This window comes from Lactuca serriola, chromosome 4 (genome assembly GCF_051521515.1).
Source record: "Lactuca serriola cultivar US96UC23 chromosome 4, Lser_US96UC23_V15, whole genome shotgun sequence".
NCBI classification, from domain to species: Eukaryota; Viridiplantae; Streptophyta; class Magnoliopsida; order Asterales; family Asteraceae; genus Lactuca; species Lactuca serriola.
This window is the reverse complement of record NC_136411.1, coordinates 278077328-278149416: the sequence shown is the minus strand read 5'-3', so window position 1 is coordinate 278149416 and position 72089 is coordinate 278077328. Positions and strand designations below refer to the sequence as shown.

Here is a 72089-nt window from a genome sequence, read left to right as displayed (position 1 = left end):
TAAATACATTTATTATTCATTTATGAATAAAACGTATGTTTAACTTTTTTACAGTTTAAGTATCATTTATATATAAATATAACACGTAATAAAACTTTTTTACCGAAAATATTTTTTTACATCATCTTTTGTCACACGTTATATTTATATATGAATAAAATGTGTATTATTATATTCATATATAAATAAAAAAATTATCATATTTTTTTTATAGTTCATTTGTTATTTGAATATGAATAAGTAGTATGTTAATAAAAGACGACGTGTTTTAAAATTTTGAACTACTTATTCATATATGAATAACAAAATGAACTGTAACAAAATTATGATAAATGTTTTTTTTTCATATATGAATATAACTTGTGAGGAAGACTAATACACGTTTTATTTATATGTGATTATAACATGTGACGATAGTTGATGTAAATTGTAAAGAGTTTATATATGTTATATTTATATATAAATGATATTTAAACTCTAAAAAAAATTAATCATACTTTTTATTCATAAGTGAATAACGAATGTACTATAGTAAAAATCCGATGCATTTTTATTCACTTATGAATAACAAGAGTTGAAACTATAAAAAAATAAAATTTTTATTTTATCTTAAAATTATATCAATATGGATGTCTATTTATAAAGAATAAAAATTTATGAATTTTGATGTATTTTAAATCATTTTTCGATAAAAATAGCTCCTTAAAAATTAAGAAAATGAAAAACAACTATGTTTTTGTATATATATAAAAATAATGATTAGCATAGTTTAAGGAAATATGTTTTGTTGGAAAACACATGTGTATTCCTTTCTCATTTCCACCGGTACCTTGGGGCTTTTGCGGCAAAAATAAATGATTGGCTAGAATGATTCCCCCCATTCTCAACCTTTTTTTTATTTTCTTAAATGAACTTACCTCTCTCTCTTTCTCTCTCTCTCTCTCTCTCTCTATATATATATATATATATATATATATATATATATATAGAGAGAGAGAGAGAGAGAGAGAGAGCTAGGTTCAAATGTTTCTAGCAATTATTGTATTCCTAAATGCATCAATGAGAATTCAAGAAATAATAAATAATTAAATAAATCATTTAAGGGTATTTTAGACCTTTTTTACTTCTAATTAAGGGGTCATTTAATTGAATTCCTGAAAATAAGGAAATAAAATAAATATATTTGACCTAGTCTCTCTCTCTCTCTCTCTCTCTCTCTCTCTCTCTTATCCTCTCTTATGTTTCCTACGCTTCTTTTTTTTTTCACCTACTGAGAGGATGAAATCAAAATGAGGAGGTTGTTACCTCCTCTTAATCCGCCAAGAGACACCCTCCTCCCCTGAGGATCGCTCCTGACGGCTACCCTTCACCTTCGTTTCCTGCCTGGAACATCACCATTAAAGAGAAGAAAATCAGCGACTTCCCACCGCCGATTGCAGCCCTTCCTTGCGATCGATTAAGAGTCACCGACCATTTTCTGACTGTTTTTTTGTTTCTTTCTTCTCCAATCAACAGAGGATCGAAGTCTTTCGCTCCCTACGTGATTGTTGTCGAATAGAAGAAGGAGCAACCTTCATTGCCACTTGATGGCAACACCGCTGCCTTCGTTCCTTTCATTTCCATGATTGGTGGCTGGCGGAGACGGAGATAGTGAACCAAGGGAAGCCTGTCGGAGATTAGTTCTCCATTCCTTGCGATTTGTTCAACCACCGGCGAACCCATTGGAGCTGTATTCTGGGGCTTTGTCATGGAAGTTGTTCTAACACTATATGTAAGTGTTTGATTTTCCCTAATTTTATTTACCCATTTGATACTATATTCTTGATTTTTTGAGATCCATAATATAAAGATGGTGAAGTCTTCAGTCAATGATTCACTTGCTCAACCTGAATTTTACCAGTACATCAAAAAATCAGATGATGAAGTCATCCGACTTCAGGCACATAGAACTATAGAATAGTTTCAGATAACATATAAAACATTTACTTTATCATGTTTGTATTCTATCTTGTAGAATTTGATATTTGAAAAAGACATTGGTGAAAATTTTATCTCTTATCTTCCTCATGAATATCAAGTACCACAGGAAAAATCTTCAATTAGTAGTAGTAGCAAAATCGCCTTAGTATCTACTATGATGAGGGTAATTCTGCCAGAATAGAATCACGAATTCCAATTCTGTTAGAATGAAATCTTGGTTTCCAATGTTTAAGTTCCAATTCAACCTAAGCATTGAATTTTGTATGAGCTATCATGTCTAAAACTTGTTATTTTTTCTGACAGAATACGTTTATACATGCTTTAGAATGTTTATGCATATAGAAGAAAAGACTATGATTTAAGTGCAGTCTGTAATGTATTCTGTTAGAATTTATTTATATAAATGCATTCTGTTAGAATGTCTTTGAGAATGTTTGTTAACAACAAGTATATTTGTTTAATTGGTAATACTAACAAGTAATGTATCTTATTCTTTTATAATTGCATGGAGAAGGAATTCAATACTGATCATACAAGAGAAATATTTGGAATCGAGTTCAACAACAAGTATATATGTGAAGATCAAGTTGATCATATGGACAATTAAAGAAGATCAAGTGTATTTGTTCAATAATTATGTATGCAAGAATGCTATTTTTTAAGAATTTTATTCATTTTCGATGATATTATGTTAGAATATGTATAACTATATTAAAATGTACAAGAATATTAGTCTGTAAGAATATGTATGAATTTGTATTTAATTTCGGATGTATATTAAGAATAAAGATATAGATCCAAGTTGGATGTATATGAATAATATCTTATTCTTAAATCAGGTCAATTCTCAAATATAACTGCATTGGAAATATATTCTGCAAGAATAAAACCGAAAATATATTTACTAGTTTATGGTTGGCATTCTGTCATTCTGACAGAATAAAATTGGATTTTTAAATTTGAATTAATTTAAAATATTCAGATTTTTAAAAATAAATGAATTAATTATCCCTTAAATTCTGTAAATTTCCTTTTTTAATATAGGTAAATTGACCAAAATACCCTTATGTTGAAAATTGTGTGATTATATGGTGCATGTTACCCTATTGTAATATCATAGACTCTCAGATCATGACCATTGATTCTATTCCATCCGATGGTCCAGATCTGTACATTCTGGCACACAATAGTTAGTAGAAACAAAATAACATGAGCCTATATATATATATATATATATATATATATACACACACACACACACACACACACACATATATATATATATATATATATATATATATATATATATATATAAACATTAAACAAAATATTACTTGTGTTTAAATGCTTATTAAAAGGTGAAAGATATTTGATCATTTTTCGATTGAGGAAAACATAGACAGTCAAATTATTATCTATATACATTCCAAACTTAAGAATAACTTTTTCTATAAAATCGATTATTCAACTGAATAAACATCATAACAAAAATTCATTTGACTACAACCAACAAACGAATTTCAAAACATATTGTAAATAACTAAAACACCCAATAAAGAAATATAAGGAAAAACTATTATTATTTAGTTTATTAGATTTATTCACTTTTATGTAGAGTTTAAACTTCACAAACCACAACCAAGAAAATCAAAACATATTGTAAATAACTAAAAGAAAAATATAAAATAATGTCTTTTGTGAATTTCAAGGTAGTATAGATGACAGACAAATTGGTTGATACAATATGAGAAATCTCTAGAAAAGTCCAAAATTTTTTGTCCAATTTATGAAAAAGTCTCAAACTAAAATTTGTTTATAGAAAAGCACAAACTACCGGCTAAAACTTCGAAAAAACTCTTTTTCGTCGGTTTCGTAGATTTAACCGGTATTCTGTTCTTTTTCGTTAGTTTGCTCAAAATATTATGACTCTTTTGAAAATTACCTAAGGGAAATCTGCGAAAAAGTCCCAAAATTTTGGCCCAGTTTATGATTTAGTCCTAAATTAAAATTCACTTATGAAAAAGGCCAGATTACTGGCTATTACACTTAGTTTAGCCCTAGCAACCGGTAATCCTTAGAATAGCTGGTTACCCTAGCTGGTTCATCCTTATCACCCTTCACTAACCTCCCCGTCATCTACTCCTCCTCTGTAAAAACCTTTCTTAACCTCCATCGAAGCAAAAGTCTACCAAAATGGCATCTTCAAGCTCAGTGGGAAGCAGTAGCAATATCCGATCACGAAGGCAAGCATTAAGGGCAACATGCTTTTGTGAAGACCCCGTTGGTAAGTGGACATCATGGAGGCCAACAAACCCTGGAAGGAGGTTCATCGGCTGCCCTAATTTTTGGGTAAGTATCCCTTAATCCTCTTTAATTACATCTCAAATCTCTTCCAATTAGGTTTTATTTCGTATATAACAAGATGAGGAAAAAGATTGCAAGTATTTTGCTTGGGTCGATCCCCCATTACCAAACAACTGGTACAGAAACATGTTGATGGATTTTCACAATAATGGAATTCAAGTAGACAATGAGTTCGTGGAAGAATTTGTGGAAGAAGCTGTGGATTTTCACAACAATGGCATGCAAGAGGTTCCTGTACAAGGTGAAGGTGAAAAATGGAAGATTGGGTTTTTTTGTGTTTGTTGGTGATTGTGTGGATTATGTTGAAGTAGTTTTAAGTTGTAAAACTTTTAAATGACAGTTGGATGTAAGTTGTATGTTGTTGAATGAAAAATTGGTTTATGGATACCTACTGTTTGAGAAATGTACAATTGTAAGTGTATGATGTGAGCAAATGAAGGATGTTTTTCAATATAACATAATGACCAAAATGGATGTAACTTATACATCAACAGAACATACCAAAATCAGCCATAGTGTTAACAATGCAGCCATATTGTATATTGTTTACAAAAGAAAGGGCATATTAACAAATTTACCAAAAAGGGATTCCTAACATATTTGCCCAAATAGCCCATATAACTGCTTAAATCCTAACCAATCTAATCCAAACTAAGAGGTTTTCTGGAGCCATTCCTATTCCTTTCTAGTCAACCACAATTTTCTTCAACATGTTTTCAGTGATCCTTTCAAAAGGTTTTCTTGTTCTAACCCGGAATTGAGTTCTAACCCTAACTTGAGTATCATCAAATCCCTTTTCATCATCCTCAGCTCCATCTTCATCATTGTCCACTTGTGATTCTTCAACTCCATCTTCATAGTCACTCTCCTCCTTGTTTTCATCATTGTCCTCCTGTGTTTATGGTACATGTTCACTCACAAAAGGCACATCTTGGCATGGGAAAAGATACAAGTTAGTTATGTTATTGAAAAATAAAATTCACTCTCAATGTTATAAAATATACCTTTGCAGCTTGTTTGGATTGGTGAAGCAAAGCATCAAATCCTTTAAGTTGTGATTGGGTGATATTAAGACACAAAAGGATCTCTGCTTCACTGCATTTTGACTCTCTAAGGTAACTCAAATCATGCAGTATTTGATCCAGATCAGCCATATCAAGACCATCACCTTCATCATCAATCTTAACATATGCTTCCTGTGTTTCTGGTACATGTTCACTGTCAACAGTAGGTGTTGTTTGGGTGAAAAATTGACTCTCAACATTAGGTGTTGTTTGGGTGATAAACTGAGTCTCAATCCTAGGTTCTTTTTTCCCAGAACTTTCACCTTCTTCATAAACACTGGTAGACCCTCTTCCACCACTTCTACCCCCTCTTCTACCACCTCTTCGACCACCTCTTCCACCTCTTCCACCACCTCTTCCACCACCCCTCCCAAGTCTAGTGCAATTGCTTAATTCTGGATTCAACCTCGGCCTTCCTATTTTCTTCTTAGGCTTTGGTGTTGGTTTGATTGAGGGATTCTTGCAATACACTTTATTGTACCCCATTTGCATACAATTCTGACATTGGACAGTTCTACCCTTAGAGGAGACTTGGGAAAACATGTCTTGATGCTCAGAGACATGCCTTTTCCTTTTCATACAAGGCCTTCCTGGCATCCTTCTTTCAATAGGTGGTAGTGGTTTGGTGTAAGGTGTTGGTTCCCACATATTACTACCATTAACAGGAAGGATGCTAGACTCATAAGTAGCTAAGAACTTGTCCTTACCAAACCATGTGCTGATGAATCTAGCTGGATCATGTTGTGTGTAAATTATGGTTGCTTGGGCATGGACACATGGGATCCCAGATAACTCCCAAAGTCTGCATGTACAGTACATCCCCTCTAAGTTCACTCCATATGAGTGGAAGCCATTTCTCACTTCAAAAGCATTCAAACCACTAGGGTGAACATACCAACTCCTGCAAACACATTAACAATTTTAATTAGTATACATATTGAATCTCAATACTAAACTCATACATTGTCTTAATTTTATAATACTTACTTGATATCAAAAGCAAACTCATCCATTTTCTTAATAGGTCCTGGACACACATTATTCACCCATTTACGTGCTTCTTGCTTCAAGTTAAATAACCTTTCCATAAGATATAGTCTAATCTCCTCAAGCATGGCCAACAAAGGCTTCTTTCTGGCATCAAGTATGATGGCATTAAAACACTCTGCAATTCCATTTTCAACAGCCTCACATGCCATTCCACCTTTAAAAAATGCCCTGCACCAAGATTTAGGCTCCCTTGCCATCAAATGATCATAAGCAGTAGGATTGACTTCTCTGATCTTCTCCATATTCAATTTGAAGTCTCCTTCAACAGTTGACTTGGCAACTGTCCAAAACATATTCTTGAACTCTATAACACTGAAGACCTTTTTGAAATTTGCATACACATGTCTTGCATATTGTCTGTGCTCCACATGTGGCAATACAACCTTTACAGCTTCCAAAAGACCCTATCAATTACATTAAAAAATTTCATTACTAATTGCTTGATCCATGTATAAATGAAATGAAAAAAAGAGGATAATTGAAAACATTACCTTGTGTTGATCAGAAATAACACACAAATCCAAGCCTCCTTGTAATTCCAGGTCATCATGTAATAGTTCCAAGAACCATTGCCAGTTGGGCTTGTTCTCAATTTCAACTACTACCCAAGCAATGGGATACACATGGTTATTTTCATCCCTCCCTATGGTAGTTAGCAACTCACCTTTACATTGTCCTTTCAAAAAACTCCCATCAAGCCCTATAAATCTTCGACAACCAACTTTCCATCTTTATTTGATAGCCTTAAAACATGTATACATTCTATGGAAAGTAGTAGTGTTATCAGGGTTTACAGCGACAGATATTTGAATTGTACTCCCTGGATTGGACCTCATTAGTTCATGTCCATAATCCCAAACTTTTGCATAGTGATCACTCAACTTTCCATCTATTAAAGAAATTTCCCTATACTTTGCTCTATAACATTTTGACCATGAAACCTTGCAATGGAACCTGCTTTGAATAATAGCTTGCATTTCCTTACATTTCAGATTTGGTTTCCTAATCATCTCCTTCAGAAACTACCTAACTATCCATGTGGGATCCATAAGATTAGCACTACGGAAATTCCTAACACAGGTATGTTGCTTAACCATTTTTTTGATTTGCAATGATCTTTTAGTGCTCATCCATAAGGCCCTTACAACAAAGGGACATTGAAATTTCTCAGGGTCACTTGCACATACAGCCACGAGCCTTACACTATCACCTTTCTTGAACCTAATTGGATAACCCCTACTTATAGAGTAATTTGTCAAACAAAGCTTTAGTTGGTGTGGTGATTCATACCTCTCTCCAAGAACTGGCTTCATATTGTTCCATTTCACCTTCGGATCATGGGTTGAGTATTGAAACTGCAATTTGTATTCATCGTCACCTTCACTATCACTCTGCTTCTCCTGCAGTGCTTCATCTTCTAACATTCCTTCAAAATCATTTAGGTTTATCTCAGGTATGGTGCATTCGTCAAGCGCTTCGTCTGTGAGAGTATTTAGGAACTCATCTTTGCATCGACTTCTTTGTTTGTGTTTGAAAAACTCATCCAACTCCACGTCAATGGTATCGAAGTCATCTACTGTCTCCGTTATCACTACAAAACAAAAATTAATCAAATATTATAAGGGAAACAAGATATTGGAGGACCACGTGGATTTTCTAACATTTGATTCTTCTCAGGTAACGTTTTGCTTCGATGGAGGGCAAGAAAGGTTTTTACAGAGGAGGAGTAGATGACGGGGAGGTTAGTGAAGGGTGATAAGGATGAGCCAGCTGGGGTAACAGGCTATTCTAAGGATTACCGGTTGCTAGGGCTAAACTGAGTGTAATAGCCGATAATTTGGCCTTTTTCATAAGTGAATTTTACTTTATGACTAAATCATAAACTGGGCCAAAATTTTGGGACTTTTTCGCAGATTTCCCTATTATTAGGCCTTTTCTGAAAATTGCGATGGAATTAATGGATATTATTATTAACAAATCATTTATAAACATAACAAATATTTTTTTATTATAAACTTAGGAATTACATTTGTTTCTAATTTCTAGGAATTAAATCCACAAGTGAAATAATAAGAATTAAATCCACAATTAATATTGCTAATAATAGAAATGTAACCAACACTTTCATAGATGTCATTGCAAGGAAATATAAAGTAAACTAACTATATAAACCAAAATTTCACTTTTATTGATAATAAATGAAAATTTGGAACTTGTCTTTACAATGCATAAAATGGAAACTATGTTTCTAGACATTTCCTAACAAATCTATTAAATTATCATAACTCCTAAGTAGTAGCTTCAAAAACCTGATCATTGAACCATGCGACCGAAATCCATATCTCATGATCAGATTCAGCCCACTCTTCTTAAGTTTCCTTCTTTCTCTTAGATCCTGTAATACCATCGAAATGTGATCATCACATCATGTATTAAGAGTCTATGAATAGGAACTTGTTAAGATAATGGATGTACCTGAAGTGGAGTCACAAGATTTGACTTTACCATCTCTAGTATCTTTCAGGTAGTATGGGCAGCTTCGCAACCAATGTCCCTTCAATTTGCAATAGAAACAAATGGAATTTTTAGGGTTAGCACATGGAACTATCTCAGAACTAGTCTTTCTCTTTACCATACGATCAAACGGTTTGACCTCGGCCGATCCCTTTCAATTGGGAAGAGAAATTTTTTCTAGACTACCATTGTCACCATTGTCAATGTCCATGGAAATTTTGGACTCGGATCCTTCAAACACTTTTGCTTCACTTATACTTTTAAGCATTTCTGCTTCAGCAACAATCAACATATGTGTCAGATCAATTAGGTTCACGTCGTGGTCGCTCATATAAAATTTCTCAATGAACTGACTATATGACTCAGGAAGCAAAAGAAGAACCAAATCAATGGCTTGCTTCCTTGCTAAAACGACACCCATTCTATCCAATTTCTCAAAGTATGATTTAATTTTTAGAACATGCGTAAAGTCCGAAGACCTATGTATCATCTAACTCACACATATCTACACCATTTAGTTCTGCGAATCATACTGGCACTACTTTGAGTAAAGTCCCCAAGACCTATGTATCAAACGAGCACTACTTTGAGTAAAGTCCCCAAGACCTATGTATCAGCTAACTCGCACATATCCACACCATTTAGTCCTAAACTGCCACTGATACTAAGTCCCAATCAATTACCAGTCTCATTCTAAAAATCATGGCCTACAGGCCTACAACGATTGACACAACTGCAAATATTGATAGTTTTATACCACCCCATATATCCCCCCCCCCCACTTCCTTAGAACCTTTTCAGCCTTTCCTGGTCCCCGTATGGATCCTATGCTTTCAGTAGTATGGGACCCTACTACCTTCCTCACCTATTCGAACGTGTCCTGAGAATTGTCTCAAAGTCCCTAAGTCACTACACCAAACCACTATTAATCTCAGATATTCGTGCCACCCCTAGCACACACTACCACTCATCCTAGACTTTATGCCTCTAGTATTATTCTCACATATGAGCATGTACTAGGATGATTTTTTAGGAACTCTACCAATGTCAGGTGTATCAGCACACCCATATGCTTAAAAAAGCCACTAGAACTGCCTAGTTTCCCAACTCCGACTTTCTCATACCTAAGTGCTCACACCAACATATTATAATACTCCTCCAAGGCCACTAAGACTCACCCCCACACCGCTGTCATCTACAAAAGAAACTTCTACCAATGCCGACTAACAATCTAACAAATATAATTACATGCAACAAGGATTAAACAATCTTTCAACTGAAAGATTCCGCACTACAACAGTTGGACTCAAACAAGAGTTGCACAATAGGCCAAATCAATCATTTTAAAACTATTTAATATTTGTGGCATGTAACTTAATGTATTCGCTTAATGGATAATTAACATCAATATAAATTTCACATAGCACAAAGCAAGCAACATTCGAGAAGAAAACAACAGTAAAAAAGGCATCATAAGGATCCATAGCCTATATATTATCCTGCATTTCTAACAGCTTGTATATTACACACAAAAGGCATCTCTCCTATGCAGGCACTCTAGCCTAACTCATGGCATGCACATCATACTATAACATATATAGCAACAATTCAATTACAACATATAAAGTAAGTATGGATATTTTGTAAGATCACTTTACGAGCTCTAGCTAACTGTACACATCGCATTTTCTCTTTTCTTCTTTTGAAATGAATCTTTTCCAAAAATGCTTAGTAAAACTCTCAGTTCCATAGTTTAAGTTTGGAATCCCACGAATGCTCATCCAAATCCCCCAAACCAAGGCTATGATACCAACTTGTAACTGTACACATCACATTTTCTCTTTTCTTCTTTTGAAATGAATCTTTTCCAAAAATGCTTAGTAAAACTTTCAGTTCCATAGTTTATGTTTGGAATCCCACGAATTCTCATCCAAATCCCTCAAACCAAGGCTATGATACCAACTTGTAACGTCCCAAAAACCCAGGTTAAAATTTTTGTTTTTAACATAATATAACATCCATTTTTAATAAAGTTATATGCAGGATAAATTATTTGTTCATAAACCATTACTTAGAAATCATAGTTATAATGAAAACAATGCGAAATACAAATCATAAAGCGGTTGAAGACAATCATGCCTTCGCAATCCGATAAGTACCTACAAAATATTTAATCCACAACTATAATCACAAAGCTTAGTGAGTTCCTCAAAATACCACATATAGCACAACATAATAATCAGCAAGACTATCAGCGGTTCCCCAATGGGCTAACAGCATGCCTTGTGGATTAACAACACACATCTCGGGTTATCAGCAACCCTGGGGACTATCAACAGTCCCATGGACTTACAGCAATCCATAAGTTATCAGCAACTCATTTTACATGTAACAAAAATCAATAAATAAGACCCAGTTGGTCAACATGCATATACTACCACACATGCAAGTATAGTGAGATGACTCGCCTCACGAATAGTAGCTAGAACTACAACAGCTCTCACACACATGGTAGATAGGAGCAACAAGACAACTAACATCAATAAATACATACCATTTTAGCCTACATCCTTAAAACCCTAGCTTGACCTAAAAGTCAACCATGGTCAACTTCAGCCAATGGTCACATCGTGACCAAATCCGGACAAAACAATCGTGATGTTCCCTTCTCACGATGTGGCAGGCTATTCCTCATGTCGTGAGATCCATTCTAGAAAACCTTCAGCATTAAGCTCTTAATCCATTAAGCCACTCCTTGAGACTTTCCAAAGGGCCTTCCCTAACCCTAAGGACCATAAAAATCGTGGCTTTTCATTCATGCATCCCCAATGCATAACTTGAATAATAACTAGGTCAATAAGAAGAAAGTGGGATCAAGAATCATGCTTGGAGTCTAAAACCAACACCGAAACTCATATTTGAAACTTATCCTAAATAAAATACCTCAATGATCCATAAAGTTGCCAACTTTATGGATCTTATGGATGCTACCCAACCCAACCTTGAAAAGGAAAGCATAAATCTTAGATCTAGCATGCAGAAGAGATAAAGGCAGGAGCTTTAGGATTTATAAAGGTCCAAAAGCACAACAAGATATTGAGGAAGGATCTTGATTGCAAAGAGGATGCACCCAACGAATCTTCTTTCTTCTTCAAAGAGTCAAAAACACCAAATAGGCTCTTCAAGGTCACCAATAGAGTCTAAAAACGATTGGGGTAGGAAGGAAGTGATGGAGGTTGAAGGTTTCCAAACCCTAGGCTCACACTTCACTTAAATCGAGCACATAACATGGAATTAGGGTTATCCTCATCTCACAACGTAAACACCTATGTGTCGCATTGTGGGCCTAAAAAATGGTCATGCGGTTCAGTCTGAATGTCACATCATGAGACATCCTTTCTCATGTTGTGACCCTCTATAAATTACGGTTTTTCATTCTTATTTAATTCCAAACATTGAGAGATTGAGTACTTGCATTAGATGTTACATACAGTTTGGTTATCTATTAAGATACTTGGTACTTATTATGTGGAAAATATATTTTATAGCCAAAAAAGACATTCTCAAAGGAAAGGAAGCAAATTAGATAAGTTGGTGACTTGGATTCTAGAAGCATTCATATTGGTGAATAAATCGTGTGAAATGTAAATGTCACATCGCGGTCGCATATAAGTCATGATGTGGTGATGTGTATAGCCTAGAAGTTTCTTGAATGATATGCATGGAAGACTTGGAGCTTACGTAGAAAAAGTTTCCACCACATCGTGGTCACATGCATGCCATGATGTGGCGACGTAATTTTGGCAACTTATAAATACATACATTTGGTTAAATTTCGAAAGATAATTGTTGTTAACTGCAACTAACTGATGCGTTTTACATAAAAGAACATTCCTATGTGCTCATACAAAACCCTAAAGCTTGGATCTAGGTTTCTTTATTGTACATGCAATTCATCCAAGACTTGAATACCCTAATCTAGCATACATTGAAATAAAAAACTATAATAAACTAGTTTAGATGAAACCTTTCAATGATTGCAAGAATCCTTTGATCTTCAAGAAGCTTAGTGTCATAAGCGTAACATGCAATTCATCCAAAACTTGAATACCCTAATCTAGCATACATTGAAATCAAAAACTATAATAAACTAGTTTAGATGAAACCTTTCAATGATTACAAGAATCCTTTGATCTTCAAGAAGCTTAGTGTCACAAGCATAACACCTCTAACGGCTCACAAACACCACAAGCAAGAGAATGATGTAGAGGAGAGACGATGAGAGGCAAAAGTTGGCTCCAAGCTTCCAAGGGATCAAGTGGCCGATTTTGCTAGCCTTAGGGGTCCTTATATACTTGAGCTTCTAGGGTTTCAGTCAAAACCCTAATTGGATCACTTAGGCCCTAAGTAACTTGAGAACCTTATGGAATAAAGCCTCGCTTGACGAATTTAAGATGGACTCCTTCTTAATTTCGTCCATGCCCTAATCCATAAGGATTCTCAGCCCAATATTCAACTATCACACAATTGACAGTTCTAGTCCCCTTTATTTAATTAATGTCTTTTAGCCACATAATTAATTCTTAATTAATTATTGTCTAATATTAATTAAACTATATGATTTCTCTTTTAATATTATTCATATAATATATTAATAAATCATAATAACCTCTCTTTCTCCATAAATCATCCTATCAAGTTGCTTTGGTGAAGGCAACCCAAAAGGACCATGCACAACCGGGTCAAGTAAATACCAAGTATAGTTACGGGATTAGACACTAATCCAACAGTCTCCCACTTGGATAAGTCTAGTAACTATAGTGCAAGTACAATCCGATTAGCAATCGTAGCTCTCAAAGACGCTGTCAAACTCTGATCTTATCAGTAACCTGTCCTTTAGATAAGGGATCGTATAGTCCTCCGTTCTAGATATTGTGTGGACAATTACATGGAAAATAGTCATACTTATTGTCCAGCAGTTTGTTTCTCGATCTCTGATTTGTATGACATAGAACTTAATTGAACACATTAATTCAATCTTGACCGGGCCCAGCACATAAGTCAAACCAAATCATCGAGGGGCCCATATATCGCTTTTACCCTCTCAGGATATAAGGAATAGATAAACTTCGACTTATATGCATTTATCATTTACTCATCAAATCATGCACAACAATGTGTTTTATAACATCAAGTTACTGATGTGTTTACGCATTATCAATGCACAACCAACTTTCAATCAATAAACCATATATCTATGTTTTAAGACCATATGATATTATCATATTGCGATCATGCGAGATAAATTCCATGAAGTGATGTCAGTAAGCACGGGTCTAATCCAATGCTCAAATCAAATTCATAAGCACTCATGAACGTTGCAGCAAACTTTTGCTATGTCTAATACACTTTAGACAATCTACAAACCAATTCATGACAATCTTCTTTCATACCTACTCCCAAAGTATGAGCGATTGTGGAATGTTCGAATAATCTTATTATTCAGGAAGTCAAAACATGCAAAGTGAAACAATAGGTAAACAATCAACATAAGAGTGTAACTTTACTTATAAATAATACTCCTTTATTTAATCATCAAATGTCAATTGCATTTATCTATTACATGTTTCAAAGCTATCTAATCTAAACTAATATTGTCCTTCAGCCCGATGATCCTAGCGTGTTGCAAGTGCTTAACCCTACTCAGTCCTTTTGTAAGGGGATCTGTTGGGTTATCCTCCGACGATACCCTCTTCACTACGAGGAGTCCCTCTTCCACCCGATGTCGAATAAAATGATATTTCCTATCGATATGTCGAGATTTACCATGATCCCTCGGCTCCTTGGTCAAGGAAACCACTCCTTCATTATCATAGAAAATTTTCATGGGCTCCTTTATGGATAGCACAACTCCAAGGTCTCCGATGAAGTTCTTCAACCATATTGCCTCCTTGTACGCTTCGCTCGCCGCTATGTACTCTGATTCCCATGTTGAATCAGCTACGGTCTCCTGCTTGGAACTTTTCCAAGTCACTGCTCCTCCATTTAGGGTTAAGACCCAGCCCGAATGAGAACCGTAGTTGTCCCGGTCGGTCTAAAAACTGGCGTCGCTATACCCTCGCACCCTCATGTCATCACTCCCACCGAGGACTAGAAACCATTCCTTGGTCCTCTGAAGGTACTTAAGTATATTCTTGACTGCGGTCCAATGTGCTTTGCTAGGGTTCCCTTGATATCTGTTGACCATGCTCAAAGCGAAGGCCACATCAGGGCGAGTACAAGTCATTGCATACATGATTGAGCCAACTGCAGAAGCGTAAGGTACTCGGCTCATATCTGTTATCTCGACTTTGGTACTCAGTGTTTGAGTCTTACTCAACTTGGCATTACTTTGGATTAGTGAATCCCCCTTCTTGGAATTATCCATACTAAAACATTTTAGTACCTTTTCCAAGTAAGTATTATGACTAAGTCCTATTAGTCTTTTACTCCTGTTTCTCACTATCCTTATTCCCAGAATATAGGCAGCCTCTCTGCGGTCCTTCATAGCGAAACACTTCCCAAGCCAAGACTTTACTACTTGCAGGGTCGGGATGTTGTTTCCTATGAGTAGTATGTCATCAACATATAATACGAGGAAGATAACTATACTCCCACTGGCTTTGACATATACACACGATTCATCCTCGCTTCGCAAAAAACCAACTCTTTGACTTTCTCATCGAAACAAAGATTCCATCGGCGAGATGATTGTTTCAATCCATAAATGGATTTCTCAAGCTTACACACTATATTGGGGTGCTTTGCATCGATAAAACCCTCTGGTTGACTCATGTAAACATCCTCAGCCAACTTCCCATTAAGGAAAGCGGTTTTGACATCCATCTGCCATATCTCATAGTCATGAAATGCAACAATGGTTAGCATCACCCTAAATGACTTTATCTTCACAACTAGTGAGAAGGACTCATCATAGTCAACTCTGGGAGTTTGAGAAAAGCCCTTCGTAACCAATCGTGCCTTATAGGTGTGTACCTTCCCATCCATGTCGATCTTCTTCTTGAAAATCCACTTGCACCCGATCGTCTTACGACCTGGCACATTGTCAACCAAATTCCAAACTTGGTTGTCATACATGGACTGAATCTCGTTGTTCGTAGCCTCTTTCCATTTTGCAGACTTTCATTTTGTAGACTCTGGGCCTACCATGGCTTCCTTGTAGCTATTAGGTTCATCCAAATTTATTAGTGTACTATCACTAATAAATGTATCACCCTCACTTGTTATATGAAAACCATACAACACAGGCGGAACATTAATTCTACTGGAGCGTTTAAGAGGTAAGGATTCGTCAATCGGTTCAACCGGATTTTCCTCCTCGGGTTGAGCGCCAGCATCAGAGGTTCCTTCATCGCTCGATTCTTGAAGCTCTTAAAGATCGATTTGCCTCCCACTGTCCCCTTGGCTTATGAGTTCTCTCTCTCGGAAAACCCCTTTCCTCGTAACGAAGACAACATTATCACTCGGTCTATAGAAGAGATATCCAAAGGACTTCTACAGATAGCCGATGAAAATACACCACTCACTACAAGGTTCGAGCTTGTCGTGAGTCTCTCGTCTTACGAAAACCTCGCAACCCCAAACCTTGATATGTGTCAATGGGGGAGCTTTCCATGTCCACATCTCGTGAGGTGTTTTGGCAACCTTCTTCGTAGAGACTAAGTTAAGGAAATGGGCGGCAATCTCTAAGGCATACCCCTAGAATGAGATAGGTAGCGAAGCATGACTCATCGTGGAACGAACCATGTCTAGAAAGGTTTGATTACGCCTCTCAGCTACACCATTCAACTGCGGTGTCCTAGGTGGTGTCAATTGCGAAACGATTCTGCATTCCTTGAGGTAGTCGTGGAATTCAAGACTTAGGTACTCTCCACCTCGATCAAGCATCTTGATTTTCCTGCCCAACTGATTCTCCACTTCTTGTTTAAACTCTTTGAATTTTTTAAAGGTCTCTGACTTGTGCTTGATTAAGTAGATATACCCATATCTGCTATAATCATCCATGAAAGTCACATAGAAGCGGTTCGCATCCCTTGTGGTGGATCTAAACGGCCTACACACATCGGTGTGTATAAGATCCAATAAACCCTCACCCCTTTCACAAGTGCCAATGAAGGGTGACTTGGTCATCTTTCCAAGTAAACAAGACCCGCACACGTCATCGTCCCTAAGGTCGAATGAACTCCATCCTTTTAGAGTTGGGCTATGCGTTTCTTGTTGACATGTCCAAGACGACAATGCCACAAGCATGCTTTATCCAGACTATTGGACGAATCGATACACAACACATCATTTCTTAAATTATCTACAACCATCACAGTTTCATATATTCTATTACAAGGCAATGCTTCAAAATAGAAAACACCATTAAGATAAACATTAATAGAATCCTTTTCATTATCAAATGAATATTTAAATCCTTGTCTATACAAACCATGAAAAGAAATGATGTTTCTTGCCATATCTGGCAAATAGAAACAATTATTTAAATCTAGTCCTAATCCATTACTGAGCACTAAAGAGTAAACTCTAGTCTTGGTGACATGCGAAGATCTTCTATTCCCCATGATCAAGTTTATCTTCCCATGCTCCAAGTACCTATTTCTTCTTAGGCCCTGCAAATCAGAACAAATGTGAAAACCACATCCAGTATCAAGAACGCAAGAAATAGCATGTGATGAATCATTAATAGTGTAAATACCTGCGAAGGACGGCTTGATCTTTCCATCCTTGATATCTTCCAGATACTTTGGGCAGCTTCGTTTCCAATGCCCTATTTCGTGGTAGTGATGGCACTCTGCATCCTTGGGGTTGGAGTTGGGTTTAGCAGAACTAGCCTTGGTTCCACTAGAAGAGGTGCCATCATGGGACTTTACCTTATGGTGGTTCTTTGAGGGAGCCTTCCTTTTCTTACCCTTTCCTTGCCCAATAGCCAAGACTGGGGAAACAGTAGGAGTAGGATTTTGTGCAATGGACTTGTCCTTGAGGTTACTCTCGGCTGTTCCCAATAGACCTTGCAGTTTGCTCAATGTGACCTCCTCTTTGTTCATGTGGTAGGTCATGCGAAACAGGTTGAAGCACGGTGGCAGCGAATGAAGAATGATGTCAATCTCCAGCTCTTCATCGAAGTTAACATTTAACTTTAAGATGTAGTCAACATACCTCTGCATCTTTTGCAGATGAGCAGTGATAGACTCTCCGTCTCTCATCTTGGTCGTGATCATCAAAGTGATGATCTCGTACCTCTCCTACCTCGCACTTTGGTGATACCTTTCAACGAATTCCTGATGCATTTCGTAGGGATAGAAGTCCTCGTATGACTTTTGCAGTTCAGCAGTCATTGTCGCCAGCATGATGCAATGGACTTTCGTGACATCACGCTCATGGGCCTCGAAGGCAACGATCTCTTCAGGAGTGGCAGTGTTCATGTCCACCTCTTTCAGCTCCTTATCGAGGACATATTCCTTGTCCTCGTAGCGGGTGACCATTCTTATGTTACGGATCCAATCATTGAAAATGTTTCCATCAAAGATCACCCTCCCACACAAGTTCATGAGTGAGAATGAGTCGGAGGCATTAGAGCTGGAAGCGTTGTTGTTCAAGTTCGACATCTGAAAAAGAAAAGAGACAAAGTTTGATTAAATAAGAATCCCCTAATTAAACACCCAAATTAAAAATTAAGTCTAGGATCCAACAACATTATTTGCAATTTAAAAAAAGGGATGTCGTAATCTAAATAGCAAATAATTTGAAGATAAGTGAATGACGATTCACTAATTTCCACCATAAAAAACAAATTAAAGTTAAGTTTTAAATGTATTGAAAACTCCTAGATCTTTTGAGATTCATTGAACTATTTAATGGCATGTTTAAATCTTGAAATGCCCCATAAGTTTGTGATTGGGATGTCGAGGATCACAAACCGGGTGTGAATAACCATGCAAATATACATGGCGCCCCCAATGTTACAGTCACTTAATCGACGTACCGGTTAACCACACACGCTCCATCGATCTATGACAAACATCGAGTCACCCTTTGCCACCTTTGCTTAGAACCCAATTAGTGTGTTGGTTAACCACACACGCTCCACTAACATCTTAGCAAGGTAAAGTGTAATTTCATGGAATTGCATCAATTCACTTTTGCCTAAAGTAACTAAGATTGGGAATTTTGTAAAAACATTTAGTTACTTTATAAATTCATTATACTTTTAATGAGGAAAGGTTTGCTCTATCCTACCCGTTCAGCTAACGACCCTCCACCAATCAAGGAAGCGGTGGGTGAGAGTGGACACCCATTAAACGGCCATTTTATAGGTCATAACCTTATACCCCCTTATAGATCGGCTTCGTGAATGAGGCCTACTATGGTAAGAATAGCATTTAAGTTATACATATATAATAATTATTCTTATAATATTATAATAGCATAGGGTGAATTTTAAACAATTAATTATGGCGATTATCAAAATTTGACCTAATCCAATTTTATGCAAGATAATGATCAAATAAATTCAAATAATTAACATTTATCATATAAGGAAATAATTATTCAACTAATTTGAAAATATCTTTTATTTTGGCAAGGATAATCATCCAATATTAATAAAATTCATATTTTATCAGTTAGAAACAATTTGGTAATTATCCCACAGCAAAATAGGCTTAAAATCCCGAAAATCCCTCTGTCTCACAACCCGACTCGCCGAGTCCCCTTATGGACTCATCGAGCCCACATTGGGACTCGCCGAGTCTGTCAGACAGAAGACCAAAAACTCGATTTTTTAAGCATGAATGAAACACAAAACATCAAATACAATAGAAGCCAATCAAGGCTCTGATACCACTGATGGGTTTTACACAAAAGATCATTCTTATGTGCTCATACAAAACCCTAAAGTTTGGATCTAGGCTTCTCTATTGTACATGCAATTCATCCAAGACTTGAATGCCCTAATCTAGCATACATTGAAATAAAAAACTATAATAAACTAGTGTAGATGATACCTTTCAATGATTGCAATAATCCTTTGATCTTCAAGAAGCTTAGTGCCACAAGCGTAACATCTCTAATTGCTCACAAACACCACAAGCAAGAGAATGATGTAGAGGAGAGACGATGAGAGGGAAAAGTTGGCTCCAAGCTTCCAAGGGATCAAGTGGCCGATTTTGCTAGCCCTAGGGGTCCTTATATACTTGAGCTTCTAGGGTTTCAGTTAAAACCCTAATTGGATCACTTAGGCCCTAAGTAACTTGAGAACCTTCTGAAATAAGGCCTCCTTGGACGAATTTAAGATGGAATCCTTCTTAATTTCGTCCATGCCCTAATCCATAAGGATTCTCAGCCCAATATTCAACTATCACACAATTGGCAGTTCTAGTCCCCTTTATTTAATTAATGTCTTTTAGCCATAGAATTAATTCTTGTCTAATATTAATTAAACTATATGATTTCTCTTTTAATATGTTATTCATATAATATCTTAATAAATCATAATAACCTCTCTTTCTCCATAAATCATCCTATCAAGTTGCTTTGGTGAAGGCAATCCAAAAGGACCATGCACAACCGGGTCAAGTAAATACCAAGTATAGTTACGGGCTTAGACACTAATCCAACACTAACGACGATCAAAACCTTCTTATAAAGCTGAAGAAGATTATAATTTGATTGGAGATATATAGATGCAAAGAACACAATGATTAATTCGGTTTGCTTTAATTCATCATGTCTAATCCAGTTTACTCTATGTTTATGTGTTTTTCAAATTTGGTTATGGGATAAATACCCTAGCTTCCATTTAGCATAGATGAACCCTAATATTATGCATTGATTTCGACTTTTATGGATTAATTTATTTTGGTTTTGCTTGTGTTTGATGGATCAATATTAGGGCTGCAAATGAGCCGAGCCGAGCTCGAGCCTGACCAAGCTCGGGCTTGGCTCGTTTAACTATTTATAGGCTCGAGCTCGAGCTTGGCTCGTTCGAGCCTTATGGTACAAAGCTCGAGATTGGCTCGTTAAGAATTATATGGGCTCGGGCTCGGTTTGGGCTCGGCTCGTACTCGGTATACTCTAATTTCCTAAAATGATATTTATTAAATTATAATTTATTTTAATGTATAAAAATAAAAATAATTTTTTTATTATATATGTAGGCTCGTTTAGGCTCGCGAGCCTAATTGAGCCAAGTAACAGAGGCTCGAGCTCGAGCTCGTTTAATAAACAAGCCTAATATTAAGCTCGAGCTCGGCTCGGGCTCGTTTAAAATCGATCTCGAGTCGAGCTTTTAACGATTCGATCTCGAGTTGCTCACGAGTAGCTTGGCTCGTTTGCACCCCTAATCAATATCCTAGCATGTTACAGTTCTAATCTTCATTTCTTATTCTACAAGTTTGCGTAGTAAAGATCACTCTTATTTCATGAACTTGATATCTAGTTATTTATGATAATTCAATTGCTAGATCTATTGATTGAAAAATACTAGAATTAAGTGGTCATACTTAGTAATTTTAACTATGTAAGAAAGCATTAATGATCTATATTATGTGTTGGTATTGTTTGTCTTCATCAAAGATAAGTAATCATTAGATCTTATCATTCATAATCTAAATAACCTTAAAATCAATATGGTTCACTTTTTGCATGACCATTGCAATAGTAGATCATAGATTGATAAAACACTAGAAAATCAGAAAAAGATAATTAGTAAGTTTATCCATATAAATAATCCATTGCATTAGAAGTTAACCATAGGGTAAAGATGATTCAGAACTAAACGAAAGTGCTTTTTAATCTTGGTTTAAAATCGTTTTTGTTTGCTTGCTTTAGTTAAAGTGCTCGTACTTAATTTGATATTTAATTTTTTTTCTGAACTTGTAAAATCAGATAAAAACCCCCAGTTTATAGTTATTTTATTTAGTTTATTTAGTAGCATTTACTTTCTTATTGAAATTTTTGTTCCTTGAATTTGACACCCTACTTACTTTACTATACTATTATGCGACTAGGTATACTGTCTATTTGTGTTTTAGATGGTTAAATTAGTTGGGATTTATAAATATTAAAACTAGTAGTGAAAATAAACACATCACTAACCCTTATAAATGAGTTTGTTAATAAAAATAATCAGCATTTTTTTAATGACCATTTTTTGTGGAATATCGTATTCTGAAGTACGTACGATCATTCCAGAGTTGGGTTGTCCAACGAATTCAGGAATACAATATTCTAGAGTGTTTATTTTCGTTTCAGATTTCATGGTGGTTGGTAGGATTTGGGTCCGGAATCTGACACCTTGTACGTTTCGAACTGAAAAGTGCATTCCGGACTATAATTTGGAATATCTGTACATTCCGGAGAGAAGTTTCAGAGAGGAAAAATTAGGGTGTTTGTGTGTTTTTGTTCTCTATATGCAGTCCATTTTCTATTTGATAGTTTTCTTATATGTTCCAGAATGAGTATGTGTGACAACCCAAAAATTTTTGTCTTATAAGACCAGCCAATCAATCGAGATTCAGACTCATTTCTACTATCTTTTAGTATTGTTAAGGATCGTTTTATGAGTTCTAAGCCTAGTAAAATTAAGGATTGGGTGTAGGGATATGTTATCTTTAGTTCATCGAGTTGTATTCAAGCCATACACTCCTTCAAGAGGAGTGTACGGCCGTACACATGGTTGTACGGCCGTACATTCAATGTGACCGTACACCACCTCCTATATATAAGCCATCCCTTCATTTTTATTCATTTCTTCAACTTCCAAGTCAAGAACTCGAGTTCTCTCTCAACTATCATCAAGATTTTTCATCTGGATCTTCAATAAAGTAAGCATTCCTTCCATTGTTTAGTTGATTCATTGCTATATCTAGCAAGGATCCATTATTTCATCCATGAAACATCTTCAAAACTCAAGAACATCAAGAGTGTACGGATGTACACTCTATCTATGGTCGTACACCCTTGTTAAGTCCATAACCTAAGGCCTTAAACACTTGCTAGTCACTTGTTACCCCTTAGAACTCTTGAACCCTTGGACCCCTTTGATTCAAAACCTAAAAATGCATCCATCTTGGAGAGTGTACGGTCGTACACACTTTGTGTGGCCATACACACCTCAAAACCTTCCAAAATGATAGCTTTGCTCATCCTCTTGTTGTGTAATGGTCACCCTAGCTTCCCCATGGATCAAACACCCTTCTTATTGCATGTTTTCCATGAGTGTACGACCTTACACTCCATGGCCGTACACTCCATGTTGTGGCCTTAAAACTCCTTTGATCAATCACATGTGATTGTAACACTTAGTCAAAGTGTTTCCTAGTCCCGAAGGGTGTTTCCTTGCATGTTAGTTGTTTAAAACACTAATTTCATACCTATATATGCCATTATATAATGTCAGTTAGGAATCGCTTGTATCTTGGGAATTCATTCGTGTCACACCCCCAAACCAAGGATGGCGGAAACGTCCGGGGGTAGAGGACTTCATGTGTAGTATCATAACAACCATGGCAATAGTGATGAAAGTAAACACAACCAACATATATATAATTGAAAGAGTTACATCATTGTATGAATTACATGTTTCAAAATCAATTACAATATGTTGACAAAATATGATAAGTTTGACGCCTCAACGTCCCATCCTCAAAAGTACTTTGTTACCTATTTAGCGATTTCCTAAGAATACAAGTAGTTTGAAAAAGTGTCAACACAATTGTTGGTGAGTTCATAAGTTTTTGTATATAATTATGAAAAAGCTTGTCTCGTAATTGTATAGTTGTTCCAGAAAAAAATCCGATATTTTCCTTAAAATGAATACTGTAGTCTTGTATCCAAAGACTGAAACGTATGAGTAATCTTCCTTATTTACAGAAAATAACGTGAGTTTATTTCAATATAAACGCGTATGATATTAGTGAAATTCTCGTAAATTCTTAAGTTTGTTAATACTTTCTGTGAGTTATTATAACCATACTATGACCTAGGTGGCCTGAAAACGACGTTCTTCGGGCGTCATAGAACTGAAATGACACTTGTCACCACAGACCTGCCGGTCTAGCTGTTGCAAGCAGCTCTGGTGTGGGTTTGTCAAGCCCAATATAGATCTATATACAACTATCACGCTCTCCCTCCAGGAAACTCTGGTTACAATACAGGACTTATGATTTATGTGAAGCGAATGTCTCACAAAGTTATTAATGAATTTACACTTAACATAATGAAAGTTTTCCTTTTGTATAAATGTACCCTTCTGAAATGTATGCATTTGGATATGTATCATAAACTATACCTATTATAGTTTATCAAAATAAGGGTAGTAATAGCAAAGTACGTAAACTATACTTAACATAGTTTAATAAAATGTTTGTGTGTAATGGGTATACTTCAATAATAACGCTTTGTTTAATCTATGCTTTATCTAGTAAAAATCCATTTGTTAACTGGTGTATATCTAGATACTAACACAAGAATGTCATATATTGCAATAACACATAAACACATAATAATATACACCTTGCTCAACATGTTTCAAGGTGAAATGAAATTGCTAGTGCTTTTCTGATTATAACATTTTCTGTAACTGTTATTAGAAAATTTGTAGAAAAATCATAAAATGTCCAAATCAAGTTCTGCAACTTATGAGAGTTTGGAAAATGAGTCTAGTTTGTTCATAAAAAATTTAATAATTTTTAGTGACCTCTAACTTGTGTGAATAAGTCCATATTCACAGATTGGTCCGGATTGGTGTTTGAAATGATAGACAGTTTTGTAAAAATCACCATAAATTGTAGAAAAATCGTATGGAGATGTGCAAGTAGTCATTTTAAAGCTAAGAAGTGGAACTACATGCACCTAAAACAGTTTTGAAAACTAAAATGTTTAAGTTGTCCAAAACAGTCCGTGAATGGAGTTGAACTTTTCGGATGAAGGCTGTTAGAAAAGTTTAGTTATGTTCTTGGTGTTTTAACTTGTATTCCCCCCCTAAAAACTTGAGAAAACATGAAAATGTAGGGGTATGAACTCACCTTAAGTGATTTCAGTAGATGATTATTGAAGAATGGAAGTGTTTAACTCAAGAACACTTGGACATGCCTTGAAGATTTTCGAGAATCTAGCATCATAGTTATGGAGTTTGTGTAAGCAATCAATGATTTGAGTAGAATGAAGTGCAATAATCACAAGGAGGATGAATTATACGTACCAAGAGTGGAAGAACACTTGATGATCAGCCTTGGGATCTCGAATTGGAGAGAAAAGTTTGAGGGAAAAGTTGGAGTTGGATCTTTGGTGAAATGAGAGTAATTGGAAGAAAAATGAGGAGAGAGGATAAATATCTAGCTCTCAAAAACGTGGGAATAACTTGTTAGAGAGGTAAAAAGGACAAGGAAGTGACAAGGTATGAGCTGGTGGTGAATAGTGACATGGAGTGGGTATGGGAGTGGTTTCTTATGTCATAACTTAAAGGAAAGTCAACACTCCACCTTTGTACTTCACCCACTCTTTTGGATAAGGTTTTATCTTTAAAAAACGTGATAATTTAATAATTATGGGTCCTTATATGTTAAAATAAAGTTTTGGGTGAAAATCCCGTGTTAAAACAATTAAAAACGGGCCTAAAACGCAAATTTAGTCGAAAACCGGGAAGAAAAGCATTCCCAGCGAGACCTCTCGGTCCTAGGCCGAGGTTCGGTCCTTGTTGGTGCCGAGTCGGAAGCGAAAGGTGCGAACCAGAAGCGAGAAGCGAAGGGCGAGGGGTCAGTCCGAAGGCTCGGTCCGAAGCAAGTCAGAAGCGAACTAGACCGAGGGAACCTTGACCCGAAATGGACCGAAGGTTCGGGTTCGGGTTCGGGTGAGGCATGCGAGGTTCGGTTCCAGGAGCCTTCGGGTTCGGTTCTTTGAGTGAGGTTCGGTTCAGCAGCCTTCGACTCAGAAGGGTTCAGGTCCTAAGAGGACTTTCGGGTCCTAAGAGGACTTTCGGGTCCTAAGAGGGGTTTCGGCTCCTTAAGTCCGTTTTTCGCTTAGACTTCCGTTTTTGGGCTGTTTTCGCCAAATTTGAGGGTCGGGATGCCCCGAGTGACTATAGAAAGTTGAGAGAGATTTTGAGAGAGATTTGAGAGAGATTCCACATACTTAGAGAGATTTGGGAGAGATTTGACATTCTTGGAGAGATTTCTCATACAAAGAGATATTTAGGAGAGATTTCACATACTTAGAGAGATTTGGGAGAGATTTGACATTCTTGGAGAGATTTCTCATACAAAGAGATATTTGGGAGAGATTTCACATACTTAGAGAGATTTGGGAGAGATTTGACATTCTTGGAGAGATTTCTCATACAAAGAGATATTTGGGAGAGATTTCACATTCTTGGAGAAATTTCTCATACAAAGAGATATTTGGGAGAGATTTCACATACTTAGAGAGATTTGGGAGAGATTTGACATTCTTGGAGAGATTTCTCATACAAAGAGATATTTGGGAGAGATTTCACATACTTAGAGAGATTTGGGAGAGATTTGACATTCTTGGAGAGATTTCTCATACAAAGAGATATTTGGGAGAAATTTCACATACTTAGAGAGATTTGGGAGAGATTTGACATTCTTGGAGAGATTTCTCATACAAAGAGATATTTGGGAGAGATTTGACATTCTTGGAGAGATTTCTCATACAAAGAGATATTTGGGAGAGATTTCACATACTTAGAGAGATTTGGGAGAGATTTGACATTCTTGGAGAGATTTCTCATACAAAGAGATATTTGGGAGAGATTCCACATACTTAGAGAGATTTGGGAGAGATTTGACATTCTTGGAGAGATTTCTCATACAAAGAGATATTTGGGAGAGATTTCACATACTTAGAGAGATTTGGGAGAGATTCTCGATAAGAAGAGATAGAGTGAAAACGATTGAGAGCGTTTTCGTGTGTGACGAATGTGAGCGTCCGGCTACGCAATGCAAGGTCCGTAAACCCCGTTATGCCACGTTTTGGGATCTTACACACTCCCGATGAGTATGCAACATTGTTTTATTGTTCTTGTTCATTGTTTAGCACTAAGGTTAAAGAAATTTAAACACACGAACTTTCCAAGTGATGTTTTCTCATTAAGATAGTGAGTTATACAGAAATTACATAATACAAACCCTATTATACAAGGTTTAATTAAGTTGACCGGTTTGACTTGTTGACTTTGTCCGGCTTAGACTTGACCCGAATTTGACTATAGTCACAATTCGTGGAACTTCTCATCCTTACACGAATATGCAGTTGAATCACCCACATAAGGTGAGTTCATACCCTATAATCAATCTTTTAAATGTTTTAAATGCTTTTAAGGGGGGAATACAAGTTGAACACAATGATAATTGTGTAAATATTTTGTGATAAACATCAATTCAAAGGATTGCTTATGTTTATAAAGTGATCAAATCATTTCAAAATATATTTTTAAGTTATGTTACTTTATTGTTTATAAAACACCGTTGATTAAGTACAATCATAACTCAGTAGATAAATGAGTCTTTTATTCAAGTCATTATCAGTTCAAGTAAATATACTACTAACCATAATAGGTATAGTTTAGGGGTTCATTACATGCTATAACTAGGACAGGGAGGAACATACTATAAAGAAAAACAGGGAGGAACATACTATAAAGAGAAACAGGGAGGAACATACTATAAAGAGAAACAGGGAGGAACATACAATATAATATAACAGAAGAACAAATCATGAATAAAACACTTATACAAATTATTCTCAGTAACCTAGGAAGGGAACGTATCATTAACTCATTGTTCTAAACAAAAGACGATAATAAAAGTGGTATAAGGATATATATATATATATATATATATATATATATATATATATATATATATATATACATATATATATATATATGGGGGTACATCTACAAAGTACCGGAGTTATATATGGGGTACATCTACAAAGTAACAGCGTAACATCCTGATCCTCAGGTATTAATAATGATATTTTGGTTTGGTTTTTGAGAACCTACTCGGCGAGTTGGCCTCCCTACTCGTGAGTAGTAGCGAGTTTGTCCGCGAAGTTTAATGATCTACTCGCCGAGTCCATTATGGTACTCGACGAGTAGATGCTGGCAGATGAAACCCTAGATTTCGGGGCCTTGCACCCTATTTAAAGGGTCATTAGCCTCCCCTAGCCCCCCCTTTTTACAGCTCTTTACCTCCCAAAAACCCTGATTTGAGTGTGAGTGTGTTTCTTGGTGATTTTAAGCTTGAAGGAGGGATTTGGTGAAGGAAACACTTAAGGAAGCAAGCTAGAGGAAGCAAAGGACTCGTGGGGATTCAAGATCTACTTCTGTGGTGCACTTTCTGAAGGTATTAAGCTGTTTCTTGGCTCATATTCACCCAAAACCCTCTTGTGCATGGACTCTAAGAAAGGGATTTTGTGTTTAAGCCAAGATCTGAAGTTGTAACTTCAGATCTGGACTCCTTTTGGTCTTTAGATGCATAAAGTTATCAGTTGTGCCTAGCTTGTGCCTCCCCTCTAGTCTATGACTTCATTCCAAGCTTAGATTTGCTATTTTATGGCCTTAAAGCCTTGCATGCACGTAAAGTTTGCAACTTTACGTGGAAAGCATGCCTCAGAATCTTAGATCTGTAATTTGGAAGCATTGCATGGCTCAAAAGAGTATGTATGGCCTAAGATCTGATAGGACTCAGCGAGTTGCAGGGGGTGACTCGGCGATTCATATGAAGGCAGGCATGGACTCAACGAGTTGGATGAACGACTCGGCGAGCCCGATGAATATTGTCTTACACTCGACGAGTTGAAGGAACAAATCGGCGAGCCGGATGAAGATTACCTAGAACTCGACTAGTTGAAGAAACAACTCGGCGAGTCAAGTAAGATTTCCCCAACTATTGGATGTTTGTAGTCGTGTCGAGTGGCAAGCAAGGAAACTCGACGAATGATCTTAGATTATCAATCAAGATCATGTGAACTCGACGAGTCACCTCGATGACTCGGCGAGTAGACGTTATCCCGGGAAACTCGACGAGGCACTAGTTATACTCGGCGAGTTAGGGTCAACATGGACTGTTGACTTGATCTTGGCTGTAGTTTACTAGGATTTACTTTGGGGAAATGACTGGATATTGTATGACACTTTTTAGGCAGTTGGGTGGAGCAGCTCGTGGGGTATATTCGGTCGCAAAGTGTCAGTTCAGCATTTGTGACAGGTGAGTCTTCTCACCATACCAATGGGTCTAAGGCACCAAGGCCAGCCCATTATATGATTATGATATATGTGATATACATTCTGTGTCATGATGTGATTTCATTTTTTGTATGAAGACCCCGGGGGAAGCCCGTGACATTGGATGTAAGACCATGTGGGGTAGCCCATGGCAGTCCTAGGTGAAGACCATGTGGGGTAGCCCATGGCATTGGATGTAAGACCATGTGGGGGAGCCCATGGCAGTCCTAGGTAAAGACCATGTGGGGTAGCCGATGGCATTCTCTCAGGTTTCATGTATGCATGACTTACGTGATATGTGTGTAGCTTTTATAGTTAACAAGATATGTGATGTGTGGTTGTGTGTGTTTGGTATGCTCTGGGAAACTCACTAAACATTTCGCTTATAGGTTGTTGATTGTTTCAGGTACTTCGGAGCCTAAGGGCAAGGGCAAGGCGTGATGACGTGGCGCGCACTCTACCTCTCTTTTTGTGTGTTTGGGACTCTTTGATGTTTTCAAAAGTACAATGAAATTGTAATAATTGTGAATTGGAAAACATTTTGCTTGAAAATCTATGGATTATGGGATTTGTTTGATTAATTAAAAATGAAAAATTTCTTGGTAAAATTTGGGTCGTTACAAGTTGGTATCAGAGCCAGGGCACGGGTCGATGTGTTCGACGGGGACGTCGAACCCTATAATGGGGGGTGAAAGTGGGTTAGATCTGATCCCACATCGGCTGGGAAGGAGAGTTAAGAATTCCTTATAAGGGGTGTGGATACCTTCCTTATGACAACGCGTTTTAAAGTAATGAGGGCAGCAGATCCCATAAGAACTCTGCAGTTAAGCGTGCTCGGGCGGGAGTAGTACGAGGATGGGTGACCCCCTGGGAAGTCCTCGTGCCGAGTGGCCCAAAGCGGACAATATTGTGATATGTGCCAAAGGGGGGTGTTACAAATGGTATCAGAGCCAGGTTTGAGAGATTCGGACACATCCTCGGATGTGTCAGGACTCAAACTAAGGGAGTGGTAAAATGTTTTCAAAAGTAACTTAAAAAGGATTTTTTTTAGCCAAATAGAGGAGAGTGCAACGCGCGTGATCAGCCGAGCCAAGTAAGTAGTTTCCCAAGTTGAATAGCCATGTTATATGATAGTGAGCTTTGTCGATTATATGGAATTGCTAGGTGTATGTTTTAAAATTATTTACGGTTAGGAGCTGATAGCCTCAGAATGATTGATTTAGCCTTATTTCTCGTTGGACGCGGTCTTTGTAACACCCAAAATCAGGAAGGCCAAGAAAGGAAAGAAAACCCTAAGTCAAAGGGTCAACTCGTCGAGTCCAGGGAGGAACTCGACGAGTTGGAGCGGGATCCAGAGGATCGATTAAGTAATCGACTCGGCGAGTCGGCTAAGGGGACTCGGCGAGTCTGGTCTGAACCAGGAAAATCCTAATCCCGGGAGTTGCATCCTATATAAAGGGTGTTATGTCCCTTCCTCAGCCTCCATATCTTCCTAGAGAGCCTGTAAACCCTAGATTTCGTGTGAGCTTCCATCATTTGAGAGAAATAACTTTGGAGGAAGGAACCTTTGAAAGGAACTTGAAGATCAAGAGGGTTGCTTCAAAGGAGAGGTGTAGATCCGAGATCTACTTCAGTTTGTGTTCATCTTGGAGGTAATAAGCTGCTATCTTCCCTCCTTTGCATCTAAATCTATTGTTGTTATGAGATTTGGGGGTTTTATGGTTGTTTGAGACCCAATTCGGGTTTGGGGCCTAGATATGTGGTTGCCACTTCAGATCTAGTGTTGGGATGGTCCAATATGTCGTAAAGCATCAGATATTGAGTAGTTGGTGAAGCCCTTTTGTCCTAAAACCTAACCCTCCAGTGTTTTGAGCCTAGATCTCTTTAGTTACACGTAAAGTTTGCAACTTTACGTAAGGATTGAGCTTTGGAAGTATGGATCTATAATTTGGAGCCCCTGCATGGCTCGAAAAGACTGAATGGATTAAGAACTGGAGCAACTCGATGAGTCACATGGGTGGACTCGGCGAGCTGGATAAAGTTGGGCAGGAACTCGGCGAGTTGGAAGAACAACTCGGCGAGTCTGTTCTTGGACTCGGCGAGAAATCCCAAACCATTTGAGTTAAGACTCGGATCAATGAGTTGAGCGGGGACTCAGTGAGTTGGACAGGTCAGGACTCGGAAATCGGTAGACTCGGCGAGTCGAGTCACGAATGGAAGGACTCTGAGCGTGTGAACTCGACAAGTCAGTAGGCAGACTCGGCGAGTAGGGTTGACCTGGAAGGTTGACCTTGACCATGACTTTGACTTTGACCAGATTTGACTTAGTTGACTTTCAGAGGACAGTTAGACTAAGTGTTGCATTGATATTGGTTGCTCGGGGAGCTAGTGGAGTAGGAGTTCAGAGAGTTGTCGGGCAGCAGCTAGAGGGGTTATCAGCAAGTTCAGCAAGTGCAGGTGAGTTTCCCTTTCTGTGAATGGGTCTAAGGCCATAATGTCGGCCCATGTAGTTATGAGTAGAAGACCCGGGGGTTAGCCCTAGGCACAGTATGCTAGTATGATATTCAGGACGAGGTCCAATGATAGCAGGCGGGTGCCCAAGGAATGGTTTATGTGATAGTTTATACTTGTTGTATGTGTGATACTTGTATGTGCCTGGTAGGGAGGTGAGTGTGGGCGAGGTCCCGTATCTCACCAATAGCAGAGTGTGGATGGTGTTCCACAACTCATTAGCAGCAGATCAGGGGCGAGGCCTAAGTTAGGGAAAGAGTGAGTGTGGGCTAGGCCCGTATCTCACTATCAGTAGGAGCATGGGCGGGGTTCCATGACTCATCAGTAGCAGAACAAGGGCGAGGCCCAGGATAGGCGAGGCCTTAGGGCAGGATCCATTAGTATATGTTTAGCTTATGTGTTGTGATATGTTTATGTGCTATTATATGTTAGTGGGCGAGGCCCTGTGACAAGCGAGGCCTAAGTGAAACAGATATGTATCCGAGTGGGGCTCGAAGCCAAGCGAGGCCTGGAGCGGCGGGGCCGTTGTAGCGGGCGAGGCCCGAGGTAGGGGCGAGGCCCAGAATAGCGGGTGTGGCCCAGTATGTGCAGTATGTGGTTATGCATGGTACGTGGTAGGTTGGGGAGCTCACTAAGCTTCGTGCTTACGGTTTTCAGTTTTGGTTTCAGGTACTTCCGGTAGCGGAGGGAAGAGCTCTGGGTGATCACATGGCACACACCATAGATTAGTCAGCCTAGGATGTTTTACTCTGATAATGAACATGTGTTTTGGAAATTAGTACTCTGATTATGTTATGGGTTGATAATTATGTTTTAAGTAATGTTTTAAAAAGAAATTTTTAGTCATAAATTTTGGGACGTTACAAGTTGGTATCAGAGCCTTGGTTTGAGGGATTCGGACGTACTCTCGGGTGTGTCTGAACTCAAACTAAGGAATTGGTATAGAAGTTTTCAAAATGAAAAGACAGTTTTGTAAAAAGAGTTTGAGAAAGAAAATAGTTTTAGAAAAGCAAAAAGAATTCAGAAAGAAAAGAATTTTGAAAGAGAAAAGGGGTGTGGTGCATGCAATCAGCCAAGCTCAAGTAAGTACCCCAAAATACCCATACAAGTTATGTTATGATTATCAGTTAATAGAACAACATGCTAGATTAGGACTAAGGATCTAGGGAGGATGCCTTATGTGCCTGTTATATGTGCTTTTGAGCTGCATGATAGTGTTGGTTAGATAGTAGTAGGATAGCATGTGTAGGTTATGCCTGAGTTTATGATTTTGTGTTGCATGCTAGTACAAATTCTTGATATGAGATTATGATTGCTTGAGTATGTTATGGTTAGATTTTCCCTTGTCTGAATGTTGCTTGCTTGGTGCATTGTGGGATTCGGAGTGATGGGAGTTAACGATTAGGTGAATACGACACGTGGGAATAATCTCAGAGTGTTGGATTTGGCCCTATTGCGTAGCTCTCGTTTAAGTCTAACCGTTGTAGGGACGAGTCTTTTACTCGAAGGATTATCTGAGCCTCGTCACATATGATGGTATCCAGGTAATGGCTAATTGGCATCACAAGGAGTCCTTCAGCAGCTGAGGACTGGTTTGGTTTAAGTCAGAGGTTTCCCTAGGGACAGCCTAGGATGAGATAATGCTGGGAGCAGTAGTAGTAGAAAAAGGGACCTGGTGGAGTCGAAGTAGTTCTTGAGGAAAGTACGGATAGATGTGGAAGGTAGTATGGGCCCGTACTATTGAAAGCATAGGATCCGTACTCGATTCAGGAAAGGCCGAGGTAAGACCGGGAACCTGGTAGTGCGTGTGTTTGGTCTCGCATCGGTGATAAGTATTCTGATAAGTGGATGTATCATCTTTTCAGCATGGTGACATTGCGAGAGAGACCAGTGGACGGATCAGGCGCCGGAGAGGGATCAGGCTCGGGTTCAGGGACCAAGAAGCTCGAGGAGCGTATGAGAGAGTTGATATCAGCTGAGGTTACGCGCAGTATTCTAGATCAGACTCTTGTGATCTTTGGCACGGTCAAGGAGGGTATACAGGAGATTTTGGATGAGAGGCTGGGAGCCTTCCGTACCGAGATGATGGCTTTGATGGAGCTCATACTTTGAAATTACGAGAGTTTAGAGCTTGCGGAGCACCATATTATCACGGGGATAGGGACCCCATCACTAGTAGCAGATGGTTGGTTGATGTTTCCAACGCATTCTGTACGAGCCGGTTTCCCGAGGGGGATAAGGTCAGACTCGCTTCCTGTCTTCTGAAGGACAGAGCGAGGGATTGGTGGGAAGAGATTGGTCATGCTTTGGGTGATGATGTCGCGTTGGACGCGATGACATGGAGTAATTTTTCAGCCAGGTTCAGGGCTAAGTTTTCACCGATTATTGAGGTGCAGCAGCTGGCATGGGAGTTTCAGGATTTAACGCAGACCACTGAGACTGTGGCGGAGATCACCGCCAAGTTCAGGGAGAGGGCCCTTCTTGTTCCGCAGTATGTCGCGGATGAGGCGATGAAGAAGGCCCGATATCACGAGATGTTGAGGGCTGACATCAGGGAGTTCGTGAGCAGATCCGGCTGCAAGACGTTGGAAGATATGATCTCTCGGGCTAGAGAGAGGGAGATTGATTTGGAGCAGATCTGGAAGAGGAAGTCGGATGAGGTTCAGGTAGCCACAGGCTCGGGAAAAAGGACCAAGGGATCGGATTCGAAATCGAGGGATTATCAGGACCGCAGCCGGTGCGGGCAGTGTGGCAGGGTGCACGGGGGCGCGTGCAGGAGTGGTACCGGTGGTGAGTCTGGTTGCTTCAAGTGCAGTCGGACTGGTCATTTTAGCAGGGATTGTACTGTTACCACCACACACGGATCAGACTTGATATGTTTTCACTGCAATCATCGGGGCCACAAGAAGGCCCAGTGCCCTAGTTTGCTTCCGACAGGACGGGTGATGGCACCTGCCCCTACAACATTGAGGATTACAGACAGCCGTCAGGGCCGTGTAGAGGCGCCTGCGGTAGGAGGCAGGGCTTTTCAGATGACTACCCTGGAGACGCGAGCAGCGTCGGACGTTGCAAGTATGCGACTTCCGTTTTCAGTTCTTTTATTTGTGCATGATTATATTGTTATGGTTCTGCATCATTATCGGTATGAGTATTTTATTTTTGTGCGGTTTGATTGTGATCGAGTTATATGCCATCTGCATACCTTGGATATTTGAATGGTAGTTAAGGAATGTGCCCCATCGGAGAAGGTCGCTTAGGATACAGTAACCGTAGCATGCCTGGGAGGGACTTGGTATGTCTCGCTAGTTCGGAGCTGTATAGTTTTAGAAATGGAATGGTTAGATCCCTAGCTATGGTAAGCTTGGGGTTCCTCAGCAGATTGATTATGGAATGGTAGCAAGGATTGGGATTTCTTTTCGAGCATTGATCAGCGAGGTGTAAGCAGGATTGAAGTGGGGGGAGAATCCTCCGAGTGTACAAGGGTAAGAGCACGCAGATCCAAAATGAGTACGCGATCTCTGAGAAAGAAAAGAAGTAGTGCAGCGTTTGATGGATTGAGGAGTTCTGGTTTGGGAGTTTGAGAAACTCCCCATCAGTTAGTGCGTGTAATGGTGATGGCTAGTACGTGGTTGGGAATTCAGGTTGGAGGATCGCCTGTAGGACTCGAGTGAGTCAGAATGAAGATCTTGAGGACAGATAGCATGGAATGCTTTCGTGTTAGTAGACCAGCATGTAGATCATGGTATAGCAGCGGGAGAGCCGCAGCTTTCTCCAGTAGCGGTCAGTGGTGGAAGGTGTTATAAGACTATGGGGCAGCCGTAGCATTCACTAGCAGTCAGAGATGGAAGGTGATGTAAGACTGTGGGTAAGCCGTAGCATTCCATAGTAGCTTCACTAGTGGAGTTGGGGCGAGGCCCTTATCTCCTAGTGATCAGATAGGGATCAGGAATGGATAGTGGATGAAAATAGTAGGGAGCTTGCCAGTATAGCCCTAGAGAGGTGAGACCTTGGGAGAGGCCGCTCCAGGATGTAGTTGGGTGAGCCCCGTGGGCGAGGCCCGTATGAGATTAGTAGTATAGGTGAGACCTGAGAGTAGGGTTGCTTAGTAGTATGGTTGGGTGAGACCCGTGGGCGAGGCCCGTGCGAGAGTGATTAGACAAGTGAGACTAGAAGGATAGAGGCGGGTGAGACCCGTGGGTGAGGCCCGTGAGTTTTGGTAGCACAGGTGGGACCTGGTAAGGACCTTAGTGTCAAGATAGGGGATCGAGGACCCTAGGGTTGTAGTGCCAGAATGGCAGAATAGATTGAACAGTTATAGGTAGTCGAAGTTTCTTCAAAAGTCGCTGGGAGCGACTAGGAGTTGTGTTGGGGCTAGCGACCGGTGGGAGCCGGTAATCTAGATATTGATAGATTGGTAGAGACCAGGGTGGTCTCGGTTCATCCGGAAGGCAGATAAGGAATAGCAGAAATTTTCAGTCAGTAGCAGTGCTGGTAAGCAGTCTATGGTGGAATTCAGTTAGTTGATCGTGGGGTGCTCGACACCGAATTATAGTAGAGAGAAATGCCCAGTGGATACTGGCGGTAATGACCCATACTGGAGGTAGCGGGAGTAATGGATTTGGTGAAGGATAGGACCTGCACAGTGACAAAGGAAATAGTTGGTTATGGAATATCGCCTTGGGAAGGCAAGAAAACGCGCAAGGAAAGAGGGGGTGAACCCCTATGGGTTCAGTTGCAGTACTCGGAGAGTACCAAAAGGATCGTCGGTAGAGTAAGTTGTGTTTCCAGAATGTCCAGGGTCAGGGTTGACCCGAGATTATTATCCGCAAGGATTAATGGTCATCAGGAGGACCGGGCGAAAGACCAGCGAAGGTAGGCAGCTGGTGTTGGATTAATAAGTAGAGTATTGAAAGCAGATCGCAGGGCGGTTGGCCATAGCAAACTTCAAGGACGAAGTCAAGTTTAAGTGGGGGAGTGTTCTAACACCCAAAATCAGGAAGGCCAAGAAAGGAAAGAAAACCCTAAGTTAAAGGGTCAACTCGTCGAGTCCAGGGAGGAACTCGACGAGTCGGAGCGGAATCCGGGGGATCGATTAAGTAACCGACTAGGCAAGTCGGCTAAGGGGACTCGGCGAGTCTGGTCTGAACAAGGAAAACCCTAATCCCGGGAGTTGCATCCAATACAAAGGGTGTTATGTCCCTTCCTTAGCCTCCATATCTTCCTAGAGAGCCTGTAAACCCTAGATTTCGTGTAAGCTTCCATCATTTGAGAGAAATAACTTTGGAGGAAGGAACCTTTGAAAGGAACTTGAAGATCAAGAGTGTTGCTTCCTAGGAGAGGTGTAGATTCGAGATCTACTTCAGTTTGTGTTCATCTTGGAGGTAATAAGCTGCTATATTCCCTCTTTTGCATCTAAATCTATTTTTGTTATGAGATTTGGGGGTTTTATGGTTGTTTGAGACCCAATTTGGGTTTGGGGCCTAGATATGTGGTTGCCACTTCAGATCTAGTGTTGGGATGGTCCAATATGTCGTAAAGCATCAAATATTGAGTAGTTGGTGAAGCCCTTTTGTCCTAAAACCTAGCCCTAGAGTGTTTTAAGCCTAGATCTCTTTAGTTACACATAAAGTTTGCAACTTTACGTAAGGATTGAGCTTTGGAAGTATGGATCTATAATTTGGAGCCCCTGCATGGCTCGAAAAGACTGAATGGATTAAGAACTGGAGCGACTCGGCGAGTCACATGGGTGGACTCGGCGAGCTGGATGAAGTTGGGCAGGAACTCGGCAAGTTGGAAGAACAACTCGGCGAGTCTGTTGAAGATTGCCTTGGACTCGGCGAGTCTGTTCTTGGACTCGGCGAGGCAAGTTGCGAAACCCCAAACCCTTCGAGTTAAGACTCGGATCAGTGAGTTGAGTGGGGACTCAGTGAGTTGGACAGGTCAGGACTCGGAAATTGGTAGACTCGGCGAGTCAGGGGCTGACTCGGCGAGTCGAGTCGCGAATGGAAGGACTCTGAGCATGTGAACTCGGCGAGGCAGTAGGCAGACTCGGCGAGTAGGGTTGACCTGGAAGGTTGACCTTGACCAGGACTTCGACTTTCACCATAGTTGACTTAGTTGACTTTCAGAGGACAGTTAGACTAAGTGTTGCATTAATATTGGTAGCTCGGGGAGCTAGTGGAGCAGGAGTTCAGAGAGTTGTCGGGCAACAGCTAGAGGGGTTATCAGCAAGTTCAGCAAGTGCAGGTGAGTTTCCCTTTCTGTGAATGAGTCTAAGGCCACAACCGGCCCATGTAGTTATGAGTAGAAGACCCGAGGGTTAGCCCTAGGCACAGTATGCTAGTATGATATTCAAGACGAGGTCCAATGATAGCGGGCAGGTGCCCAAGGAATGGTTTATGTGATAGTTTATACTTATTTTCTGTGTGATACTTGTATGTGCCTGGTAGGGAGGTGAGTGTGGGCGAGGTCCCGTATCTCACCAATAGCAGAGTGTGGATGGTGTTCCACATCTCATTAGCAGCAGATCAGGGGCGAGGCCCAAGTTAGGGAAAGAGTGAGTGTGGGCTAGGACAGTATCTCACTATCAGTAGGAGCATGGACGGGGTTCCATGACTCATCAGTAGCATGACAAGGGCGAGTCCCATGATAGGCGAAGCCTTAGGGCAGGATCTATTAGTATATGTTTAGCTTATGTGTTGTGATATGTTTATGTGCTATTATATGTTAGTGGGCGAGGCCCTGTGACAGGCGAGGCCTAAGTGAAACAGATCTGTATCCGAGCTGGGCTCGAAGCCAGGCGAGGCCTGGAGCGGCGGGGTCGTTGTAGCGGGCAAGGCCCGAGGTAGGGGCGAGGCCCAGAATAGCGGGCGTGGCCTAGTATGTGCAGTATGTGGTTATTCATGGTATGTGGTAGGTTGGGGAACTCACTAAGCTTCGTGCTTACGGTTTTCAATTTTGGCTTCAGGTACTTCCGGTAGCAGAGGGAAGAGCTCGGGGTGATCGCATGGCACACACCATAGACTAGTCAGCCTGGGATGTTTTACTCTGATAATGAACATGTGTTTTGGAAATTAATACTCTGATTATGTTATGGATTGATAATTATGTTTTAAGTAATTTTTTATAAAAGAAATTTTTAGTCTTAAATTTTGGGACGTTACAGTCTTAGGGTAGAATCCTTTATTTAAAAGTATATTTGATCCTTTCTGTGTATAATTTTCATGCCTAAAAGCAGCCAGTAGTGATTGGTCTGACTGGTATGAGTAGGACAACCATAGGGTGTCCGGGTTTGATTCATGCGAGAGTTGTGAGTCATGGTTTGTGTGGATAGATTTGGAGGTACCGGGTAAAGCTGCGGGGTAAGGTACGAGTAGGTATGGAAGGTAGTATTGGACCCGTACTACTGGAAGCACAGGACCCATACCCAAACCCATGTTCTACCTGGGAATTCCAAAGAAGCATGGTGGTTACGCGATTTGGAGCAGGGGGATCAGGATTGGGATCGGGGTCGGGATCCGGGGCTGGATCAGGCGGCCCTACTGCTGGTACTGACGAGAGGCTGCGTGAGTTGATTGCGGCCGAGGTTACGAGGGGCATCCTTGACGCTACCCCAGTCATCTTTGGGACGGTCAAGGAGGGCAAGATGGAGATCATGGAGGAGAGACTTAGAGCATTCAGGGTCGATATTTCTGCAGGCCAGGGTGGAGCTCGAACCCCCTCGTTTAGGGAGTTCAAGGCATGCGGAGCTCCAGAGTTTTCTGGGGTCAGGGATCCCATCGTGAGCAGACGCTGGGTGGCGGACATTGAGAATGCCCAGCGTACGAGTTCTTTCCCGGAGGAGGCAAAGGTTGGATTTGCTTCCTGTATGCTGAGGGACAGGGCCCGAGACTGGTGGGGCAAGATTACTAGTCAGGTGGGAGCAGCCAGTGTGGCTGACATGTCGTGGGCTGAGTTTGTACGACGATTCGATCAGGAGTTTGCACCACCTATTGAGGTGCAACGGATGGTGAGGGAGTTTCATGATTTACAACATACTACTGAGACTTGTTGGATTAGTGTCTAAGTCCATAACTAGTTTGGTATGTACTTGACCCGATAGTGCATGGTCATTTTGGGTTGCCTTCACCAAAGCAACTTGATAGGATGAATTATGAAGAGAAAGGATTAATTATGATTTATTAATATATTATGAGAATAATATATTAAAGGAGAAATCATATTGTTTAATTAATATTGGTCAAGAATTAATTGATAATTAATTTTGTGGCTAAAAGAGATTAATTAAACTTAAGGGACCGGAACTGTAATTATAAGATAATTGCATTTGGGCTATGGATCACCTTGGAATAATAGGTTGAACGAATTATATGGGGAAACCCATTAGAAATCGTCCAAGGGATATTCTAAAAGGGTCCATGGGCTGCATAAGGCTTAAGCAGTCAAATTAGGGTTTCCTAGTTGAAACGTGGCTAAGAGTTCCACTAGGGTTTCTGGACGTTTTTGGGCAGCCTCCTCTCTCCGTATTCTTCATCCTCTTGCTCTTGGTGTTTGTGAGCCATTAGAGGAGTGACACTTGTGACTCTAAGCTTTCTAAAGCCATTACAAGGAGGATTTGAGATAGTTATAGCTACATAACAATCAAGGAAAGATCTAAACCCCATTCTTATGTTAATATTATTAATAGTATGCTAGATCTAGGTTTTAAAGTCTTGGATGAATTTCATGTTCATTAGACAAACCTAGATCCAAGCATTAGGGTTTGCATGAGCACATAGGATGTTCTTATGGTTAAAACCCTTCAGTGGTATCAGAGCCTTGATTGGTTTCTATTGTATTGATGCCTAGTACATTCATTCTTGTTGTAAAATCGATTTTTTGGCCCCCCTGACTGATGAACTTGGCGAGTTCCAATATGGACTCGGCGAGTAGCTCCAACTCGGCGAGTCCATAAAGGAACACGACGAGTTCGAGCATCAGTCAGAGCAGATTTCAGGATTTTTACCTGTTTTGACTTAAGATAATTGCCATAATTGTTTAAAATTAATAAAATACGAATTTTATTGATTCCTTATGATTATCTTTGTCAAAATAAAAGATTTTGGTCATCTAATTAGATAATTGTTACCTTATTTGATAAATGTTAAATTATTTGAATTATTTGATCATTATCTTGCAAGAATTTGAACTAGATCTAATTAGATAACCACCAATTAATTGTTACTTGCCTTATTTTAATTATGTGATCTAGAATATTCTTGATAAAGTTTGGAAAAGTTTCAAATTAATCCCTTTAGGTTTTATAGTTTAAATTTTAACTTAAAAGTTTTGTTTTTGAAATTTAAATAAGTTAAACCCAAATGTTTTGAAATTTTTCAAAACTTGCCCTCAAGTTTTGGAATTAAAAAGTTTAATTTAGGAATGTTAAATTCTAAAACACTAGTGATGTTTTGAAAAGTTCATATCACACCCTTATGGTTTTATTAATTAATTAAGGTGTATAATTAAAAGAGGTTTAATAAATCCATAAGAGTTTTGGTTTACAAATTAATTGAATTAAAAGTATAATTGTTAAATTTGACCACCTAGTATTTTAAAAGTGTAAAATACACCCTATACTATATATAACATTAAAAGTCTAACGTTATATATATGTATGAGTAAAAGTCAGTCTTACCGTTAGTAGGCCTCATTCACGAAGCTGGTCTATAAGGGGTGTTTAAGGAAATTGCCTATAAAATGGCGATTGAATGGGTATCCACTCTTACCCACCGCACTCTTGACCAGTGGAGGGTCGTTAGCCGAACGGGTAGGATAGGATAGAAACCTTCCATTATAAGTATAATGAAGTATAAAGTAACTAAATGTTTTACAAAATTCTCAATTTAGTTACTTTAGGCAAAAGTGAATTGATGTAATTCGATGAAATTACACTTTGTGCCCTTGCGACGATGTTAGTGGAGCGTGTGTGGTTAACCGGCACACTAAGTGGTTCTAAGCAAAGGTAGCAAAGGGTGACTCAATGTTTGTCATAGTTTGGTGGAGCGTGTGTGGTTAACCGGCACATCGAATAGGTGACTGTAACATTTGGGGGCACCGTGTAAGTTTGCATGGTTATTCACACCCTGTTTTGTGATTCTCGGCACCCCAGTCACAAATCGAGGGGCATATCGAGATTTAAACATGCCATTGAAAAGTTCAATGAATCTCAAAAGATCTAGGAATTTTCAGTAGATTTAAAACCTAATTTTGTTTCCTTTTTCATGTTGGAAATTAGTGAATCGTCATTCACTTACCTTCAAATGTTCTGCAATTTGGGTTACGGCATCCCTCTCCCAAGTTTTAGAGTATTGTGTTGGGTCCTAGAGTTAATATCTCATTTGGGTGATTTATTAAGGACTCAATTAATCAACTAATTTGAATTTTTCTCCTGTTTTGTAGATGTCAAAGTATGACAACTATGGTCTTCCCAAATCCTGTGGAACAAGCTTTTCACATGAAGATGATATTCCACGATTCGATCGAGGAACACGAGATCATGCTTCACTTCCTCCACCTCCTCCTATTTCTCTCCCTAACCCACAAGTTCAAAAGATTGAAAAGTTCAAACTCACTCAAGCCCTTTTGGCAAGTAAACATGAAGAAGGAAAGTCAGTGTGTGCACACGTCCTAGAGATGAAGTCACACATTGATAGGTTAAGAATGTTGGGATCTGTTGTCTGTGACGAGCTGGCTGTTGACTGGGTTCTTCAGTCACTTCCTGACTCACATAGTGAGTTCGTAAGAGAGTACTATATGATAAACCACGACGTAACCCTCATCGCTCTCACCTATATGCTTATTGCTGCTGAATCAGCAATGATTTGGCGCACTGGAAAAGCAAAGTTGATTGGTGGATTTGCCTTCCAGACCTCTATGGATATAGGCAATGACAAAGAAAGGCATGTCATGATCGAAAAGTTTGATCATAAGAGAAAGGCAAAGTCAGAAGTAGTTCCGTGTGCTGTTCCAAGAGAGTCAATTTGCTTTTATTGCCAAGAGAAGGGGCATTAGAGACGAAGCTGCTCTATTTACCTAAGAGATCTAAGAGATGGGAGAGTCAAAACATATGGCTCTACTTTAGGTAAAATCCATTAACTAACTCTTTTAAGTTCCTATTCTAGATTCTTAATACATGATGTGATAAGATTACATTTCGATGTTTTGTAGGATCGAAGAAAAGAGAGGAAGCTTAAGGGAAGAAGTGAGCGGAATCTAATCGTGAAGAAATGGATTAGAATCTTGAGCTACTACTTGGAGTTAGAATAAGATTGCTAAGAAATATGTATTAACATAGTTTTTCAATTGAATTGCATTGTAAGGACAAATTTTTCCGCAATAAAATAAATTTTGATTTATATTATTTATTTATCCTTGCAATGGCGTGTATGAAAAATTGATGTTTGTAAGTTTTTATTATTAGCAGTAATGGATTTGATTCTTAATTATGTTATTTGAGGAAAGGTCAAAAATTTACCAAATAGGGAAAGTTTCTCATCGCCCAAGTTTCAATTGGATAGAAACTTGGAATCATACAACTTGGTTGCATGATGAATGAGAAATATCATATTTGGAAATTAGACTAATTCGTTGACAAAGTGTCAAGTGAAGGACTAGGAGATCGAGTACACAAGGTTGTGTGTTGATCAAGTCCACCACAAGAGTGACAAAGATATTCATCATGATTTACTAAAGGTTTAATAAATATGATTATACTTATAAGATTAAGTGTAATTCCGAGTTTGAAAGAGTTTAAATCAATAACAGAACGAATAAGAAGAATCAAGTAGGCAGAACGATAAAAGGTTCTCTATTCTAAGAAGAAGGGAGAGTACCTTTTATTATGTTTTATGATAGGTCTTAATGATTAAGAACCATATCTCAATTTATCCTCTAAGTGAGTCTTAGTGCAATTGTATGTCTAAGAAGAGGAGTCGAGAATTGAAGAAATGGTTAAATCAAGAAGTCAATCATACTTCGTTCCAAATACAAGTCTTAGAGCTAAGATTGTGAATTGAGTGACAAGTCTTAAGAAGGTTTATAACATTCAACAAATGTGGAATTTAAAAAAAATTATTCTTGTACATTGGAAATTGGAAAGTTGTGATGTCTTGGATAAGACAAAGACCAACTAGGACCAATTTTGTGAAGTGTTTTGTCTTGATAAAAGCTACACTAACTCTTGAATATTTGTTTGTCAAGAAATGTTTATTGACAAGAGAATATTATATGTCAAGGAGTCAGTGGGAGTCTTAATGGTCTTGAAAAGTTTCAAGAACTAATCAAGAATAAACCTTATCGATCATCACTAGCACCCGACTTGAGGTTTACAACCTATCGTGTTGATACTATGTTATTTCTGTGCAGTTCCAATTGAGTTAATTATGCATGTGAGTTTTATGAGTTCTCATTTGAACGCATAAAAGGCAAGCACTTTGATCAATGAAAAGTACATTGATAGAAAAGGGTGAACTGCTTAACTACTTGGAAGACATGGTGGGAACCCGTGTTACCATAAGGCAAGAGATCAAGATTGAGAAGGTTCGGTCCATATGAGTTTGGATTTGTCGCAAACTTTGGTTTTGACAAATTCGTATGGATAGGAACACATACACCATTAAAATCTAAGCGTCATAAGATTCCCTCCTTCATGAAGATGACTGTGAGGAAATGCTTTCACTAAGAGAGATTTTAAGAAGATAGTGATTGTGAAATTGTATTCTCAAATTCGATTATGGTTACGGTATCCCTTTCCATAATCCGAATTGTGAGATTTGGCAATTAGTCTGAATTGTTTAGACACACATATGAGCTATCTAAGGCAAAGGTGTATAAGATTAAGAAGCTTAGATAAAATATTATCAAAGCATTAGGTATTAGAAATATGAACTTAAGAAATTCAATAGGTATTGTTTTCTGGAAGTTTAGCTATTTTATGAATACATGTCAAAGCTAGTGGGAGCATAAGTGTTATATTAATATGATAATAATCATCATGATAGTGGTAGCATAAAAGTTGTGCTTGTATGATTATTAAGACAAGTATTTCAAGATTAGCAATATTAATTATAGAAAACAAGAGTTATACTTTGCAAAGTCATAAGGGTTAAATAGTTGTTTTGCTATAATTAAGGGAGAAAATAGTATGCTTCATTTCAAATCTAAAGGCTTAGGTTGTGGAATGTTAATAAATTTAGTCAAGGATACATAGTGTGTTCTCAAATTTCGATTATGATTATGGCATAGTTCGAATTGTGAGAATGTGGTACACAAAATCTTATGGCATAAGATTGATAAAGTATCAGATCTTTATGCATCGTGTCCGATACGCTTCGGGTAAAGGATCGATTGCAGATGCTATAATATTTTACCATTCTAAAATTTTTCCAAATGTCTGGCGCATTAAGAGGGAAAAAGGACAAGAATCGGTTTTTGACTAAGATAATTAAACAACTATCAAAGGACGATCCAAAGCTCACTAAGGATTGGTCGCTTGTGAGTAGTTGGAAGTATGGTATCGGATGGAACATATCTACATTATTATGAATAGATAAGATTCAATTAATAATGAGTTGTCATATGGCAAGTATGGAAATGTTTCAATATTGGGAGTTGGATATTGAGAATCTATGTCTAGATTAGAAACTTTTATGCAAGAAGGATGTTCAAAGGAATGTACTTTGAGTGAGAGACATCATATCTATAGATATGTTTCTGATAGAGATTGGCCAAGTCTTGATGATTTTGAGCTATGACTTTACGAAAGAATCATTGCATAAAGTGTTAGAATCTAGCATAAGTAACAAGAATTTGATATTCTTATACTTATGATAAGGATTGGGAGTTGTGAAATGAGTATGATTGGAAATGGTTTCATTTGATATATTTCACAAAGTAAGGACTGTAGATAAACATTGTGTGCATGCTGAGAGCATGGGACGAGTGTAGTTATAATTTAAGTAAGAAGTTGATTACCCGAAACAACAAATAATTAGTAATCAATATGGTGATTAAATAAAATGTTTTATTTATACCCAAAGTTTGGGGCCATATGGGATTAGTATTATTCTTGTGTTTCACTTTGCATGTTTTTACTTCCTGAATAATTAAATTGGTTCAGAACAATCGAATTATTCGAACGAACCACAGTCGTTCATATGTCGGAAGTAGGTATGAATGAAGATTGTCGTGAATCGGTGTATGGATTGTATAAAGTGTATTAGACATAAGCAAATGTTTGTTGCAACGTTCATGAGTGCTTATGAATATGAGTTTGAGCATTGGATTAAACCCACGCTCACTTTGATCACTTCATGGATTTTATCACGAGTGATTGGTGAGACGATAACATCTTATATTCTTGAAACCGAGATGTGTGAGTTGTATCTTGCGAGTCGGTTACACATTGATAATATGTAAACGCACTAGTAACTTGGTGTTATAAAACATATTGTTGTGTGTGATTCGGTGAGTGAGTACAAGCAAGCATTGAATCAAAGTTTATCCGTTCCTTTTATCCAAAGTAGGATGAAAGCGATATCTTTGGGCCCCTCGATGATTTAGTAATGGCACCTAAGCGCTTGGCCAAGCAGAGACTAATTTGATGTGTTCAAATGTAGTCCGTTGTCAGTCGTCATAAATCGGAAATCGGGAAACAGTATAGAGAGAATGATTAAAATCCATGTCTCACGTCTATACGATATCTAGAATGGAGGAATATATGATCCCTTATCTAAAGGACACGCTTCTGATAGGATCAGAGTTGACAACGGTTTTTGAAAGCTACGATTGCAGATCAGGATCTTAAGTCATACGCAGAATAGTTATTAGACTTATCCAAGTGGGAGACTGTTGGATTAGTGTCTAAGTCCATAACTATTTTGGTATGTACTTGACCCGATGGTGCATGGTCCTTTTGGGTTGCCTTCACCAAAGCAACTTGATAGGATGAATTATGAAGAGAAAGGATTAATTATGATTTATTAATATATTATAAGAATAATATATTAAAGGAGAAATCATATTGTTTAATTAATATTGGTCAAGAATTAATTGATAATTAATTTTATGGCTAAAAGAGATTAATTAAACTTAAGGGAATAGAATTGTAATTATAAGATAATTGCATTTGAGCTATGGATCACCTTGGAATAATAGGTTGGACGAATTCTATGGGGAACCCATTAGAAATCATCCAAGGGATATTCTAAAAGGGTTCATGGGCTGCTTAGGGCTTAAGCAGTCAAATTAGGGTTTCCTAGTTGAAAACCCTAATAGCCTATATGTATATATAGTACCCTTAAACCCCAAAAATCTGGCTAAGAGTTCCACTAGGGTTTCTGGACGTTTTTGGGCAGCCTCCTCTCTCCTAATTCTTCATCCTCTTGCTCTTGGTGTTTGTGAGCCATTAGAGGAGTGACATTTGTGACTCTAAGCTTTCTAAAGCCATTACAAGGAGGATTTGAGATTATTATTGCTACATAACAATCAAGGTAAGATCTAAACCCCATTCTTATGTTAATATGATTAATAGTATGCTAGATCTAGGGTTTAAAGTCTTGGATGAATTGCATGTACAATAGAGAAACCTAGATCCAATCATTAGGGTTTGCATGAGCACATAGGATGTTCTTATGGTTAAAACCCTTCAAGACTGTGGCGGAGATCACCGCCAAGTTTCGAGAGCGAGCTTTGTTGATCCCTCAGTACGCGACAGATGAGAACATGAGGAGGACCCGATATCACTCTATGCTGAGAGAGGACATTCGGGAATTTGTGAGCTTTACAGGGTGCAAAACCCTGAATGAGATGGTTGATAAGGCCCTTGAGAGGGAGATGGAGTTGGAGTCCCGCACGAAGCGGAAGACTGAGCAGGTGCAGGCAGCGGGGACACAGGCTAAGAAGCCTAAGACCTCCGATTCTTCGAGTAAGGGCCAACAGGGTCAGGGCTGGTGTGCCAAGTGTGGGAGATTTCATAGTGAGGCTTGTCAGACAGCTGGGATGCCAGGATGCTACTCTTGTGGCCAATAGGGCCACTTGAGTAAGGATTGCCCCAAGAAGGGCTTGATATGCTTTCACTGCAACCAGACAGACCATAAAAAGGTCGATTGTCCGAGGTTGCAAGGAGGAGGAGGAGGAGGATCGGTGGTAGCACCCGCGCCCGCCACTATGAGGATTATTGATGGCCACCCTAAGGCGGAAGCTCCAGCGGTAAAGAGTCGCGCATTCCAGCTAACTACCGAGGAGGCTCGGGCCGCGCCAGACATCGTGGCTAGTATGTGTTCATTATCCTCTGTCTCTTTTATGTTAAATGTTTGTACGTATGCTTATTATGATTTGTATAGGGACCTTTCTGGTCAATTGTATGACGTCCCATGTCTTATTCGATTCAGGGGATACCCGATCTTTTGTGTCTCTTGCGCTTAGCAAGAAATTCTGGGATGCACCGGGGATTATGGATACCCTGCTCAAGGTGGAGATTGTAGATGATCGCACCGTGAGTGCTACGAGGGTGTGTCAGGACTGTGTCCTAAATGTGCATGGCGAAAGGTTTCGCATTGATTTGGTTCCCATACCATTGTGAGGATTGAAAGTGATTATTGGGATGGACTGGCTGGGGGCCCATGGAGCCATGATCGATTGTGAGCGGCAGCTAGTCCGGGTTCGAACCCCAAAGGGGGGGGGGGACTGGTTATCCACGGCGAGAGGACCACGTAGGGCCCGACCCTTTGTTCGGCTACGAGGGCAAGGAGGTTTCTGCAGCAGGGATGCATGGGATTTTTGTCCTATGTTTCAGATACACGAGTAGAGGCAGTGACGGTTATCGATGGTGTACCAGTGGTGCAGGATTTTCGGGACGTTTTTCCCAAAGAATTACTCGGAGTGCCTCCGGAGAGGTAGGTGGAGTTTTGTATTGACCTGGTACCCGGTGTCGCCCCGATAGCAAAGGCACCGTATCGGTTGGCGCCACCCGAGATGCAGGAATTATCGGCACAGCTTCAAGAGCTTCTAGACCAAGGGTTCATCCGTCCGAGTAGTTCTCCGTGGGGAGCTCTGATCCTTTTCGTGAAAAAGAAGGACGGGTCGCACAAGATGTGCATTGATTACAGAGAGCTGAATAAGCTTACGGTGAAGAACCGTTATCCTTTGCCTAGGATTGACGACCTGTTTAATCAGCTTCAGGGAGCATCGTGGTTCTCTAAGATTGATCTCCGGTTAGGGTATCATCAGATGAGGATTCGGGATGAGGATATACAGAAGACAGCTTCCAGGACTCGTTATGGGCATTACGAGTTCGTGGTGATGCCCTTCGGGCTCACCAATGCTCCGGCCGCATTCATGGATCTCATGAACCGGGTGTGCAGGCCGATGTTGGATCAGTCGGTGATTGTTTTTATTGATGATATCCTGGTCTACTCCAAGACCAGGGAACAGCACGAGCAGCATTTGAGAGAGGAGTTGGAGACCTTGAGGACGGAGAAGATGTATGCGAAGTTCTCCAAGTGTGACTTTTGGTTGCGGGAAGTGCAATTTTTGGGTCATGTCATCAATCAAGAGGGTATTTCGGTAGACCCAGCGAAGGTGGAGACTGTTATACGATGGGAAGTACCAAGGAATGCCTCAGAGATTCGTAGCTTCTTAGGCTTAGCGGGTTATTATCGGAGATTTATCCAAGATTTCTCCAAGACTGTTGTGCCATTGACCAGTTTGACCAAGAGGAATTTGGCTTTTCGATGGGGTGAGGATCAGCAGAGGGCTTTTGAGACCCTGAGGCAGAGATTATGCGAGGCTCCGATCCTAGTACTACTCGAGGGATTAGAAGATTTTGTGGTATATTGTGATGCATCGATTTCAGGGTTGGCTGCGGTACTGATGCAGAGGGGAGACGTGATCGCATATGCCTCGAGGCAGTTGAAGCCTCACGAAGCAAATTACCCCACGCATGACCTGTATGGGGTGAAATTCGTTGTGTATACCGATCACAAGAGTCTGAAGTATTTGATGGACTAGCAGAACCTGAATACGCGACAGAGGAGATGGTTGGATGTGCTAAAGGACTATGACTGCGAGATCCAATACCATCCAGGGAAGGCCAATGTGGTGGCCGATGCATTGAGTCGCAAGGCGACGGGGTCGCCGATCAGGGGTATTTGTATGAGGGTGACGGTAAGTCCACCCTTGATAGACATGATTCGAGAGGCTCGGGTCGAGGGGGTGAAGAAAGAGAACTGGAAATTGGAAAGAATTCGGGGGTAGTATCCTTTGTGTTGTTAAGGATAATTGTGGCTTGTTGACGCAGTGTGGCAAAGTATGGGTGTCGATGTCAGGAGGAGTGAGGCAGAGATTGTTAGAGGATGCGCATAAATCCAAATTTTCTATACACCCAGGTGCAACAAAAATGTATAGGGATTTGAGGCTGAGTTATTGGTGGCCCTGCATGAAGCGGGAGATCGCCGGATATGTGGAGCGATGTTTGACCTGCAGGAAGTTCAAGGCTGAGCACCAGCGACCTCATGGTAAGGTTAAGCCATTACCCATTCCCATGTGGAAGTGGGAAGAGATCACTATGGACTTCATCACGAAGCTACCGCGGACAGCGAGGGGAGTAGATGCCATATGGGTGATCGTGGATAGACTAACGAAGAGTGCTCCCTTCATTCCAATCTCCGAGAGTATATCTGCAGAGAAGTTGGCGTACATTTATGTTCGAGAGGTGGTGGCTAGGCTCGGAGTGCCGGTATCAGTGGTTTCAGATAGGGATGTTTGGTTTACATCCAGGTTTTGGAAGAAGTTCCACGAGGAACTAGGTACTCAGCTGCATTTTAGTACGGCATATCACCCCCAGACCAACGGCCAAAGTGAGAGGATGATCCAGACACTGGAGGATATGTTGCGGGCATGTGTGCAGGATTTCGAAGGGAGTTGGGATACGTACCTCCCACTGGCAGAGTTTTCGTACAATAACAGTTATCATGCCAGTATCGACCGAGCACCATTTGAGATGTTATATGGACGGAGGTGCAGGACCCCAGTTTGTTGGGATGAGGCTGGACATCGAGTTTTGGGGAGCACGGAGGTGGTACTTGAGACCACCGGACTGATTCAGCAGGTGCGGGACCGATTGCGAGTCGCGCAGAGTCGCCAGAAGAGTTATGCGGACCGACGGTGATCAGACCTCGAATTTCAGGAAGGAGACTTTGTCTTACTGAAGGTGTCACCCTGGAAAGGGATTATCCGGTTCCATAAGAGGGGCAAATTGGGTCCCCGGTTCTAGGTCCGTTCAGGATCATAGCCCGGGTGGGCAAGGTGGCATATCGTTTAGAGCTCCCAGAGGAGCTTAGTCGGATCCACAACACCTTCCATGTGTCTCATCTCCGGAAGTGTGTTGCCGACGAGTCTTCAGTCATATCCTTGGACGACATTCAGTTGGATGGGAGTCTGAATTATGTCGAGAGACCAGTTGCGATCCTAGACAAGAAGACGAAGAAGCTCCAAAATAAAGAAGTGAAGTTGGTAAAGGTGCAATGGCAGCACCGAAAGGGTTCCGAATGGACCTGGGAATCGAAAGATGAAATGCGAGGTTTCTATCCGGAGTTGTTTAGACCAGCAGGCTTCGAGGACGAAGCCTAATTCAAGTGGGGGAGAGTTGTAACATCCTGATCCTCAGGTATTAATAATGATATTTTGGTTTGGTTTTTGAGAACCTACTCGGCGAGTTGGCCTCCCTACTCGTCGAGTAATAGCGGGTTTGTCCGCGAAGTTTAATGATCTACTCGCCGAGTCCATTATGGTACTCGACGAGTAGATGCTGGCAGATGAAACCCTAGATTTCGGGGGCCTTGCACCCTATTTAAAGGGTCATTAGCCTCCCCTAGCCCCCCCCCCCTTTTTACAGCTCTTTACCTCCCAAAAACCCTGATTTGAGTGTGAGTGTGTTTCTTGGTGATTTTAAGCTTGAAGGAGGGATTTGGTGAAGGAAACACTTGAGGAAGCAAGCTAGAGGAAGCAAAGGACTCGTGGGGATTCAAGATCTACTTCTGTGGTGCACTTTCTGAAGGTATTAAGCTGTTCCTTGGCTCATATCCACCCAAAACCCTCTTGTGCATGGACTCTAAGAAAGGGCTTTTGTGTTTAAGCCAATATCTGAAGTTGTAACTTCAGATCTGGACTCCTTTTGGTCTTTAGATGCATAAAGTTATCAGTTGTGCCTAGCTTGTGCCTCCCCTCTAGTCTATGACTCCATTCCAAGCTTAGATTTGCTATTTTAGGGCCTTAAAGCCTTGCATGCACGTAAAGTTTGCAACTTTACGTGGAAAGCATGCCTCAGAAGATTAGATCTGTAATTTGGAAGCATTGCATGGATCAAAAGAGTATGTATGGCCTAAGATCTGATAGGACTCGGCGAGTCGCAGGGGGTGACTCGGCGAGTCATATGAAGGCAGGCATGGACTCGGCGAGTTGGATGAACGACTCGGCGAACCCGATGAATAGTCTTAGACTCGACGAGTTGAAGGAACAACTCGGCGAGCCGGATGAAGATTACCTAGAACTCGATGAGTTGAAGGAACAACTCGGCGAGTCGAGTAAGATTTCCCCAACTATTGGATGTTCGTAGTCGTGTCGAGTGTCAAGCAAGGAAACTCGACGAATGATCTTAGATTATCAATCAAGATCGTGTGAACTTGACGAGTCACCTCGATGACTCGGCGAGTAGACGTTATCCCGGGAAACTCGGCGAGGCACTAGTTGTACTCGACGAGTTAGGGTCAACTTGGACTGTTGACTTGATCTTGGTTGTAGTTTACCAGGATTGACTTTGGGGAAATGACTGGATATTGTATGACACTTTTTAGGCAGTTGAGTGGAGCAGCTCGTGGGGTATTTTTGGTCGCACAGTGTCAGTTCAGCATTCGTGACAGGTGAGTCTTCTCACCATACCTATGGGTCTAAGGCACCAAGACCGGCCTATTATGTGATTATGATATATGTGATAGACATTCTGTGTCGTGATGTGATTTCATCAATAACATCTATAACGAGGCCTCTCCTTATTTTATTTTGTCGCACAGCAACTATTACATCTACCCATGTTTTACCCAACACATTTTGTAGATATAAAATACATATATACAGTTTAAATCATTGAAAACATGTATAATATGCACACACAACATGTAATTTATATAAATACTTCATATCTATGTGTAAGCTGAAAGTAACTATGCACTCACCTGAAAGGTGGTGACTCAGCACTCGGACAGCGCTTCGATACTCTTAAAACAATTTTCCTTCGATAAAACCTAGTACCAATACCACTAGGGTTTAGTTTAACGATAATCGCGACAAATTAATAGTCTGACTATTATTATTATATAAGCGTTAAATAACACTCATTATAACTCATAAAAACAGCCCAAATAATTGTTTTAAGGACCTAATAACATTCCTATAATTATTTGAAAGCTATATTAAAAATTGCGTAAGCGTAGCTCACTTACAGCGGATTTTAAAGAAAATCGGAACTTTATTTGGAGCAGCGTTTCGAAACCGAAAGAAACTTTTTCTCGGGACTCCGGGAGCCTCGGGGCTTCCCTCGGGAGCTAAGGGGGTTTATCTAGGGTTTAGGGGACTCAAAAGGGGCTAGAGAGAGAAAGTTCTTAGAGAGAGAGTGGAATTTGGAGTGAAAAATGAGGTTGCCCTCGGCCCCCTTTTATAGCTGTGAGGCCTCGGACGTACACTGGGCGTAGTCCTCGGCTACGCGGGGCGTAGTTTGGATAAGCATGCCAGCCATGCACTAGCTGGCTCACACTCCATCGGACGGATAAGAACCAAAGTATGTGTTGGATTAGTGTCTAAGTTCATAACTATTTTGGTATGTACTTCACCCGATGGTGCATGGTCCTTTTGGGTTGCCTTCCCCAAAGCAACTTGATAGGATGAATAGTGGAGAGAAAGGATTAAATATGATTTATTAATATATTGTGAGAATAATATATTAAAGGAGAAATCATATTGTTTAATTAATATTAGTCAAGAATTAATAAGAATTAAGTTTGTGACTAAAAGAGAATAATTAAACTTAGGGGACTAGAACTGACAATTGTATGATAGTTAAATATTGAGCTAATGGACTCCATATTAAAGGGGGGACGAATTCTATGGGGAAACCCATTAGAAATCGTCCAAGGCCTTTAAGGAAAGGAGTCCATGGGTTGCTTAGGGCTTAAGCATCCAAATTTGGGTTTCCTTGTTAGATAACCCTAATAGCCTCACTATTTAAAGAACCCTTATGCCCCAAAAACGTGGACAAGCTTCCTTCTAGGGTTTCCACACGTTTTGGGCAGCCTCCTTCTCTTCTCCTCTTCATCCTCTTGCTCTAGGTGTTTGTGAGCCATTAGAGGAGTGACATTTGTGACTCTAAGTTTTCTAAAGTCATTACAAGAAGGAATTGTGATTGTTATTGCTACATAACAATCAAGGTATGATCTAAACCCTAATTTATATGTTATATTGATTATCATATGCTAGATCTAGGGTTTATAGTCTTGGATAACTTTCATGTACAATAAAGAAACCTAGATCCAAGCATTAGGGTTTGTATGAGCACATAGGATGTTCTTATAGCCAAAACCCATCAGTGGTATCAAAGCCTTGATTGGTTTCTATTGTATTGATGCATATTTGATCGAAATCAGCACTGAAAATCGATTTTTTTTGGCTTCTGAGTGTTTGACTCGCCGAGTCACTTGGTGAACTCGCCGAGTCATCTGTACTCGACGAGTCCAGGTCCAGACTCGACAAGTCAAAGGGTCTGACAGCTCATATTCATGATTTTCTTCCTGTTTTGGCTTTGGATGATTACCATAAACATGTTTTTGTTATAAAATCTAAATTTTATCAATATTTGGTGATTATCCTTACCAAAATAGAAGATAATTGTCAAAATTTAGATAATCATTTGTTTTATTAGATAAAAATTGATTATTTGAATTATCTTGTATGAAAAGTTTCAATTTTCCCCTTTAGGTTTTATAGTTTAAATTTGAACTCAAAAGTTTTGTTTTGAAATTTAAATAGTTGAAACGCTAATGTTTTGAAAAGGTTTCAAAACTTGCCCTCAAGTTTTGGAATTTAAATTTTGATTAAAATTTTAATTTTGATGTATATTTAAATTCTAAACCCTAATGCTTTTGAAATGTTTCAAAACTTGCCCTCAAGTTTTGGAATTTAAAAGTTGATTAAAAAGTTTAATTTAGGAATGTTAAATTCTAAAACACTAGTGATGTTTTGAAAAGTTCATATCACACCCTTATGGTTTTATTAATTAATTAAGGTGTATAATTAAAAGAGGTTTAATAAATCCATAAAAGTTTTGGTTTACAAATTAATTGAATTAAAAGTATAATTGTTAAATTTGACCACCTAGTATTTTAAAAGTGTAAAATACACCCTATACTATATATAACATTAAAAGTCTAACATTATATATATGTATGAGTAAAAGTCGGTCTTACCGTTAGTAGGCCTCATTCACGAAGCTGGTCTATAAGGGGTGTTGAAGGAAATTGCCTATAAAATGGCGATTGAATGGGTATCCACTCTTACCCACCGCACTCTTGACTAGTGGAGGGTCGTTAGCCAAACGGGTAGGATAGGACGAAACCTTCCATTATAAGTATAATGAAGTACAAAAGTAACTAAATGTTTTACAAATTCCCAAACTTAGTTACTTAGGCAAAAGTGAATTGATGCAATTCCATGAAATTACACTTTGTGCCCTTGCGAAGACGTTAGTGGAGCGTGTGTGGTTTACCGGCACACTAAATGGTTCTAAGCAAAGGTAGCAAAGGGTGACTCAATTTTTGTCATAGTTTGGTGGAGCGTGTCTGGTTTACCAGCACATCGAATAGGTGACTGTAACATGTGAGGGCACCATGTAAGTTTGCATGGTTATTCACACCCGCTTTGTGATCCTCGGCATCCCAGTCACAAACTAGAGGGGCATATCGAGATTTAAATATGCCATTGAAATGTTCAATGAATCTCATAGGATCTAGGAGTTTTCATAGATTTAAAACTTAAAATTTCTTTTTCGTTTTTTCATGGTGGAAATTAGTGAATCGTCATTCACTTACCTTCAAATATTCTGCAACTAGATTACGACATCCCTTTTCTAAGTTGTAGCGTATTGTGTTGGGTCCTAGCCTTAATATCTCATTTAAGTGATTTATTAAGGACTCAATCAATCAACTAACTTGAATTTGTTTTTCTCCCGTTTTGTAGATGTCAAAGTTCGACAACTATGGTTTTCCCAAATCTTGTGGAACAAGCTTTCCACATGAAGATGATATTCCACGATTCGATCGAGGAACAAGAAATCATACTTCACTTCCTCCTCCTCCTCCCGTTGTTCTCCCTAACCCACAAGATCGAAGAATTGAAAGGTTCAATGTCACTAAAGCCCTATTGGAAATGAAACATGAAGATGGTAAACTCGTGTGTGCCCACATTCTAGGAATGAAAGCACAGATAGGTTGATAATGTTGGGTGCGTCATTCCCTGATAAGCTGGCTGTGAACTGGGTTCTACAATCACTACCTGAATCATATAATGAGTTCAAAAGAAAGTATTATATGATGGATCATGACGAAAACCTAATTGACCTAACTTACATGTTCATTGCTGCTGAATCAGAAATGATTTGGCAAAGCAATGGAGCATATTTGTTGGGAAAGTCAACCAACCATGCTTCCGAGGACATTCTAGGAGAACCGACCTGCGTTTGCTGCCAAGAGAAAGGGCGTTGGAAGTCTACCCTAAGAGCCTGAAGAGTCTAGAAGATGGGAGAGTCAAAGAGTATGGTTGTGCTTCAGGTAAAATCCACTATCTAACTCCATTAAGTTCCTATTCGTTGATTCTTAATACATGATGTGATAAGATTACATTTAAATGTTTTGCAGGATCAGTGAAAAGAGAGGAAGCTTGATGGAAGAGCAAGATGAATCTAATCAAAAGAAATGGATCTCGATCGCATGGACTTGAAGATTAGATTTTGAGCTTGGAAAGTTATGATAGAATTGTTAGGAATATTTGACTACATAGTTTTTCAGTTGATTTTGCATTGTAAGGACAAATGTTTTCCGCTGCTTTTATGAATAAAATAAATTTTGATTTGACTCAATTGTTTATTTATTTATTTCCTTTCAATGAAATCATTATGAAAAAATTGATGTTCGTATATTTCTACAACGAGTGGATGTGATTCTTAATTATGTTGTTTGTGATAATGTCGAGAATTTACCAAATAGGGAGAGTTTCTCATCACCCAAGTTTCAATTGGACATAAACTTGGAATCACGCAACTTGGTTGCATGATGAATGTGAAATTTCATATTTGGAAACTAGACTAATTCGTTGACAAAGTGTCAAGTGAAAGACTAGGAGATCGAGTACACAAAGTTGTGTGTTGATCAAGTCCACCACAAGGGAAATAAAGATATTCATCATGATTTACTAAAGGATTAGTAAATATGATTACACTTATAAGATTAAGTGTAATTCTGAATTGATTGAAAAAGGTTTAAATCAATAGCAGAACGAATAAAAGAATCAAGTAGGCAAAAAGATAAAAGTTTCTCTATTCTAAGAAGAAGGGAGAGTACCTTTTATACTTTATGATATGTCTTAATTATTAAGAACCATATTTCAATTGATCCTCTAAATAAGTCTTAGTACAAGTGTATGTATAAGAAGAGGAATCAAGAATTGAAGAAATGGTCAAATCAAGAAGTCGATCATACTTCATTCCAAAACAAGTCTTAAAGTTAAGATTGTGACATTGAGTAACAAGTCTTGAAAAGGTTTATAACATTCATCAAATGTAGAATGTGGAAAAAGGTTTTCTCATTCTCACACATTTGAAATTGGTAAGTTGTGATGTCTTGGATAAGACAAAGACCAACTAGGACCAATTTTATGAAGTGTTTTGATAAAAGCTGCACTAACTCTTGAATATTTGGTTGTCAAAAAATGTTTATTGAAAAGAGAAGATTATATGTCAAGGAGTCAGTGGGAGTCTTAATGGTCTTGAAAGGTTTCAAGAACTAATCAAGAATAAACCTTATCGATCATCACTAGCACACGAGTTAAGGTTTACAACCTATCGTGTTGACATTATCTTGTTTCTGTGCCGTTCCAATTGAGTTAATTATGCATGTGAGTACTATGAGTTCTCATTTGAATGCATAAAAGGCAAGGACCTTGATCAATGAAAAGTACATTGATAGGAAAGGGTGTACTGCTTAACTACTTGGAATACTTGGTAGGCAGCTGTGTCACCATAAGGCAAAAAATCAAGAACAAGAAAGTTCGGTCCATATGAGTTTGAATTTGTCGTAAACTTTGGTTTTGACAAATTCACATGGATAGGAACACATACACCATTAAAATCTAAGTGTCATAAGATTCCCTCCTTCATGGAAATGACTGTGAGGAAATGTTTTCACTAAAAGAGATTTTAAGAAGATAGTAATTGTGAAAATTGGATTCTCGAATTCGATTATGGTTACGGTATCCCTTTCCATGATTCGAATTGTGAGATTTGGCAATTAGTCTAAATTGTTTAAGACACACATATGAGCTATCTAAGGCAAAGGTGTATAAGTTCAAGAAGCCTTGATAAAAGATTATCAAAGCCTTGGGTATTAGAAATATGAACTTAAAGAAATTCAATAGGCATTGTTTTTCTGCAAGTTAAGCTGTTTCTAAATACTTTTCGAAGCTAGTGGGAGCATAAGTGTTATGTTTATAATAATCATCGTGATAGTGGGAGCATAAAAGTTGTGCTTTTATGATTATTAAGGCAAGTATTGCAAGTTAGCAATATTAATTATAGAAAAACAAGAGTCATACTTTGCAAAGTTGTAAGAGTTGAATAGTTGTTTTGCTATAATTAAGGGAGAGAATATTATGCTTCATTTCAAATCTAAAGGCTTAGGTTGTGGAATGTTAATAAATTAGTCAATGATACATAGTGCGTTCTTAAATTTCGATTATGATTACGGCATTCCTCTTCATAATTCGAATTATAAGAATGTAGCACATAAAATATTATGGCAGAAGATTGATAAAGTATTAAATCTTCATGTAAGACATTATACATCGTGTCCCATACGCTTCGGATATAGGATCGATTGCAAATGCTATAATATTTGACCATTCTTAATTTTCCAAATATCTAGCGCATTTAGAGGGAAAAGGACAAGAATCGGTTTTGATTAAGATAATTAAACAACTATCAAAGGACAATCCAAAGTTCGCCGAGGATTGGTCGCTTGAGAGTAGTTGGAAGTATAATATTGGATGGACTATATCGACATTATTATGAATAGATAAGATTCTATTAAGAATGAGTTGTCATATGGCAAATATGGAAAGGTTTCCATATTGGGAGTTGGATATTGAAAGTCTATGTCTAGATTAGAAATTTTATGCAAAAGGATGTTCAAAGGAATGTACTTTGAGTGAGTGACATCACATCTATGGAATTGTATTGCAACAATCTCCGATAGAGGACTTCATAATTCATTAGCAATAGTCATTTTGACTTTTGTGCTATGGCATTATGAAAGGATCATTGCATAAAATGTTAGAATCTAACATATTCCATAAGTGGCAAGAATTTGATATTCTTTCACTTGTGAAAAGAACTGGGAGTTGTGAAATGAGTATGATTGGAAATGTGTTCATTTGATCTATTTCACAAAGTAGGAACCATAGGTAAGCATTGTGTACATGTTGAGAGCATGGGACAAGTGTTGTAATAATTCAAGTAAGAAGTTGATTAACCGAAACAACAAATAATGAGTAATCGATATGGTGATAAATAAAAGGTGTTTTATTTATACTCAAAGGTTTGAGGCCATATGGGATTAGTATTATTCTTGTGTTTCACTTTGCATGTTTTGACTTCCTGAATAATTTAATTGGTTTAAGAACAGTCAAATTATTCAAACGGGCCACAGTCGTTCATATGTTAGAAGTAGATATGAATGAAGACTGTCGTGAATTGGTGTGTGGATTGTCTAAAGAGCATTAGACATAAGCAATTGTTTGTTGCAACGTTCATGAGTGCTTATGAATATGATTTGAGCATTGGATTAAACCCACGCTCACTTGGATCACTTCATGGATTGTATCACGAGTGATTGGTGAGACGATAACATCTTATATTCTTGAAACCGAGATGTGTGAGTTGTATCTTGTGAGTCGGTTACACATTGATAATATGTAAACACACCAGTAACTCGGTGTTATAAAACATATTGTTGTGTGTGATTCGGTGAGTGAGTGCAAGCGGGCATTGAGTCAAAGTTTATCCGTTCCTTTTATCCAAAGTAGGATAAAAGCGATATATGTGGGCCCCTCGATGATTTAGTGATGGAACCTAAGTGCTTGGCCAAGCCGGGACTAAATTGATGTGTTCAATTGTAGTCTGTTGTCAGTCATCATAAATATGAATTCGGGAAACAGCACATAGACAGAGAGAATGATTTAGATCCTTGTCTCAGTCTATACGATATCTAGAATGGAGGAATATATGATCCCTTATATCTGATAAGATCAGAGTTGACAGCGACTTTGGAAAGCTACGATTGCAGATCAGGATCTGAAGTCATACGCAGAATAGTTATTAGACTTATCCAAGTGGGAGATTGTTGGATTAGTGTCTAAGTCCATAACTATTTTGGTATGTACTTGACCCAATGGTGCATGGTCCTTTTGGGTTGCCTTCACCAAAGCAACTTGATAGGATGAATAGTGGAGAGAAAGGATTAAATATGATTTATTAATATATTGTGAGAATAATATATTAAAGGAGAAATCATATTGTTTAATTAATATTAGTCAAAAATTAATAAGAATTAAGTTTGTGACTAAAAGAGAATAATTAAACTTAAGGGACTAGAACTGTCAATTGTATGATAGTTGAATATTGAGCTAATGGACTCCATATTAAAGGGGTGGACGAATTCTATGGGGAAACCCATTAGAAATCGTCCAAGGCCTTTAAGGAAAGGAGTCCATGGGTTGCTTAGGGCTTTAGCATCCAAATTAGGGTTTCCTTGTTAGATAAACCTAATAGCCTCACTATTTAAAGAACCCTTATGTCCCAAAAACGTGGACAAGCTTCCTTCTAGGGTTTCCACACGTTTTGGGCAGCCTCCTTCTCTTCTCCTCTTCATCCTCTTGCTCTAGGTGTTTGTGAGCCATTAGAGGAGTGACATTTGTGACTCTAAGTTTTCTAAAGTCATTACAAGAAGGAATTGTGATTGTTATTGCTACATAACAATCAAGGTATGATCTAAACCCTAATTTATATGTTATATTGATTATCATATGCTAGATCTAGGGTTTATAGTCTTGGATAACTTGCATGTACAATAGAGAAACCTAGATCCAAGCATTAGGGTTTGTATGAGCACATAGGATGTTCTTATAGCCAAAACCCATCAGTACGCGGGGCGTACTTGGCCTCGGAGCGGGGCGTAATGCGAGGGTGACGCGTCAAGATCCGAAGCGAGCTCATCGAACGGCTGGGAGTTTGGCCACGTCATCAATCTATGCATCAGCTTCGCAAATTCACTTTCCCACTTTAAAAATTCGTAACTTTCGCGTACGAGCTCCGTTTTCGACGTTCTTTATATCCACGCGAAGGTGGGGACGTACTCTACAACTTTCGTTTAGACTCCGTCGGCTAATTTTGACTCGATTTTAAATTTTATATTATTAACAGGCCGGGACAGGATTAGTCCGTTATATCCTCATAACTTCTTCATCTGACGTCCGTATTCGCCCATCTTTTTCTCGTTATGCTACTCTTAACGAGACCTTCGATTCTCGTTCAGGTCGTATCGGCTGAAAATCACTCGATCTAATTATTCGAATTTCGGGTTGTATACTGCTAATCCGAAACTTCGAAAAATCATAACTTCTTCATACGAAGTCAGATTTGCGCGTTCTTTTTATCAACGCTCTTAGTTTAACATATTCTACGACTTTCGTTTAGAGCGCTAAGGCTAAATCTCGCTCTATCGTAAATTCACTATTTACGCTTCTCGGTATCGTGTCGGTTCCGTCGCGAAACTTCGACGGGTCATAAGTTCTTCGTTATAACTCCGATTTCGGCGTTATTTATATCCCCGGAATCCTTGTTTCGACCACTACAACTTTATGTAAAGATATCGGGCTTATTTCACACTTTAAATATTTATAAATACATAATAAGCATAAAAATTCACATAATTCACATAATACTCAAATATTTCATCTTTATTACTTCAAAAAGAGTTCCAATAGTTGACCTAGACTATTACATTGTCTAAAAATGCTTAGCCCTGAAACACGGGCGTTACACGTAATTTGTATCAACGCATTCCAGATCACAATTTCGGATAAAAACATTATGGATCCTCTTTTTGAAAAACTATTTTGCCCTTTATTTTTTTAATTTATTTAAATAAACACACTCCCAACCTTACCCCTTCACCTTCCCTTACATACCCCACAATTTTTTCCTATTTAAATAATAGTTTTTTAGGATAAAACAGAGACCAAACACGTAACAAAAACAAACAGTATGGACCAAACGCGTACCAAAAACAAACAATAGAGTCTTTCCGAGTTAAAAAAAATAAATTAGTGACCAAACATGCAAACTATCCCAAACCATAGGGACCATTCGTGTAATTTACTCTATTCTATTTTTATTTGTTAGTTATATTCTAGTTTAAAAAATGGAAGCTAATCCGTACTCAACAATTTTTTTTCATACATAACAATTGATACTTTAAAATGTTGAATTGTACAGCTAAATAATACATGAATTGTTGTGTATGACAAAAAACTGTTGTATATGAATCACTTCCCGTAATAATCTATTTCCTTAACTAATTAATTACTTCTGTCACAGTTTATCATACTTTTCATTTGTGAAACATTTATATATTCATCTCTAGTGATTTACTTATTTAAAATATTTTGCATTAAAATATAATATGTTTAATAAACAACTAATTGAATGAAAAGGTTGTATGAAACACTTTAGATTGCTTGGGATCAATAGGTTAAATTCATAAAAAAAAATCTATTAATAGAGTTTATCCATTGCAAATGTCATTTAATTAAAGATTGAAATTAATGAAATCATAAAGTGGCAAAAATATCAAGCCGTAAGCTTACCATTGTAGTGATTTAACACTTAACAGTCAACTTACCAGACAAAGTCTTGTCAAAAAATCCCTTAACCCACACTATAAAATGCAACCATTTGGCATACAAAACAAAACATTTAAACTTGGAAAAAAAAAAGCCTTCCATCAAAAATTGAACAGAAACTACAATCATTCATCCTAAATCTGTTTCATCCTACAAGAAAAGCTTAAAAGTTTCTTTTTACAAGCAAATACAGAAGATTTGAGCAACAAACAACACCACTACCCTAGGGACATGGCTCGTCTAAAATCCAATGACTTGAGTGACTCGGGCAAGTTTTTCCCTTGTGGTGGGACCCACAATCCTCCATGAGGCAACAACACCTGTGATTGGCTACCGGTACCACCACTACTACTCCCTTCAACACCTTCAGCCGGAACCTCCTTTACTTTCTTCACATACTCAAAAAACTCTGCAACTTGTCGAGCATACCTTCACATTCACATACATATATTACATATTATATATTATATATTATATCAAAAAAAAAAAAAGCAGGATGCTACAATAAACATATAACTGAAAGTACATTCCCATTTCTTGCATTCAACCATTAATTGAGGAGTTTTACTTTTATTGTTTGTCAAAGAGATTTGGGACCCTTTAAGGAACATAATAATAATAATAATAACAAGTGAAATAGAAGAAATCATACTGCTGTTTAGCTTCGATATCCTTGCTAAAGTCAATGGTTGGCTCGCAGTCAAGAACCAAAGCAGGTACCTGTTGAAAGTCAATATGCAAGCAACCCCATCATCAACCACAACTAAGGTGTTGTTTCTTTTCAAGTTTCAACACAACAAAATTAAATAAGAATCGACTTCACTTAATAGAAAAACTCATGGAATGGAAAAGGCGTAAACTCTACACATGAAAGTGAAAGTACCTTTTGAATGCTTGAATGCATATGATTACCCTCCAAATAAAACACACGATCTTTTATATTCGGATGTAAGGAGGTATCGACGTGAACAGGAGGATTACTGAAGGCCAAAGTTCCATGATTTCCACTTTGAAATGGAAAAAGCCAGCTTTCATGTTTTTCATGCAAATCACGCAGATATTCAAGGCTGACTCCACCTTCCTCGCTTCTCTTACGTAGCATCATTCGTTTATGGCAAGTATCCGGGCTTGCTCTAAGATATATAAACGCATCTGGAATAAGCCCCGGTAGAGAAGAAACAACAGGGTCAAACCATGAGTCATAGATGCTGATTTCCATCTCATTCATCCAATTAGCTTCATGAACAGCTCTCACAAAAACCTTCACCAACAACATACTTTCATCAATGTCTTTTTGCAACAAACAGCAGCATGCTTTACTTATAACAAATTATTATTATTAACATACATACATACCATCCGATCACTGAAAACACTTCTCTCCATTAATCTGAGAGGCTTAACTCCACTTGATGACTCCTTCTCCTGCATAACTCTTGTAACAAAGACATAATTTTGGAACGTGTAGGCATATCTTTGTGGCTCGGCATAGAAAGCATCTAATATGTTAAAGTGATCGGGTCCAATATCTTGCCATTTGTCGATTGGTTCCGGAACAATTTCAACAAGATCTTGTAGCTCAAGTGTTTCATTAGCAATTCTTTGCAAGAATGTTGATTTCCCAACACTTATATTTCCTTCTACACAAAAAGTAAGTCTTCTTTTTTGTGATGCTTGAGTGTTGTTGGTATTAATATGATCATCTTTTAGCTCTTCATCCACACTCTCTTTAATGAATGTGGTTATACTTTCCGCATGGTTCCTATGGATGATGCCAACTGAGCTTCGTAAAAACTCCACCATCTTCTGACTTGATTTCCCAAAAAACTATGGATTGGAGGATGACAAAGTAAATTTAAGATATTTTATCAAACACTTGATGATATTTTATCAAATATGGCTAAATGCTAAAAATACAACCTGCTTTGATTTTATTATTTGTGATTATAGCATCAAACTTTCATATCTTGCTCTTAGAGCATTATATTTTCACTTTTTCTCTTATTAGCACAGTGCCATTATACTTTCTCTTAGAGAAGGGGGAAAATACCTTGTCCTTGTAGATTTTCTTGAGCTCAGCAACACCCCCAATGCCGTTTTCCACCAGCTTCCTCAAATTTCTTGGCCCGACTCCAGGAATGGACAACAAATCAGGGTTTCCAGGGAGCAACGGCGGAGCGTTACTACCACTACCACCGCCCGGAGAGCCTCTATGCCTTCTATTAAACTTCATGGTTTTCTCATCATCACCACCACCAACACCGTCGTCACTGTTATTTTCAGATTTCAAGGCCGAAACAGAAACCCCCGTATCAGAAAAAGAGGTACTAAACCAAGCTACACGGGACCCGCTACGATTCTCCTTAAACACGGCCCATGCTCTAGGGGAAATGGCCGTAGCATTGTTGATGGAGCAGCGGCAGCTACGACACCTGAAGCTAGAACTAGAAGCAAAACGAGAACTTGAAGAGGTGCCACCATTACCAAAACCAAACGAAGGGTTCGCACCGCCTATAGCAGTGGTCATACCGGAACTCCGTAGTTGGGGAGCGGTGGCGGCAGACGGCATCAAAGGGGTAAATGATGTTGGATTTTTTTGCTTAAACCCTAGAGGGATAAGGGCAAGACGTGGGGAAAAAAAGTCAGGTGAAGAACAGAGGATGGGGCCTCCTGAACAAGGGTTTCGACGTAAAAATTTCTGCATAACTCTCAACCATTTCCTTACCCCTCTTACTCCATTTCTTTGTCTTGTAGCTTCGTTTTCACTGTGAAACGTTCTGCCGTGTAGATAAACCAGTGAGAGAATGAGAGTGAGAGAGCGCGGGAACGACAAAGGGTTTTAGCCTTTTCAGGATAGGCCTATACTAGGGTTTCAGAAACGAATTACAGCAGTCGTCCCTTCCATTTCCGAATCTACCATTTATATCCCTAAAATAACAAGGACGGGACAAAATCTTGTAACCATGAAACTGAAACTCAGCTTTGGTTAGTGAACTCAAACTCAAATCTCAAAAAACACCTTGGTTAGCATTTTATTTCAAAATTAAAAAATATGTTTTGAAAATACAAAACTGTTTTTAAAACAATTTTTTATTATCTTTATAAAACTATTTTTAAAAAGTCACAGATTTTTTATTTTTAGAAAATATATATTACTTCTTCATTCAAGATGATTATCAATTATCTCAAATATTATTTTCTTAAAATGGTTTATCAAATTATAATATCTTTTCACGAAAAAACATCATAAATGGTCCATGTGGTTACCCAAAATTTGAATTTTAGTTCCCATGGTTTAAAAACCTCATAAATGGTCCCTGTGTTTTCAAAACTTTTGATGTTTGGTCCTTTTTGCTAACTCCGTTAAGTTTGTCCGTTAACTGAAAGGTATTTTCGTCATTTCACCATCATAGGGACCATTTATGATGTTTTCTTTTCTTTTATTTTTTTTTTAAATTAAATTTAATATCTCTCTCTCTCTCTCTCTCATATCTTCTTCCTCTTGGAATTAGTCCTAGATGTACTCTAGCTTCCTTCCATAAAAATTCTAGGTTTAAGTTTTTCCCCCATTCACGATTCCTCAACATTTGTCCCTTTCGATCGACTGTTCATTCCCCGTCTTCCTACACAAACATAGGTTTCTATTTGCCATCACCACCTCCGACGATCTATAAGTCCAGTCAAACGCGAAGACAATCCTTTGCTCTGTTCACGCTCTCATATATTCCTTGTATGCACTCGGTTCTAATTTTAACAATAATCATTATAAATCTAAACAAAAACTCAAAAAACACACATACACACACGAAAGATGGTGGTGAAGTAATTAGCAACAAAGATGGTGGTGGTCTTGTTGGCTTCGACTTTTGTGTGTGGCCAAGGTTCCAGGTCATACAAACATTGTTGATTCCTTCAGGGTCAGTGCTCGCTATCTCCTTCGACATTTTGGGTAGCAAAAATGGAAGCATTGTAAGTGTAAATTAGGAGAAATTGGGGATTACGGAGATGAGGAAGTGATACATGGGAAAAAAAAAAGGGGTTGAGCGGCTGTGTGGCTGAAAGAAATGAGGGTTTTATCTGGGTCTAGGCTTTAGCAGGTGGAGAGAGAGAGAGAGAGAGAGAGAGAGAGCTTGGATATTAAATTTAATTTAAAAAATAAAAGAAAAGAAAACATCATAAATGGTCCCTATAGTTGTGAAATGACGAAAATACCCTTCAGTTAACGGACAAACTTAACGGAGTTAGCAAAAAGGACCAAACATCAAAAGTTTTGAAAACATAGGGACCATCTATGAGGTTTTTAAACCACGGAGACCAAAATTCAGATTTTGGATAACCACAAGGACCATTTATGATGTTTTTTCTCTTTTCACCAAATATGTTAATCAAAATGTTCTTTTGAGAAACTAAATTTTATAACCATATAAGCGAATAAATATTTTTATCAAAAAATATTTATTGAACTAAATAGTCCCAAATACCTATATCAATTAAACAAATAATATTGTTTTAAAGGTAAATAAAATGAAATTTTATAACTTTTTTTTATTATAACGCAATTATGTGTGGATGTTGATGTAAAAGGAAGAATATATTCTCTCTTTTTTCCTATTTAATTCAACACTTACTTGTTTAAGAATAATTTAAGAATAGTTGCATTTTATTCGTTTGTAATAATTGTATAGGGATAATGACTTAAAAAGATAATATATTTTTCGATCAATATACATTTGATCACTGAGTTTTTTTTTTTTTTTTTTTTGTCAACATTTACCCCTTCAACTTGTTTAACTGTATACATTTAGGTGGTGGCTGTTTTTTCCAAAAGCAAAATGTCTGCAGTCTGCAGACAACATCTGTAGAGCTCTGCAGTAGAAAAGTTGGACCAAACGTTTGCAGTCTGAAAAAAGAAGATTGTTTGTTTTTTTAACATCTGCAGACTACTAAAATAAACTAAAATCTAAATAAAATGATTTTTTTTTAATTTCAAAGTGATTTTTTAATATTTTTATAGCTTTCTTATAAATAATTAACAAATTTAGATCTACTTTTATATATTATTGTATAAAAAATAAAAATAAAAATGGTACGAATTAACATATATATTTGATAAAAACCAATAATTTTGGTCGCAAAGTTATATCTAAACATTGTAATTAGGAATCAAAGAATTTGATACATAAATGGATGGAAATAAACTTCGAGTTTTCAATTAAATCAATTAAAAACGTACCATAAATACTTTCTTAAGAAATTAACGATACTGTACTAAATAATGTTTTATAAAATTCGGCACAAAACATATAACAATATATTATGATTTTTTTGTTCATATTTATATAAACAACTACAACGACCATTATTATAATAAATCTTTATTTATAAATTTGTAAAAAATATCACGTTTGTGTCGTCGAACCTTTTTTTAAGTTTTCAAATTGTTTATTATTAATAAAGTTTGGGATAAATATAAATTAAAAAAAAACTAAAAAAATAATGATATATGTGTTTTTTAGGCTAGAAGATGTCTGAAGATTTTAGAAGACTCTGGTCTACATCTGTACCAAGAAGAGGGCGCGCAGACATTTTTAGGCCCGCAGTCTTCAAAAAAACAAACTGTCTGCGAAAGCTAATGTTTGCGCGTGGTCTGCGCGGCGCAGACAGAAGAGGCCAAGAAGACCTGCAGACAAAAAACAAACAACACGTTAGTCCTTATGACCGGCTATTCCAGATAAACCTGAAAAAAATGATTTAATATGATTATATATTTATTATTTTGTATACATTTAGTCATTCATATTTTTTTGCATATTTAGTTTTTAATATTTTTTGTTGCAAAATAAGTCTTTGTTGTTTTTGTACACATTGAGTATTTATGAACGACTTCTTTAGGTTTTATCACTGCATCCTATGTGGAACAATCATTAATGAGATGTTTGGGGTTGTTGATGCTTATGACCACCTTGACCTCAGTTGCAGAGTTGCCTAGGTCTTATGTTTCACTTGAGTTTTATGTTCTGAACATCGTAACTTCTTCACACGATCTCATATTTTAACGATCTTAATATCCACACGCTCGTATTTGTTGTGTTCTGAACATCATAATTTTTTCATAGAATCTAGGATTTTAACAATTTTTATATCCACACGTTCATATTTGAGTCTACTACAACTTTTGTTTATATTACTCCCGTTAAAACGTAATATATTTTAATTACGATATATATATATATATATATATATATATATATATATATATATATATATAATCTTATACTATATTATAAAACATATTAATCATATCTTGAATTTTAAGAGGTATAAGATACACAACTTTTTTGTACAAATCAGTTATGCATAAATAAATCATTAATACTTGCCAAAAGTTTGAAGACTTGAATTAATGAAGGTTATTAAGAAATTAAATATAGGGCAAAATGACAATTTTAAAATATTAAATTTATATGTATAAATCAATTTACATTTCTTAAACTAGACACTAAAAATAATTAATTTACATAAAATGTATAAACAAACAATATAAGTATAGGTTCCAAACATAAATATTTTATTTAAAAGTGTTACATAATAACTAATAATAAAATCTATTAATAATTTCCCCATAACAAAATTATTTGTCAAAAAAGCATATTATACATATTTCGAATTTTAAGAGGTACAATATACACAGCTTTGTGTATGAATTATTTATGCATAAACAAATCATTAATATTTGTCAAAAGTTTGAAAACTTGAATTAATGAATGTTATTAAGAAATTAAATCTAGAGCAAAATGGCAATTTTAAAATAGTAAATTTATCCATATAAATCATTTTATTAATTGAAATTTTATAATTTATTAGATTTTTTTTTAAAAAGTAATAAGAAGCTAAAAATAAACGTTCAATACATATCGATTGAAGGCAAACGGACAACAAGCTGCGCCGCTAGCCCTTTCTGGATGACAAAACCAATTCTTTTGAAAACGACTTTTGTGGATCTTGGAGATATGACATTAGAATGCATGACCCGTTGGACTCAATCGATATGTATTGAACGTTTATTTACATTTTTAAACTAGACACCAAAAATAATTAATTTACATAAATTGTATGAACAGGCAATATAAGTATAAGTTCTAAACATAAACATTTTATTTAAAAATGGTAATTTTTATTACATAAAAATTAATAATAAAATCTATTAATTATTTCCCCACAACAAAATGATTCGCCAAAAGAACTATTTATCGTCACTACTTTGTGCGAGCACACATCTAGTGTGTGTGTGTGTGTCTATATATATATATATATGTGTGTGTGTGTGTGTTCATTATAAATATATTTATGAATGTTTTTTTTATAAAATCATATGTAAAAATATATTATTTTTTTAATGAGAGTAATCTTCTAACATTCCAAAAATCAAGGTAAAATTTTCATTTTAAAAACCATCTCAAAATCCATAAGTTTTATAAAACAAGTTCCCAAAAATCATTATCATGACCTAGAGTATCCCAAAATTATTAAAACACATAAAATCCTGGATGATGTGCACGATCAAGCCTTCGCCTTTCCCTTGTCCTCTGAAGTACCTGAAACCATAAAATCAAACTATAAGCCAGAGCTTAGTAATTTACCCCAAAATGCCACCACACTGTTGGATTACTGTCTAAGCCCGTAACTATATTTGGTATGTACTTGACCCGGTTGTGCATGTGTAACATCCGAGATTTTTCAAGTATTATTATTATTATTATTATTCATCCTAATTGAAGTGTGGTGTGGTTCGGGTTGGGCTTTGGCTTTTAGGCCTTGCTAGTGGGTTGAGGAAGCTACATACGCGGGGAGTACATTGCCATGTACGCCCAACGTACTCGTGTAAAGGAAGCACGTACGCCCAACGTACTAGGAGTACGCCCAACATACGTGTGCAGATCCTTAAACCCTAAAAATTATAATTGCTCCTTATATAAAGAACATAACCCTTTGTTGGTTCAGCCTCCCTTCACTCTTACCCAGCCACCACGAAAACCCTAGCTCCCTTTGTGTACCTTTGTGTTCTATAATCCATTTGAGAGTGCTTGTGTGTTATTTTAGTGAGAAAGGAAGAAAGGAGCTTGAAGAAGAAGCAAGGATCCACCAAGAGCTTGTAGATCCAGAGGATTGACACCATTTCTGACTCTTTTGAGGTATCAAGCTCTATACTTGACCATTATATGCTTAGATTTGTTTATTTGAGGCTTTTTATGTCCTATTTGGATCCCATTGTTGGGAATGTTTGAGTATTGTTGGTTCCAGAGCTTAAGAGATGTCCTTTTGGACTCTTAGAAGCACCTATGATCATAAAAATCGGATCTTGGTGGTTAAGCCAAAACCATGCAAGGGCTAGATGGTCTTAAAGTTGGATTAATGGACCAAAATCATGTTTTTACCCCAACCTTGCATGCAAGCACATAAAGTTCGTGACTTTATGGTTTAGGAGGTTTAAAAGGCCCTGGATCTGCAGTTTGGACATAAAGACTTAATGGATTAATTCATGAATAAAGTCCCAAAGAAGTTGGCCAATACGCTGGGCGTACTCCCTGGTACGCCGCGCGTACTGGGTCAAACTCCCCGTCTTGGTCAAGGCCAGTGTTTGGGAAAATTGGGATTTTGGGCCTTAAGAGGATGGTTCTGGACTTTTGGGCCTCATGGCCCACTGAGAAGTATCATTTTGAACTTAGGAATAAGAAACTTGAGTATTGGACTCTTTTGGGCCAAGATTGTGCCCTTGAGGATTATTATATTAGACTTGGGAATTTTGGGCCCATTTGGGGAAATAAGGTCTAAATCAGAAATTGGACAATGAGTGGGCCCTTAGGGAGTCCTTAGTGGGCCATATGAGAGCTGGGCTTGATAAGTTCAAATCGGGACTTAAGTATGTCCCAAATGGACCAATGGGTAAAACGGTCATTTTACCCTGAGTAGTGTTATAG

The 72089-nt window shown here is 38.3% G+C and overlaps 1 protein-coding gene across 1 annotated transcript; it reads right to left on the bottom strand.

The window, feature by feature from the left end:
* Positions 1 to 63190: 63190 nt before the first annotated feature.
* LOC145097056 (uncharacterized) lies at positions 63191 to 66008 on the bottom strand. The gene is made up of 5 exons (XM_079034544.1): positions 65162 to 66008; positions 64468 to 64938; positions 63995 to 64372; positions 63764 to 63831; positions 63191 to 63540 (listed from the first exon to the last, which is right to left on the bottom strand). The coding sequence occupies exons 1-5, from the start codon at positions 65813 to 65815 to the stop codon at positions 63330 to 63332; spliced, it is 1782 nt and encodes a 593-aa protein (XP_078890670.1). The 5' UTR covers positions 65816 to 66008; the 3' UTR covers positions 63191 to 63329.
* Positions 66009 to 72089: the final 6081 nt, after the last annotated feature.

Excerpts from the sequence above, each read along its gene's own strand:
- LOC145097056 (XM_079034544.1), bottom strand. The coding sequence starts at position 65,815 with ATGCAGAAATTTTTACGTCGAAACCCTTGTTCAGGAGGCCCCATCCTC. Across the intron at positions 64,939-65,161 it reads AGAAAATCTACAAGGACAAG|TTTTTTGGGAAATCAAGTCA; the intron begins GTATTTTCCCCC and ends TCCAATCCATAG. Across the intron at positions 63,541-63,763 it reads GATATCGAAGCTAAACAGCA|GTATGCTCGACAAGTTGCAG; the intron begins GTATGATTTCTT and ends GTGAATGTGAAG.